Below are 57,889 nucleotides of genomic sequence, written 5' to 3' on the forward strand. Positions count from 1 at the left end.
CTTCCCAGCCCCTTTGGCTCCACACCTGACGTCCCTCCCCCCCACTGAATCCTCCACGTTTGAACCTGGGCCCAGCTTCTGGCTCGGTCTGCCACAGCCCCGGGCCCTCGCCCGGCCTCTTACTCCCCCGCGAAATACAAGCATCCCAGGTCAGGACTGCGGGCCCCCTCCGAGCCCCCGCCGAGCCCCCGCCGCCATGTTTCTGTGAGTCATTGCGGAGAGCCGCCCGCTAAATTCGGAGTAGTCTTAGAGCTGAAGGACTTCCCGTTTTGCCGCTGGGCCGAGCGGCTCCCCAGCCTGCAATCCCGCCGCAATCCCACGTGATTCTCTTCCTTTATTAGCCATTAGTGGCTTAGAGAAAGCCCCATTTTTAAGGTTGCCCGGCCCAAGGTGGCGGGAGATCTCTCGCCTTCGATTTCTCCTGGAAAGAGTTTTCTCGTGGACTCATCCGCCGCATCGTGCGTCCCGCGGGCGCTTCATGACCCGCATCTTTGTGCTGGAGCTCCCGGTGGCTGCCTTCCGTTTGCAGGCCGGGCTTTTGCACACGACGAGGGCCAACGGCATGGTCTGGGCCTCCATTGTCTGCTTAAGCTACGATGTGGGACACAGAGGAGGTGAGAAGGATTCATCTTTACTGGAACTGCTAGGATTTCAGCTGTGAAAAGATCTTGGAATCAGTGTATTAGCCAAGACAGACTCTGTTCTCATGGAGGGAGGAGGAAGGAGGAAGGAATTATTGCCCAGTATTTTTGGTGTTTTTCTGTTGAAAGACTTGGAATCTAGGAAAGGGCCGAAGGCAGCTGGGGATGAATCAGATGCTTTGGTGGGGCGGGGTTACCTCGATCTGTTCTAGAACAAGCCTTCTATACTGTGTCCAGTGTTCTAAGGTCCCTTCCAACTTTGTTAAAATCCATATCAATGACCATTTCTTGTGCCCACTATGCGCCAGGCACTATGCTAAGCATTGAGTTACAAGGAAAAAGCAAAAATAGTGGCTGCCCTTAAAAAGCTCACCTCCTATGAGAGATAAATAGGTCATAATATTTATGATATATCTAATATCACATATTAAAATGTTTTTTAAAATATAAACATATTTATCAAATAATAATTATATAATAAAACATGTATTTTAAATATATATTGTATTTGATATATAAATATATTACATTTTATGTGTACACACACATAAACCTGTCTGTAGGACAGTGTATTTATTCACTGGGTCTGAGAGTCAGGAAGTCCCATCTTCCTGGGTTCAAATCTGACTTCAGGCACTCTCTAGCTATGTGACCCTGGGCGAGTCCTTTACCTTGCTGGCCTCAGTTTCCTCATCTATAAAATGAGCTGGCAAAGCCCTCTCTTTTCTCTGCCAAGAAGACCCCAAAAGGAATCAGGAAGGGCTAGAAATGATGGAACAAAAATAGATGAATAAACAAATCAATATGTTAAATAGATATAAGGATTGTTTCTGAGGAGAAGGGCACTAGCAGATAGAAAACAAGGCCTGGCAGGCCCTCCCCCTGCAAGGACCGCTGCCGAGCCCAGAGAGAGGGGGTGGCCGGGGGGCGGCCTGGCCTGCCTGCCTGCCGGGAGCTGGGGAGGCCCTTCAGCTCTCTTGGGCCCCAGTTGGCTTTTCCCTAAAACAAAGGCTCTGAGGCAGACCCCGGGGTCAGAGGTTGGGGGCTCAGATTCTAGGCTGGTGACTTGACTCCCTGTGAGACCCTGGCCGGTCACTCCCCCCACGGCATTTCCAAAAGGAGGCGGGCAGCCCGTGGGCTTCGGGGTCCCCCCGGCTCGGGACCGAGGCCGGCCCCCCTCGCCCAGTCCCCGCACATTTCTGGAGCACATTAGTCGGGATCACACTGCCATCTGGCGGCCACAATCGAGCTCCACCAAAAGCCTGGAGCCTAACGGATGCCGACCTGAGCCCACTTCACAGATGAGAAACCTGAACCCGGAGGGTGAAATGACCTTTCCAAAGGCGCACAGCGAGCTCTGAGCCTGGGGTCAAAAGCTGCCGCACGAGCACGCGGCTGGATTCTGTGGCCGCTCCTGGAGGGGGTCGCGGGCTGAGGCCCCTCTCCTAATTCTCCCAACCTTCACGAGGCCTTTCCTGCTGGGGAACGAGCCCCGCCGGGCCGGCTGCCGGGGTCCGGCCGCTCTCACCGCCGCCTCACGCCTCCGGGCGGACGGCACCGGGGGCTCCCAGAGGCTCAGACCCGACCGAATCCCCCCAGCATCCATGAGGCGCTTCTGGTCCAGGGCCCCTTTCAGGTGCCGGGGATACTCCCGTGCCCAGTGGGCAGTGACTGCCCCCCTGGACAAAGTCCCCCCTGCTCCTCCAAGCCTCGGGTGACCTTGACCTGACGGCCGCTGGTTAATCACCTGGCTCCCGCCCTTCCCCCGGGGTCTTTGGGCAGACTCAGCGCGGGGCAGAGAAAGGCCCCTCTCATGGCTGGCAGGAGGGGGGTCTCCGATGGCCTTAATGGCAACCTTCGTCATCGCGGAAGACACAGGCAAGGCCGAGTGCGGAGCGCGGGGAAGAGGAGCCTTTAACCCCGGGCAGGCGAGGTCTCTCTCCAACAGCCCGGCTGGTCCCATCCCCGAGCTTATTTTTAACATTTCTGAGCCTGCCCTAAAAGCAAAGGCTGTTCTTGGCGCACAGACAAGGGAAATGAATCCACAGGAGAAAATCAAAGTTTTGGAAGTTCGATTTGCTGTCAGGCTTCGCCCTCCTCCTAAACATAATGTCTGAGCATATAGTCCCTACTCCGTGGACCCTTGCAAGCAGCAGCTTTGGGCCTTCTCCTTCCCTTGGTTCCACCCTTGGCTATTGCAAGTCCAGCTAAGGACTAAATCATAGCTTCTCACTGAAACCAGTGCAACAACAGTGTCTGTTTTTCTTTTCTGTTTCACTAATATATGCAATGGGTGACATGGTTCATTATTAAGTATATCAATATTTAAGATTTTGCTTGCTGGTTATTTGCATTTTTAAAAACAAGGATTTACCAGACAAAGAATTTTTCCTAGCAGTTGGCTTGGTGTTTTGGTCATAGAGTGATGAGCGGAGGGGTAAGGGGGACTTGGACATAAGTGATTACATCAAATTGGGCTGCCCTGGGGACCCCTTCTCAGCTTGGCAACCAAGAGCGATTGTTTCACCAAGCTTTTTAGCTTCCCAGAGAAAGGAAGTCACACGGAACAGGGACCTCTGCTCCAGACGAGGAAAGCTCAACCATTTTCCCATGTCCCAGATCCACGCGTTCTGGAGCCTATGGCCTAGTTCTTCAAATAATGTTTTGAAATTCATAAAATATAAGAGGATTATCAAGGAAACCAATTATGGTGAAAGAGCCACAAAATATACACATTTTAAATAAGTTAATGGGCTCCAGGTTACAAATCTTTGCCCTAAATGACCCTCATAAACAAAGCTCATTATCTCCAAATGGGTCACTTTGCCTTTTGACTTTTCTCCACATCCCCCGTTAGTTTTGGATTTCTTTTCCCCAGGCCTCCAATCTATTCCTTCTCAATCTGACTATACACCGGACGTGTCAAAACTCGGGGCCCCAACGCTTCTGAAAGCGGCCTAAACCAGATTAAAATGTCATTGGGAAATAGTATTTAACAAAAATAACAAAAACTACCAAACACAGACTGCATTCCATGTAAAACAAAGTCGGCATGCGGCCCACAGGAAGCTTACCTACGTGTCAGTGGCCCGCGTTTCTCTCGTGTCCGAGCAATCTTGCTGTTCTACTCAAAACTCTTCAGGTGCTCCCTGATGTCCAAGGAATACAGTGCAAACTCCTGATTTATGACACTGAAAAGGCTTCTAAAATCTGGCTCCAGGCTTTACCGGTCTGGCCTTTCCCTTTCAGACACTGACAGTCCAGACCAACTGAGCTCATCTTTACTTCTAGTTCCCATCCTTCCTCCTGCCAATGTGACTCTGCTTGAGCCACCCTCCCTACCTGAAATGGACACCCCCTCCCCAAATACTCCGGTTGTGGGAGCCCCTCTCTCGAGACCCTGCTTAGAGTCCATCGTTTTCCCCACTCCACCAAAACTGAAAATGCTTTCCTCAAGTTTCTCCTACAACATCTCTCTCATCTTTCCTTTTTTCAGTTATTTGTGTACATGTCCTAACCCCACCATATGAGAATATAAAGTTCCTGGGCGCAGAGCCTCAGCTGGGTGTCACAATACACAAACAGCTAGAGCGATTCAGACACAGAAACACTAAATAATGAACTAAATAAATGTACATAAAATATACTAATAGGTCCTATCACATAGAAAGGTAATTTCCATTTATTAACTTACAATACATGAATTACAAATGCATATAAAGTCTTTTTTGTGCAAAATATTTAGGCTTTAAAAAAATATATATCTATATTAAAATGCTGAAAATGCAAGTCTTATTTTTTAAAAGTGTAAAAATAAAATTTTGGAAACAAGTTTTACCCTGACTGGGGAAAAATGCTCAGGAGTCAAGTGTGTAGCAACATATCGCCTCAAGGTTTTCAACAGCATGTAAACCCTCTGGCCTTTGTGCCTCGAGCCGTTACGTGCCAACACGTAAGGCAGTAAAAAGAAACCGGGATCTGTAGTCCGTGTTAAAAGTCTATGAAGGCCTGGGCGAGCTGTTCTCCGCCTCAAACCCTCAGCTTCATCTTCTGTCAAACGAGAGGGTGGGAGACGAAAGTCTCTCAGATTCTGCCCCATCTGACACTTGATCATGGATGGATCACTGCAGGGGGGAGAGGGGGAGGCAGAAGTGGGAAGGGGAGACTCTCAGCTGGGTTATATATAAAATGGAGCAAGGGTCTTCAAAGGTCCCTCGCAGAGACCTCGGCCTGGGACTGCCCCAAGGATCTGGGCCGAGGGTGAAGTGCTAACCCGCCTTTCTCGACTCCCAAGCATAGAGACGTTGGCCCTTCTCTTTTATGATGGTGAGCACAGGGCTGGCGCTCAACAATCCGCTTGTGATCTCAGACTGGCAAGTTCCAGGTCGAGGGAGCATCACCAATACAAGGCATTACTGATCTAACTCACTTTCATTTTGTAACGTCTTCATCGCCAACCCCCAGAGAGTCATGCTGGAAAAAAAGGGGCCTTCGGAGCCGCGGTTCGTGGCGGGCGACGGACGGCTGCTCAGGGCCTCGCCGCAGTGGCCGTCGAGAGCCACCACAGAGGAGCGCATCATGGCCACGCCATCGGCCGGCAGAGGCTCCTCCGGGAAAGCATAAGGCTGCGGCGGCGGCTCCTGAGTCCTGGGCAGCTTGGCAGCATCGAGGCCCAATTTCTCCTGGTCCGGCCCTTCATTCTGCTGAATCAAGGATCTCAACTTGCAGTAGGAACCTGAAGAACCGCTCCCAAATTCCCCTGAAGAGTTCCCTCCTGCGCCGACGGGGAGCTTCCCAGACGCTGGCCCCAAGGCCACCGGGCCGTCCTTGGGCAGAGGGACAGGGCTCGGGGACTTGTCCAGGGCCGAGGCGGGGCTGGCCTGTGCCTGTGGACCGGCGGCCGGGGGGCTCTCGGCAGTGGCCTTGCAGTGCATCTTCTTGTGGCGCCGCAGCACGGCGGAGCGGGAGAAGCACTTGCTGCACACTTCACATGCGTACGGCTTTTCTCCAGTGTGGGTGCGGACGTGCCTGCGGAGGTCGCCCGATTCCCCAAAGCATTTCCCTGCAATGGGGACAAAACAGAGGAAGACCAAATTCTTAGACGCAGCTGAGGCACGGGGGACATGACTCTCCTCACACAGGGCTCTGCGCTCACCCAGTACTCATGCCTCTCACTGACCCTGTAAGCGAAGCCGAGTTCAAGCGCCCTCCTCCCCTTTCACATGTGAGTGCCTCGTGGCTCATGCCATCCCCAGGCTCCTGGGTATCTTTAGGAGGCACAGGGGGGACACAGGGACACACAGGAGCACATGAACCGCTCCAGCCGGCCTCCAAGGCCCAATGCCTCCTGGAGTCATGAAGGTGACCTTGAGCTCTTCTAGGCCACGCCAATAGAGCATAAGCCCTGCCAGGCTCAGTCAGGCTGGAACGGTTGTGAGGATGGGGCTGCTGAGAGATGGGAGGGCTGGGAGGATGGGACTGCTGAGATGGGACAGCAGGAAGGATGGAACGCCTAAGAGACAGAATGGCTAGTGTCTGAGGACCAGCTCAGCTCAATTTGGAAGGGCTCCTCCTATTACCAGGAGATTCACTACTAGTTATATATTTTTTGGTCACAGTAACTAATGAAATGGTAGACTAAGTTGTGGAGGAGCTAAGCTCAGTGCCAGAAGCGTCTCTCTCCTCCTCCTCTACTGATTAAATCAATGTTTTTCTAAAAAATTAAAGTACATCTGAATCCATGGAAATAATGGGACCTACTGCTTGATTTAAACAGCTATGTGACACTGTAGCAGAATTGGGGCTCTGATATGTCCTGAAGTCAGAGTCAGCATGGGGAAAAATTAGGGTAAACATATAACTCAAGGACAAAAATCAAGGCTAATGCAATAATTCAGAGCTGTTGGAATTCATGGTGAAAAGTGCTCTCCACCATGTAGCGTAAACTGCAATGGGTCAAATATTATAAAACCTCCTTTATCTGCTCATTAGTCATTAGTCAATTAATCAATCTCATTAGTCAATCTCAATTCTCCAGAGCAGTCAAAAGAAAGAAAGAAAAAGAAAGCTCTTATGATGTCCCAAAACAGATTTCACATAAATTATGTTCTAAAACTTGCAAATTCATTCATTCAGTACATAGTCTTATTTAGGCAAGCTTGGATCCCCAACTTCTCAGCACGCATATGATTAGAAATGGCAAATGAGAAAGAAGTCACATGATCTTGTTGTTAGAGACAGGTGCACTGACAATTGGAAGAAGGGGCCCCAGAATGACGACAACCCCCTGCTCCCCAAAGCCACTCACTCGGGGGATGGTTTGCCTGGCACACCTTAATAGGCTCCGGGACACAATACTCATAAAGACACTCAGCTGTCAAGGTAAGGCTGTGTTTTGTTCAGCATCTTCTGCTGGAAAGATGGAGAGAATGGTCTGAAGGCCTGTGTCCAAGTCTTGTCTGACCTGTGTTGTTTGGATAATTTATCTCCCATCCCCCACACAGCTCCTGAAAGCTCTAAGACAACAGGAGCTGCAGCCCTGCACCGGGAGGGTTCTACATCAGACAAATGCTGAGAGTGCAGCTCCCCCCACCCCCTCCAAATTCTCTGCTTAAGGAAGCTGCAAAGAATTGATTATATCTTAGAACAAAATTCAAGAAGGGGCCAAAATAATGGCATTTAATAGGGATACCAGTTGACTGTTCAATATGAAGAAAAGACACATAAGCTCAATGAAGAGGTAACGGAGATCAAAACAAAATGTTCCCTCAGAAGTCATTATTGGGAAGCTTACTAGTGGCTTGGAACTTGATGATCAGAGAGATAAAAATGGAGTCTTCAAAGGAGAAAGAATAAATGGAATCAAGATGAGGTGGTTGGGGTACACCTTGATAGGGAGATAGGGCCTTTATTTCCAGAACAAAGCCAGCTGTGCAAGCCTCATCTTAGTAAACAGTGTAAGAATACTTCCTTGAAGAAAACGAAGGGTGTGGTTTTCAGGTTTCATTAAATGAGCAAATTTAAATGTTGATCATTTTTGACACTCTTAAAAAAGGAACTGAGAAAGGAAAGCAGAAGCAAACAGAACTAGAAAAGAGCAGGGAAGGAAGGGGGAGGGGGTGCTGCAATCCATCAGGAGCTCTGTCAGGGTCCCCAGCCCCAGCCTGTCCGAGGGGGGACAACTCTTCAAGAGGCCCTGCCTGCGACCTGGACCCAGCACCGTGCCGCTGAGAGGATCCAGTTCATTGGCTACAAGAAAGAAACTACATTGAGAAAATTCAAGCACTTCTCTCATGGTTGGGGAATTGGTATGAGAGCCAAACTCTCATTGGAGTTTGGCAATCTACGGCTCTTTAGCCGCTGATACCCAGGGCACTATGCCGCCCAATGGATGCTCTCAGCAAAGACACCATTTCCTTCTCCAGTGGCGCCTTGCTGGGCGCTCGGAGAGCGAGTCAGCCATCTAGCAAATGACCGAGGCCGGTCTTGAGCTCCAGTGTTCCGACGCTAGGCCCAATCCTCTCTCAGCCCAGGGCCTCCACAGGCTTGGCAAAAACGAAACGCTAGTGCATACACCAGAAGCTAATCTGTGTTATCCGAGTGCTAAAGGAAGGCAAATGGCTTCCGCTTAGTAAAACCTGACATTTGTGGGCAGTTCTCAGCTGCAGGATCTCCCTTAATCCTCACAACATCCAAAGTCTGGGAAAGGCGGTTCTGATCCTGATTTTCTCAGGATCAGAGGGAACTGAGGGAGGGAGGAACTGAGGGGGAGAAATCAAGGGACGTGACCGGCACCACAAAGTGAGCTGGCGTCTGGATGCAGAAGACGACAGGGCCCGTCAGAACGAGGTACTCACCGCACGCGGAGCAGCTGTACGGTCGCTCGCCGGTGTGCCGGATTCTGTGCTTGACCAGTTTGCGCTGCATGTTGAAAGACTTCCCACATTCATCACAGGTGAAGACTTTATCTGAGGTATGAGTCTTCTTGTGCTCCTTTAAATTGCTGAAGTTACTAAAGCCTAAAACAGATGCGACAGAGATGAGCTTTGGATGCTAATCAGCGATCTCCACGAGAGAACAGTGAACGTTCTGCTCTTACCTCGACCACAGATGTCACACAAATGGGGTTTTTCTCCCGAGTGAATAATAATGTGACGTTGGACATCCCCGGAGGCTGCGAATCTGTAATGGAATATGAAAATTCAATTAATGAGGTTTCAACATGACTATGAATCTTCCTAAGTGCATATCACTGAGGGAGAGGTCGGCCTGAATTCTTAATCAGAGTGTGATCGAGTGTATGAAGTTCATCTTTATCTAAAATTGGCTTTTATAAGAGAAATTAGGACTTGGCGTGGAGAGGCGTGGACAAGAGAGAGCTGCTTGAGAAAGCTTTCTGACCCCGCTTGATACACTACAAACCAAAGCATTCTGTTGTTGAGCATCATTATGCCACTAGCTTTATTCTTGAAAATATTTTTACAAATTATAATAATGATTAAATAAATTATTTCTCAAAAAACTTCAAAAATTTTACAGGTTAAAATGTGGTATAAAATAAGATATTCACAAATAAAATAGAACAGAGATGATCTGAAGGATGCAAACAAAGCAGATACTGCCAGGGAACCAGACTGTAAGGCAATGAGAGATCTTTTCTATCTAATTTATAAGATACAGAGCCAGGTGCTACATATTTATCATCATTGTGAGTATCATTCCTAAGAGAAAAAGAAAATAATTTTTTTCAAATAGAAAAGAAAGCCTTCCTGGGCTGGTCCCTCCTTTCTTCGGGACTCCTCCCCACATCTCTAAAACGAGGAGTCTGGATGAGCCGGCCCACCTCCAATCTTATGGTTCTGTGAATCAATTCTTACATCTAATCGTGTTCCCAGATGTGCTCCCTCTGGATTTCTGATGACAGCATGTGTGCACCCGGAATTAAATGATAGAGCCACCCAGTCACAAAGCCAGCGTGGGGCAGGGCTGAGCCTGAATCCGGCTCTCAGGCCAGCTCTTGGCCCACTGTGACCCACTGCCCCCCAGAAGCAGGAATACTACGGCTCATGCCAGACCAGCTTCAAAGCTCCTCAGGAGTCTTCATATGGTAGCCCTCTAAAGGAAGACCACATTTTAGCACTGTTTTTACCTACTCTTCCCTACAAACAACATCAAACACTGTGTTTCAGGGAAACCACGTAAGGACAGAAAATGGAAGAAGCTCATCTAAGGCTTTCAAGGAAATACAACATATGCTTAAAGGGAATACTGTGGTACAGACATAGAAATCACCCCAGTACCAACCTTTTCCCACAGATTTCACAGATGTAAGGCTTTTCACCAGAATGCCGACGTAAATGAGTCTGCAGATTACCTGCCTGCAAAGGAAACAACGCCAGGTTTTTAGAAAGCCCCCACGAATGCAGAAAGATACTTACAACTGATGATGAAAACCCCCAAATGCCCACCTCTAGCTGCCAGTCTACGCTCCTGCCCAAAGACGCGAGGCCGAGAAGGGCCTTGGCTGCGAGAACAAAAGAGCAGTAGAGACCCTACTTCTGCCCAGAGGTGGGGGCGCAGTCACTCCCCACAGTTCCAGGTGCTTAGCCGACATTTGGCAATTGAGTCCCTGGCCTAAAGTGTGAGCACCATGTGAGGCAATGACCAGGCAGCCAAGGGCTGACAGTGGACCATGAGCGCTCCAAGAGCTGGGGGGAGGGGGGGGGGGGGGGAAGGAGACAAGCCCTTAGAGGAAGGAAGGGACAGAGAAGGGAGCTTGGTCCTATCCAGCCAATGAAGCTGAGGCAGCAGAGAAAGCTGGCCTTGGGAGAACTTGGGAGGAGCGGCCGCCATTCCTACTCTATCACATGAGCATCACCATCAAGGATGGATTGGAGCAATTAGTGGGGCAACAGAGAAGCTCCCACGAGGTGGTGGGGGGGAACACAAGAGGGACAAAGAGCCCTGGGCTAATATAGAGGATTCGCTCTGAGATGGGCGGGGGTCACATGAAAGCAAGGGAGAAGGGGCGGGGGGGGGGGGCAGAGCATGAGCTGGGTGTGTGCAGTGTGACATGTCAGCTAAAAGACTCCTGAGCTTCCCTTGGGCACAAGAACTCCTGCATCAGACCTCACCAGGCTCATCCCACATAAAGGGGGAACAGCCAGGATGGAGAAGATAAATGCTGTCACCTAGTCTTGGGAGAAAGGAACTGAAATGGAGACCAGCGACTGCCAGCCTCAGGTCCGAAGGCCTGTCGATGCCAGAGTGGACTGAGAGGCACAAGGGTTGGAGGCAAAGTGCCAGCCAGAACCCCACGAGGAGAAACCCCAAGTGGAAGGGGCTCCTCGGGGACACAGTGGGACTGCCAGGTGTGCTGTAAAGAACAGGGAGGGCCTAAAGTGCCATGGCTCTTAGATCCCTTCCATCTGAGACAACATAGTTCAAGATTCCCAAGTGGTCATTTGAATTTTTTTTTTTTTATATTAGGATAATTTTCTAAAAGAAGCTGATTTAATTCTGACATATTTTTCCTTGATAAGTGCAGTTCCATTAAATAGGTTTATTATTTTCTATTAATTTACAAAATGGCACCCAACCATCCATGCTGCCATTTACATTTGTTCCCCAAACTAGAAATTTCACAAAGGCTTCAAGTTAGTGGAGACAATGATGTTCTTGTAAAAAAAAAAAAATCAATATCAAATCATAAAGAACACAATAAAAATAATACTGCAATGGTGTCAAGAGTAAAAAACCAAAAACCAAAAAAGAAACCCTCGCCTTTTTTTTTTTTTTTGCCTCCAACCATCATTTAAATGACTTCACAACTATCATAACTTAGCAAAGAAAGTCTTCTAGATGCATCACCTCTCCAAGTTAAAATTTATTTTAAAAACTACTATTCTAATTGTGGCAATATGTATAGAACTGCATGTGTCTAATAGATTGCTTGCCGTCTAGGGAAGGAGGTAGCAGAGAGGAAGAAAAATTTAGAACACAAGGTTTTGCAAGGGTGAATGTTGAAAGCTACCTTTGCATGTATCTTGAAAATAAAAAGCTGTTATTTAAAAAGAAAACTACTCTTCTGTTGCTCAGAAATCAACCGGAAAAACAGAATCCAGAAGTTCTAAGGCATAGGTAGTATTCCCAGAGGTGATTCCCAATAAGTGGACAGCAGACAATAGCCAGGAGCAAATATGAGGGGCTTTTTAGATGTAACGCGCATTAAAGATACACATACAATCCACACAAAATCTGTGAATGGAGATGTACACATTTTCTTAAATGCTTAAATACTATGTTTTTATATAAAACTCCATAAAATACTGTGTTTTGGGGTTTATTTTGGAGAGGGTAGAGATTCTGAACCCCTGATTCCACAGGTATAGAAAATTTCCTCCATCAGTAGAGACTGACGAACTTTTGAGACTTTAGACTTAAAGGACTGCCTGGAAGGAGGCAGTGATTGATTTAAGTTGTTGGCTCATCATCACACAAAGAAAGTAGATAATTTTTATAAATGTTTTCTGAAAAAATATACTTGGCCCACATAGAATGAATAGCACCACAAGGAATCTTTACAAAAATACATCACTTTTGTCTGAAAACAGACCACTTAATGAGTTTCTCTGACTAAGACGATGTGATATTCCTTTTGAAAGATCAATCTCTTTTATACTAAATTAAAGAAAAATTGAGCAATTACAAAAATCTATAAAACGCCATCTAGTCAACTATTATTTTATATTACCCTGCATTTTGAAAGCCAAAAATTATAATAGAAAATTATGAAATCTGCTATGGGTTTGGGGGATCTTTTGATTTTTTTAAATCTTCTTTTTCTTTCAAATAGATCATACAACAATTGATCAGATGGAGAAGGTAAATGCTGTCACCTAGTCTTGGGAGACTTTCCATTTAAAATTGCAACATGATAATATCAGAAAAGCTTTTTCCCCCTTAGCTGTTTAATATGGAAATGCATTATGAAATTTGCTTCATTTTTGAATTGTCCCTATAGCTACATCACATGCTAATTGTATTACTGTGTTCTTTCCTTAGTGCACAGATTTTACACTTTTGAGGGCTCCACGATTCTGAAATTTCTCAGTGTGGTCACAAGCCCTCTCGGACTTTGGAGTCCTCACAAGTGACTATGGCTAAAACCATTAGGAACCTGTGGCCCCCGAGCTGTTCCCAAAGAGCGCCAATGACATCCCTGCACTTCTCATTGAGACATTTCCAGCTTGGAGCATCTTGAGTTCTGTCTTTGCAGTTTTTGTGAAACCAGAGTCCCGTGAGCCACATTTGAGAGTTTAGTCAAAGTAAAAACCTTGTCGTCTTCAGAGCCGGAAGGGGCCTTTTACCGATGGTTCTTAGACTGGCTAAGTGTGCTATCGCCAGATGGGGCCCAGGCAGCGGAATAACTGGTGAACAAAAGTGCCCGACTGAGTGCCGGGTGGAGCCAGGGGTTCTGCCTGCTAAGTAAATGTGAGTCCTTAGTGGGTTTTGTGGAGGGAGCTGCACTCTAAGAAAGGGCTTCCTTCTACCTCTTACCGGGGCCTTTCTTCAGCCTGAGGCCTTTGCTATATCTTGCCCAGAAGAATACCAGACATTTAATTTTTGTGTCTGTATAGATCTCTACCACTATAGGCAATATAGGCAATTTTTTTTTTTTTGCTGAATTTCACTGGAGAGATATTGGAAGGAAGGTGGCCAGAGAGGGGGCCATCATGGTAACAGAGGATCAGAATAACAAGGGCCCAAATCGGGGTCACTAGAAGGCCTTCCACTAAGACACTGCTCGCTCCCAGCTTAGGAGGTGTCTGGGGGGGCTCGCCCACAGCACACCCTGGGGGTCAGCTGTGTCCTCTGGCTCTGGAGGCACTTCACCCACAGTGGGAAGGGTGGCACATTTTTCTTCCTTCAGGAGGCTATAAAGTCCTCAAGGGAAACGACTATGTCTTGTTTATCTTTTTATTTCCTGCCTAGCGAGACGATTTAGGAGCACTAAGGCAGAGCCTGCCTGGACAAGGAAGATTCCATGCTCCCTACTTCTCATCAAATGTGAGGAAAATAAAAGGTAGCAGGCTTGGGGCTATGAATGGGGAAAGAGGAGATGAGCAGGGCATCCTTGGGTCAGGATAGCCAGATGTCCTGCAGACAGATGGAAACGAGGGATGAAGAGGAGGCAAAGAGGGCCAGGCTTTCCCCCCATCACACCGGGCATCAGATTGTTCTGCTCCGTCCTTCCCTGTTCAATTCTCCAGCCATCATCCGCTCTTCCAGGTTCATCCTTTGTGTGCTGAGGCAGCCTTGCATCTTGGGTTCGAGCCAAGCTCCCTCAGAGTGCTTCCTTTTGCAACATCTCATTCTCCATCTTTCTCCCCCACACTCTGAAGAAATAGTTTATCAGACCAGGTTCTGTCGGAGTTTTCTCCAACTGGGTCATAAACTTCTTGAGGGTGAGAACGGGGGTCAGCGCTGTAACACCCCCAGCCCCTAACAAAACCCCTTCTACCTACAGGAGAGCAGGAAGTATTTTGCAAATGAAAACCAGATTTGGAAATGTGGTTGAAACTCTGGGGCTCCATTGGTTTCCAACAAAACACCAAGGAGAGGAAAAATGGGCAGGGGATGGAAGCAGGAGAACGTCTTGGAGGCCGGCTTAAATCAGCTGACAAGAGGGGCCTTGATCTCTTGGGACCATGGAAGGAAGAACCTAGATTAAATCTTTAATGTTCCTTCTGACTCTTAACTGATGATTCCGCAGTACGTTGAGAAGACAAGGAAGAAATCATAAAGGAGCCAAAAGCAGCACCGAGAAGTCTGAGAAGGGAGGAGGGGACAAGACTCAAATGTCAGGGAGATGTCAAAGAGGTTCAGCCTCTAGGCCCAAGAGCAGATACTTTTCAGCACCCTCCCCCCCCCCCCCCCCCCCCCCCCCAAAGTAGAGAGCGGCTGATACTTAGTAAGTGTGCATTAATCTGTCCTGAGAAAAGGTGGCTGGCTAAGTGAAGCCAAGAGAAGCTCTTAAGTGGAGGCCAGAGGGCTCTGGCAGTCATTTGGGGACCCGTGCTCATGCCGTGAGACTGAAAGAAATGGTTCTGGCTCTGGAGGGGGGAGGGGCAGGAAAGATAAGTCTGGCAAGCAGCTGGGGCCACCGCTGGGAGAGAACAGAGAGGCTGAGAAAGGAGACATCCCTGAACAGCCGGAGGCAAGAGAAAGTACAGGGGGAGTGGCAGGGGAGGGACCTGGGGACACCCAGCCCCCTCCACCAGCGAGGGTTTCCCCTTCCCCGATTCTCCAGCCTCGGCACAAACAGCTTTGAGGTGTTCCAGAACCCTCTGCCCTCCCCAGGCAGTCCCGCACTCCAGATGTGCTGGGAGCCCATGCTGGCCCAAGAAATCCCCAAAGAGAGGCTCCCAAAGTGTTCTGGGCAGCCTGCTCCCCGGGCACGCACTGGCACAAATCGCTCCCTCCAGCAGGATTCACCAGCCAAGCAGGGCTTTAACCAGCCAGCCAGCCGAGCAAGGGCCGTTCGCACCAAAAAGGGGCTGCGCATAGGGATCTCCGGAGTGCTGTGCAACCGGACCACGTCTGGTCCACAAGGAAGCCAGCCGCTGGGGAAGGCTCAGTCTATGGCCACTCCCAAATGCCATGCTCCTCTGGATGGGGGCCCCCTACGGAGCCACGGGGCAGCGCCACTGGGTAGCAGGGGCCTCCAGCCCGGGGCCAGGCTGCTTCCCAGAGACAACCCTAACTTGATTCTGGACTGGGCCTCATTGGAAGGGGTGGGGGGAAAGGAGTCAGGCAGGATTGAGCCTTAGGATTATAAAAGTTTATTCACCTGAGAAACAAATTTTCCTTCTTATCTCTCATAAGAGAAACAGAATTTTTTTTTTCCCTCTGAAATTATCTGTATCCTTGAAAACTAGAAACCCTTTGAGCAGGAACATACAAGAAAACTGCAAAGCCTTGTCTCCCAAACAGTGCACAGACAACTGTTTTATTTGTACTAAAAATAAGCAACACTCAGATTTCCAATAATTAGCTGTAAATAAAATTTTTCCCACCTGGGAGAAGTGTTTCCCACAAATGCTACATTCAAAAGGTTTCTCACCTAAAACAAAAACAGAACATGGAAAACTATTAGTAGTGACGTGTAATCAGTGACATCTTTGAAGAAGTAGCTCTTGTGTAATATTATTAAAAAGGGCTTTAAAATAAAATATTGCTCCTTAATCATTTATGTATATTCATAGTACCTCTCTCTGATTGGAAAAAATAATGACTTTTTTTTGGTAACTAGTTGTTTCCCTTTAAAAGAAATCTATCTGGTCCAAAATAGCCTTTTTATTTATTTAATTATTTTGCTAGACAATTGGGATTAAGTGACTTGCTCAGAGTCATACAGGAAGCAAGTGACAAGTGTCTGAGGCTGGATTTGAACTCAGGTCCTCTTACCTTGAAGGCCAGTGCTGTATCCACTGTGCTACTGAGCTGCCTTTTGCTAGAGCAAAATACTGACTTTAAATCATGCCATCTGGATATGTATGTAGGATAAATAACATCCTATTTCTCTTATTAAAGATTTCAAAATATATTGCTGAAGAAGAGATGGTACGTTTTCTATAATGTGCTCATCTGTAGAATTAAATTTTTTCCTTCCTGCTCTGATAAAAGTATAGTTTATTGATTTAGTAAAACCACAGTTGACCGTCCTAGGTTTATTTCAAAATAATGTTTTTATTTGTAGCTCTTACTGAGAGAATAGGTTGGCTTTGTGGATGATAGAAAATTTTTGATCCCTGGCTGGTTTCTATTCATTTTTAATTCTGAATTTAATTCAATGGACTTGCCTGGGATAATGTGATAATAGGTTCAAGGACAAATTAAAATTCTATTACCAGAAAAACAGTAAGAAAACTAGGGTCACATATGACCCAGTCTTATAAATGATTGAGGTCAATGACCGTTCTTAACAGAGTACCATATAGCTCAAGAGATTTATTTCCTTTTTGACAAGACTCTTTGCATTAATTTTGATCACACTGTTATTGCCATTCAAAAGATGTGCCTCCAAAGTAAAAATATAATTTTTAGCTGCCTCTGGAACTACAAAGAGAAGATTTTCAATGTCAAATGTACATGTGCAAATGCACAAGATGGGGAGAGGAGAGAGAGGGGGAGAAAGAGACAGAGAGAAAACAACACAACTCTGAAATTTTTTCTATAATTTAGAGGTACAAAAGTTTAAAAGTTCTTAGGACAGAATCGAGGGTCAGACATCTTTCCTTTTCTTAATGTTTAGGACAGAATAATTTCAACCTAGTAAACAGCAAAAGAACTAAATCAAGACTTGAGAAATCTAGGGGATAAGAGGAAGAAAAATATATCAAGTGTTAGTTATTTCCTGTATTGACCATAAATCACGGTTATTTCCATAATCATTGCCATAAAAACATCCTAAAAAACATAACACCTCAGAAGCCCATAATATGCTTCTTATATCTTTGTGAAATACTTCTTCTAAAGTAATCAATTTTTGTTATAGGAAGGCAAGATACAACTATTCCATAACACTTTATTTTTTAGAAGATCAGATCATTCTGAAAAACAGAGAGGGAAATGATATCAGTTGACCAATTCCAATCTGTATACATTAGTTCGTAATAATACTCATTTTAAAATTTAACAATTGGCCATTCGAGTCACCAAGTCATCACAAATGGTTTATCAGACTTGGCTTATCAGAAATCAAAAGGTCTCATTTTTTTCTGAATTGTAAATTATACAATTCAAAATCAGTGCAAGTTGCAGCTGAGAAATATTCAACTGAATAGGATTAAACTGAAAAAGTCCATCAGAAAATATGAAAACTTAATGACATAGAAGTGAATATTTCTTTAAAAAATCAAAGGTTTAAAAGCTAAAATGAAAGAAAAATCAAACATGATAAAAAGATGCCACCTCTTCCGTTCAGGATTTGGAGAATGATTTGTAGATCGTATGAGTTAAGAACTGTACCTGCAAGCTAAAAGTGAAATTGCTCCCTTGCGAGATGCAAAGAATCTCTGCAACCATAAGCCTCAGCGACTAAAAGAAAAATCTCTCACAAAACCATGAGCGAGGAAGACTACGTCAAAAGCGTTCATTCTTTCGCACTAAAGACACTGTACCTGTATGTGACCGTTTGTGAAGCTCCAAAGTGCTCGGATGTTTAAAAGGCTTTCCACACAGTTCACAAGTGTATTGTCGTTGCAACTGAAGACTTTGGGTCTGGTCCCTCAAGCTGATGGTGCCCTCAGTCCTTTCAATCTCGGCAATACAATCGAAATTCTGCGAACTAATGATTTCTTCCACGTCCTTTCCTTCAGCGTCCGGACCGCTGGCTTTCCCGACGGCGCTCCCACTCACGAGGGGCGAGTCTGCTGTTCCCTTTGCGAGGCTACGCACTGCTTTGGCTTCCGGTGACTCTTGGGCCACCTGCTGGGACTTCAGGAAGCTCAGTTTCTTGAGGTGGATCGCTTTTTTCAGTCTCCTCTGCTCAGCAGGCTGCAAGGACGTGCTGTCCGGCTCCGGGTCGGGGGCGGCTTCACTCAAAGTCTGGGCCAGGAAGTTGGAAGGCAGGTGCTCCGAAGACTCCAGGACACATTCGGAGGGACTCACGGCACAGTCGGGGTTTTCTACAGAGTTGAGGTCGGTGCCTGCACCGAACGTAAAGGGCTGTTCCATGACTCGCTCATGATTGGAACAAGAAGTTTGTTTATAGAACTGTTTGCTATAAAAGTTTCTAAGCTTGTAATAGTAACTGGACTGCTTCAACGGAAGCTCCGTACAGTTGCTTTCCACAACACCAGACGCTGTCTGCTTCGGTCCTTCCCCTGAGGAATGGTGGAGATGAACGGGCGCTGGTCCGTGGGAAGGCTGGCCGTCCCCGGCCCTCGGAGGCTGGCCACCGGAGCCACACTCGTGCAGCAGATGGGCAGGGTAGTCCTCACCCAGGACCCCGCCGCCCTCGACGGCCAGAGCCCCGTGCAGGGAGAACGCACTGTTACCGGGCAAGCTGGGGGGCGGCTCGGCAGCGGCGGCAGATTTTAAAAAGGCGTGGCACAGAGTCAGGACGTTCTGTACTTGTAAACACTGCGCTATGTCCAACATCGTCTGTATGTTGTCCGGGTTAAGATCTAGGTGAGAAGTGTACATGAAGTCCAGTATCTGCCCTATGCCTCCCACATTTTTAATATCCAAATGAAAAACATCATTCTTCTGGCCTGAAGAATTCTGAAATAAAGTCCTGATGAAAGAAAGTACATCTATTTACAGGGTAAAAGAACACAGCTACAACCTAACAATCTTTGCTCACAAATAATACTGAAATAAGTCCACATTAATAATTATCATTCTACAAACAGAAAAATTTAAAACTTGCTAGAATTTTTTTAAAATCCCAAATTTCTACTAACAACTTGGGCAAATTAATATAACTATCAAAAAGGATGGAGAAGCTGTATGAAGTCCACACCTGAAACTTAGCACTAGTTTTTTAAAATTCAAATTATAATGTGAATCCCTGACAAAAAGCATGGAATGATATAAAACAGTCTCGGAGCTAGGAAAACTTGGATTCAAGTTGGGCCCTCCACATCTTGGCTCAGCTTTAACCGCTAACTTCTTAGTACCCCAGGAATGCTCTAAGATTATAGTTTACAGAAGAATTGCTACTATAATCTTAGATTAGGGGACCTCCCTGGGCAGATGGTATCATAGGTTTGGACAAAAAAATATAGATGACAAATCAATAAATACAGAAAGGCTCAAAGATAATTTTTAAGGAAAGCAAAACCTGCTTAATATCTATATATCTAAAACTGTCTCATGTACTGTAAATTTCCATGACAGTACACATCAAAAAGTATACACATTTTTCCATATTTTGTTATCATACGGGCTTTCAAATTACCGTGAATTATTTTAATTATTTACAAAATATAGGGGCACTTCTGAATCTGTTTAGAACATCTACTGGAATGCCTTGAAAAGTATGCTTTCTTTAGGATATATGGGAAACAAAAGCTAAAATGTTTTTGTCAAGGACACAAGAAAATTGCTCTGACCTCTTCTTGAAATGACAGTATAACATAACAACACTAACAGATATTCAGTTATTTAATTTTTTAATTTCCAAAGAATGTGAATTGCTTCTAGATCACTGGAATTGTTAATTAGAATATAAAATGTTATCAAATATTTCACAATTATTTTTATTAATAATCAAGTGCTATTTTTATGATATCATCTTAATTGTTGAAAAACATTTTAGGCATTTATTAAAGTGAGAACTCACACCTAAGAAAAAGTATTTCAGTTTTAAAATTGCTTCTAGTATATGAATCTCAAAACACATACCTAAAATATTGACTGAATGAAGCTAAAACATTTTTATGTGCCTTAAAGCAGACTCCTTTGACCACGAGCATACAGTCACAAAGAAGGCCTTGAATCCGCTGCTCGTGGAGCTGCTGAAGGAGGTGGCAGCTGTGACTAGCAACAGGATCCATGCTAAATCATTTGAGATATCTAAAATAAAATTAGAATAAAAATAAGATTAATTCAGAGAATTAATTTTTTAAAATTCACTTAAAAGCTCAAAGAAACTTTTGAAAAGCACTAAAATAGAGACTTGTTTTAGTGAAGCCATCTCCCTTCCCAACAGGAGACCAAACATTTCTCTCATAGGAAGCTGAAAGAACAGCTTCTCATCGTATGCATTCTTGTGTCTCTCCCACTTGAGTATCTTCTTCTCTTCTTCCAAGCTGTTGCTGCTGCCTTAAGAGCGCACCTTCTTTTCCTCTACCTCTCAGAAGCCTCATCTTCCTTCAAAGCTCACTTGTGGCTCTCTCTGCATGAACTCCTCCCCAGTCCCCTTGTTGGTCATGCTCTCTCCCTCCTCAATTTTCCTCGGAACAGACTTATTTGTATGCCATGTTCCTCTTCTCACGGTACCCCCAGAACCTAAGACAACCCTTGCATAAAACAACAATTAGCATTTATTGCATTGGATTGACATCCAAGTAGAAATGAACTCAAGGTGACTGGAAATATGGGCTTAGTCTTATATAACCCAGCACCAGGGAGCGAACTTGGGAATCAGCAGATAGAAGTGAAGTCTTGGCCAAGGGTCATTGTGAAGTGTGAAGGGTATCCCTCGTTTGGCTGCTTGCTATCTAGTTACAAAGTACTGATGCTGCCCCTCCCTCCCCCGATTCCAAGAAGGCTTCTCAGTTCTCTTCTCAGCTCTCCTCAAGCCTCCCCTCCCAGGCCCCTAATAACCTGAAGCTCCCTAGTAGCTCCACAGGGCCATCCTCAGCTCTTTGCATTCTCCTTGAACTGCTCTGTACTAATAGGTCAAACCAGCTCCACTTTTTTCCATTTCCAGTCCTTCACGTTACTGCTAGATAATCTTTCTTATAGATATGGTCAATATTTGTTGAACTGAAATGACATCCAAATGATAATGACCTATGGACAGGAGAAATATAGGGCTTTCTTCTTTAGCCTATCAGTAACTGAGCTGCTTGAATCTAAATGGGGTGACTTCCCTACCATTTGTGATTTAAGTCATTATAAAAACTCTGAAAATCTATCCAATTTTACATCCACTTGTCCTCTTGCCAGCCTCATTTACACACATTCTTGGGATGATGTGGCTGAGCTGGATCTCACACCAAACTTTTAACTAGTTTTCTGAATGAATGGAAGAAGGATAAAGCTTTAATGTAGAGCTTCCTGTGTGCCAAGCTGGGGAAACAAATACAAATACAAGGAAGTAAGACAGTCCCTGTTTTGAAAGAACTCACATTCTAATTGAGGAAAGCAAGTCATAAAGGGAGCTGGACCGTGTAAAGTAGCACAGACTAGAATTACCTTCTCAGTACTATTTGTGCTCTCCTCTTCCACAAAGTTTATAAGTGTCTGTCTGTTAACGTTGTACTGTTTTGTTGCAATGTCTCTCTAAAACCAAGGGTATATAGGCTAAGATCATTTCTAAGATTCTTGACAGAATGACCACTGCTTTTTACTAAACTTTTACAGGAAATCATGACAATAAAGGTCAATGTCTTCAAAGTCCCACTCCCACTCATACTTTTTTGGCATCAAAAGTTCATTTGTATGAGTCAGATTAAAGCTATAGGAATTTTTACAATGTTTTCTCATCTTTATCCTTTCTTCCAATTCATGTTGATTTAAATCTTTGTCCTAACAAATCTGATAACACACAGGAAGCTAATTCTGAAAATTTTCCATCAAGAACCAAAAATTTCCTAACATAAAGTAAATTTCCACCTTTTGGCTGTAGCATTTATTCTCACCCTGCACAGTACCTTCTGATTCTTCACGTAGTCATGATATAGAAGTATACAGTTTCTGAATCCTATACAAGCTTCCCTCCCACTCCACCCCACTCATTTCTTAAACCTTAACCATACAGGAGATAATAAATGAGAAAATGTACCTCTCTCCCTTATTTTCAGAGCAAGAGACTCAGCTCAGTTAATGTGTCTATTGTTTTTAATCAAGCACGCTCTCTCTGTCTGTCTGTCTCTCTCATAATTCTTTGCTACAAGGAAAGGTTTTCTGCTTGTGAATTCTATAAAATGTGATGTCCCATTAGCTCATGAAATACTTTATTTTCCTTTTGGGAAGTTTTCATATCCATCAGCTGGTAGCTACTCTACTGATGATGCTCTGATGGGTAGCTTAGTTTTCACAATGAGACCAAGACAAAAAGTCTTTCCAGATCAGCAGAACTTTGGTTGGTTGGGCTGGCATACTTTTTTCAGTAATTCAGTGTAAGTTTCATACTGTGATCAGAGGAAGAATTTGTGGAGAAAGCCCAGTTAAAGTCGAATTCAAATGTCATCTCCATCAAGTGTTCCAGGATTCCGCATTGCTAATGACCAAGTAGAATATGTTCTTCGCCTCTCCAACCTACTGCAAATGTACAATCACTATTAGTAGTTATCTATGTTTAATCTCCCTACTACAACACAAGTTCCAAGAAGTTAAGAATCATGTCTTGTCAAAACTTTATAGATCCCCTAACTCCTTAGTTAGCAAATTTTAATAAGAACCAAGTAAACTACTTTTTAAGTGATGGTTGGCAAGTGTTCCAGAAAATATAGCCTAAAATCAGGAAGATAGGAATTGAAGGAATAAAATCAAATCTGCTGAGTTTCAACATTTAACTCTTTAAAATCTGGCTAAGCCTCAATTTCCTTACCTGTATAACTGGGAAAACAACATCTATAGGGTCTACTTTTCAGGGTTATAGTGAGGAGTAAATGAGATCATGAAAAACGCATTGTAAACCTTTGCCTAATCATGGCAGTGATGGTCCAGGGAAGCCCAGAGGGCTCTGAAAAACCTTCCAGACAATCTACAAATTCCAAATAAGTGTTCAAGCATAATCAATATCTACAGACATAACCCCCCCAAACAAAAACCCTTGGGGCAGATCCTCAATAATTCTGAGTAGTATCAAGAGACACCAAGAAGCAAAGTTTGAGATCCATCTCATGGAGACTGAGATTGAGACTCATCCATCTCACGTGCGCTGGAGAGGCCGGGAAGCCCGCGTCTGCACGCTGCCCGCAGGGACGGGGACAAGACCCCCTCCCCCCGGCCGCACCGGCCTCTCACTACCTCTGCAGCAGTTTCTTCCCTTGCAAGGTTAAGCGGCCTTAACGCCGAGCCCAAACGGCCCGGATCTCCGGGGATGCCGTCGGTGGTTTGTACCTTGGACTCTGGGGCCTGCGGGAGGCTCACCACACAGAGGGCCCAGCACCAGCCGCCCTGCAAGCCCCAAGCCCGGCACTGGCCGTTTCCATGACCTCCCCCCCCCCCGTGTCAATGCGAGTCCGGGGCCATCGGGGTGGGCGGCGGGCCCTTGTCCCGGAGCCGTCCGGCTATCGCACCCCTTGGCAGGGAGCTTCAGACCTTTCTTCCCTCCCTCGCCCCGGGGCAGTGAGGAGCTCTAACTAAGGAGTCAGGCTGCGAGGACTGCGGCCATGGGGCAGCCGGTGCCACAGCGGCTACAGCAGCCAAGGGGGAAGAGCCGAGTTCGAATCCAGCACCAGCTAGAAAACGGCCTGGCGATGGCCCCGCCCCCTCAGCGCTTGCCTCGGTTTCTTCAGCATCTCCCTCCCGGCGCAGAGGAGGTCAGGGGAGCGACCTCTGCAAGCCGCGCTCAGCACAAAGCCGGGCTCCCGCGGGGCTACAAGCGGCCGCTCCCTCGCAGAGGCGCACGTGCCCGCGCGCGTCTCCATCCCCTCGGGAACCGCCGCCTTGCCACCGTATCTGACCCGAACCCCCGAACATTCCCGCCTTTTCTGGCACAAGGACGGCGGGTGGGGGGTGGGACCAGCTGCTCACATCTCTTCTCAAAATCAAAACCCTTTTCTCTCTAACCCGCGGAAAGGCCCATGAAGTGTCACCGGGGAAAGGATCCGTCAGTCTGAGGGGACCCCAGCCCAGCTTCTCCCGGCGGGGCCCGAGGACGCTGGGACTGAGGCAGGGAGGCCGCGGGAAACGAGGACGGGGGTCCCGGCCAGGGTGACGTCATCCCGGCGGGGGTCTCCAAAGCGAGGCCGGCCCGCGCCGCCAAAACCTTCCTTCTACCCAGTGACGGAGGATTCCCAGAGAGGAAGTCCAGCCCCTCGACCCCTGCCTCCGTGACCCCCCACGTGCCCCTCGGCGGAACCAGGCGGGTTAGCCCCGTGCCCCCCCCCCCCCCGGCTCTGGGAGCGTGAAGCGCTTTTATTAACAGAAACAACTAGAATCTGACTGGGACACGGTGCCCCCGCCCCCACCCTCGGCACCTCCCTCTGCCCGAGCGCTCCCGCCCTCCCCTTTCAGCTGTCTCCGGGGGCACGGCACAGGCTACGCTCCTGGGAGTCCCGCGCGGAACCCCGCGGCGCCCCGACGTCTGGAGCAGTTAGTCTGTGAGCCCCAGGGGCCGGGCCTCGCCTCCCCGGGCCCGGAGGCGGCCTAGGCCCCGCCTCGCGCGTCCTCCATCGGCCCCGCCCACCAGCGTCTACGGTGGCCGCGAAGGACCCCGGCTGACCGCGGCGGCGGCTCGGGCGAGCCTGAGGACCGGGCCGGGCCGCTGAGCGACGCAGACCTCGTTTTCCACGGACCCTCGGCCGGCGCCTGAGGGGCCTCCTTACCCGTCCGAGCAGGCGCGCGCCCTCCTTTGCCTCCTCTCCGGGGCTCTTCCGGCTCCGCCGGTGGCCACTCGGCGCGGACCTTTGACAGCACCTTGTTGTCTCCGAGCACTTCCGTCAACGTCACTTCCCCGCGAAGCGGATGGGGCCGGAGAAGTGGCCGCGCGCGCATGCGCGTCCTCCCTCGCGTGCTCCCCGCCTCCCTCTCGGAGCCGAGAGTCCCGAGTATCGGCGTGGGCTGGAGGCGGAGGCGGACTCGCGGGACGCACCGCCCGGGGAAGCCCACGTGCCGGGCGCGGGCGGTTGAAACGGTTCTCCGGCGCGCGGCGTGGGTGAGCGATGGTCCGGCGGGGGTGGGCCGAGGCTGCCGAGGAGGGGGCGGCCGGGGCGAGTCGGGGCCGGGGTCCGAGTCCTCCCGGGCGGGCGCCCCTGCGGCGGGTGGGCGAGGGGGGCGCCTGTGTCCGGGAGCCGGCCGCTGGGTGGGAGCGCTTGCGGGGATGGGCGTGACCAGCCGGGGAGCTGCCCTACTGTGTACGGCGTTGGGTCAGGTGAGGAAACTGAGGCGAGCGGAGACTAGTCCGCCCAGGGACAGGCAGGGGGCGCTCCAGACCCGTTCCCAGGAGAAAGCGGGGAACAGTCCCCTCCTCCTCCTCCCGCGATGACCTGCAGGTGGCCGAGGCTGAGATTGGGAAGGGAAGCGCCCCGGGGAGGGCTCCCCCATGTAAGGGGGAGAAGCCGGGGACCGCCAGGGGGCGTCCTGGAAGCCGAGAGACCACTTGGGACTCCCCGGGTGTGCACATGCATATGCATGAGCGTGGTGGCACGTGCAGGAGCCCGCCTGGGGGCGACTCACACCTCCGGGCCCCATCGGAGCAGGCGCCCTCCCGCCGCGGCCTGCTCCCCGCAGAGCGGGCTCCGGCGCCTGGCCCTGGCTTCCTGCCGAGCTCCCCGGGACTCCGGGGAAGGGCCCCGGGGCCGGAAAAGGGCGCTGGCGGCTTTGCAGGCAGAGGCCCCGGGGGTTCTCGGGAGCAGGAAGCCGCCTGCCAGAGCCGTTTTATTCGGACCGGAACCAGCCGGCGACTTCGAACTCTCCTTCCTCTACACGGGAAGGGCCCTGGCGCTGACCCCGGGCCCCCGCCGTGGCCGCAGCGGGACACTCTAGAATAGCGGCCCCTGGTATAGGAGTCAGAACTGGGCCCCAAAGTGAGGACGATGCCTGTTAGGCAGAGGGTCCGGGAGGACCCGGGGCCGCGTCCGGCCCCTGTCGGCATGGGATGGTGGCGCCGCCACCGGGGATGGTGGCGCCGCCACCGGGGACGGAGCTTCCACAGAAGGAGGCATTGGGGCTCTGCCTCGGGGGCCCGCGGTGTCCGCCTCCAGGCCCCCTTCCCTCTTCTGTGGCCCCGCCGCTGCCCAACCTCCGCGTCCCCCCGGACGGGCAAGCTGCCGGGGCGCTGCCGGGGGACAGACCTTTGTTTGCTGCGCTCAGTCTCTCGTTTGTCTTCTCTCCCAGAGCCCCCTGGCCCCTTAATTGCGGGCAGCGGCCCGGCTCGCGTCCTCCTCGCCAGGAGCCTCCCCTCAGAATCGCAGGACTTGAGGCAAGGAGCGGGTAGTTGCTCCCACTAAAAGGTTGTACGCTTTCTAATTGTGCCGTAGAAACGTTAATCGTAGGGATGTGGAACAGACGGGTGGCAGGAAGACTATCAAACGTTACAGCAGCTTTTGGTCATAGGCTGTAACATGTTCTTGGCTCGTGCTTGTAACGCGACTTTAATCCGTTGATTGGGAGTTGACTGTTATACTTAAGCCTTATGTTTGTCATGATTTGAAATGAGAGTTAAAGTCCTGTCAGAATAGATCAAGAATCTGATGGGGCTCCTGCGGCCTAAGCATCCTTAACTGACACTGGTGAGGCACCTACAGAGGCCGGATAGCTACCCCCTCGCCGGCCACAGGCCCGTTCATGTTGTTGGCAGCTTCCCTTGCCACCGAGACCAGCGCCCAAGGCCCGTGTTTTGTGCCATATTCGGTCAAGCGCTGCAGAGAGAACGCTACGTTTTAATAAGAGATGCCCGTGGTAAAGGATCTCGAGGTGTATCCAGAACACCTTTATTTTGGGGGACCCGGGCCTGTTCGTTCAGTCACAGCAATTGGAAAGTATCTGAAACTTCTTAGACACTGAAGTCCCACTCAGCTGAGACCTGGAGTAAGGGCCTGCAAGTAGAGAAGGTGTACTGATTGTAGGATGTGTTCCCACATTGAGCGAAGACCAAATTTTGACTCAGTTCTAGGGACCTTGGAGAAAGTGATTGATTGAAGACAATCCCATCAGATGAGTTGCTCATTTCTCTGTTTGTCCAAATGGTTGCTGGTATAAAGAACTTTTTTCTGTGATTTTTTTTCTGGCTGACTTGGTATTCGTGACAGAAGCACAAAAAGGTTCCTGCGTTATTAGCTTTTAAAAGAGGCAAAGTAAGCAAATTAACAAAGAGCTGTCATCAGCAGTACATTTATATTTTTTACCTCATGATTTTTTTTTTGGGGGGGGGGAGGAGGAGGAAGGAATTTCTGAACTTCCTTCTCCTGCATGCTGTGTCACCATATATCTATAGATACCTTGTTATTTACATTGTAGTTGTACTTGGTGAGCTATAGTCATTTGTAATGCAAATTTAGAATCATCTTTCTATGATTTTCATACACAGGAATACAAATTACTAGGCAGGTGGTATAAATTGTTATTTTTGCTTATGTTTTAGTCATTTGAGGGGGAAAAGCTTATCAAAAAAGACTGGGCTTGACTGAGCACTATAGTAATTTTATTTAGATTGTTTTGATTTTTGCTTGTACTGGGTATCTGTCTCTGGAAAATATATTTAGAAGGTAGCCATGTGATTCATTCAATCATGAATGAACTATTAAATTTAAAATTACTGTTTCTTAATATATGATTTTCATGATATGTTTTCAATTTATGTGTTCTTTGAGATATCTAAAATTAATCTCATGTTTTCATTTAGGTCAAACATTTTCCATCTATTTTGGTAGAGCAAAAAAACTTTTACTAAAATGGTGTTCTTTACGTGCAATGCATGTGGAGAATCAGTGAAGAAAGGCCAAGTGGAGAAACATGTGAACATATGCAAAAACTGTCAATATCTTTCCTGTATTGACTGTGGCAAAGACTTCTGGTAAGATTTTAATTATGACTTGTATAAAATATTCTGAATGACCATGCTCTTGTCTAGCTTCACCCCCACTCAGCTTGAAATGCTCAATAATTGGGAGTCTGATAGGGTATCTTAGATCAAAGGGAAAGGTTCAGAGATCCCAGCAGGGACACACCTGTTTGGGCAATGTTAAGGGAGCATGGACCTGCGGGTGTCAGAAAGACCTGAACTCTATTCCAGCCTCAGACCCTTACTAGCTGTGAGATCCTGGGCAGTCACTCACCCTTTGTGTGCCTGTAAAAACCTTTCACGGCTGTTATGGTCAAGGAACTTTGTAACTATAAAGTAACTGAGCACAATGCCTGGCACATAGTAGTGCTGTGATGTTAGAATCCTAGTGTTAACTCAATGGAATTGTACAGTGCTTATTGGTTCACACCTTAGAGCGAATACTTACAAAGTGATGTCAGATGGTACTTAGCAAATCCTCTACTCACTAATGTATTTAAGTACTCATTGGAGTTCACACTTTTGGGAGATTTACAAGTCAGTATTCAGTATGAGATTCTCAAGTCAGAAACCCATAATCCCACTCTCAGATCCCATAATCCCCACAACTCTGTGAATCCTGGATTAGTATCATTATTATTACTGAGAAGTATGATAGTGGCATTTTAGAATGAATGATTGATGTGTTCGATAGTATTTTGTATATTTAATATATTAAGATAGGAATTGACATTTTAAATTTAAATCTGTTAAAATGTATTTTTATATTTAAGGGGTGATGAATACAAAAAACACGTGAAGTGCATCACTGAAGATCAGAAATATGGTGGCAAAGGTTATGAGGTCAAAACTAGCAAAGGAGATGTGAAACAGCAGGAGTGGATTCAGGTAGAATTCATCTTATTTTGTACTGTGCCGTGTGGAGATGAGAGTGGTGATGGTGGTGGTTGTGCTTGGGATGCCAGGACTGCTGATGTGTCTGTGATTCTGAGGCAAAGGATGCTTGTTGACAGAGAGGCTTTGGTGAGGAGAAAGAGGAAGGAGACAGAAAATTAGTAATTACATCACTTTCCCACTCAATACTTACTGCTCCAAACACCCTTTCCCCTTAAAGATGGTCAGTACTGTAACGGGTAGTGAAATCTCACACTCTGGGACACTAGCCCTTTGAATAACTACTATTGGCTCTTTGGAAAGATAAGTTTGTTGACAGATTTTTATCACCAGATGGATTTCCTAAATCACTTCTCCAGGAAATGTCATTCATTTGGCATTTGTGGAACCAAGTGGTAGGAGTCAGAAATAGACAAGCTGATGGGGGAGAAGACAGATTTACACTCAAGAAAAGATGAAAAGCAGTGAGAATATAGTTGTAGGAATGGAAACAAGCTCCCCCTGACAGTCCACTACAGTGAAACCAGTGCTGGCAATGCAATCCGAGGACCCTGGGTTCCAATCCCCAGGAACTTGTTTAATGCCATTTCCTCCAGTGGGAAATGAAAGAATTGCCCCCAGTCGCTTCTGAGCACCTTTTTACTCTAGAAATAGGATCATAAGAACCCTCTGACTTAATAAACAACATTATCTCTGATTCTTCAGACCTTACTGATTCTAACTCAAGGAAATCAGTTTAAATCAGGGGTTCTTGGTGGGAGTGGAAGTGGGAATGTGTGTGTGTGTGTGTGTGTGTGTGTGTGTGTGAGAGAGAGAGATAACCCTTTCTCAGAATGGTGTTTTAATATACCTAAAATTACAAAGGAAAACAATTATGTTAAAGTTGTAAGAATAATTTTTTTTAAGTTTGTGAATCCCAGGTCAAGAGCTGTTGATTTCAAGGATGCTCTGTGATGTTAACCATTTGCCCAGATGTTTTATTATTCATGAGAAGGCCACATATTCATTAACAGGTCTTTGTGACCTTGGCAAGCAAGATTAAGGCCGGCACTGATTTCAATCATCTTGAGTTTCTACTTGGGTTAGGTTTGGATTTGCTGCTTTTGTGTCACTACTCACGTTTGCTGTCTCTCTTAACTTCTTTTGCAGAAGATTCATGAGGTGATGAAGAAACCTAGTGTTAGTCCCAAATTGCGGGAGATTTTAGAAAAAGTTAGTGGTTTTGACAATATTCCAAGAAAAAAGGCCAAATTTCAGGTAAGTTGTTGAAATCACTTCCTCATAAAAGTGAAAAAGAACATTCTGTAGTCTCAAAGTCCATGGGCACGTCGGGGTTATTTTTTTTGTTTGTTTTGTTTAAGATTGAAGCACATTTTCTCATTAAGTTCCCAGCTAGCCCAGAAAATGTCTTTAAGCCACAAGGTCACACATGGAATTTATTTTACAGTACAGAGTTTTAGTGGAGAAGCCACTTTCAGACTTTTACCTTAAAAATATTGAAGAAGTCTTGGAGGTTAGGTAAGAGAGACACATGGGAGCAGAGGCATTCTCATTGATTAGATACATCGAGGGAATCCAGCTTCTCAGGGCTGCTCTTGTGAACCTATGGATTCCTCCTAAGTGCTTTCCCTTGTCACCAACCTTACTGAGTTTGTTTTAGGTGTTGATGGCAATTTTCAGTGACAGCTGAGGTGGATGTAAAATAAATTCATTTGGATTGGGATTAGTATGAAATCATAGTGGGCCAAGTTCTGAGGTGAAAAGCAGGAGAGAGACTTTAGGTTGGGGGAGAGACAGTTTTTGGGAACTGGAGTTGCCGATCCCCTCAGTATAGACCTCCGGAGAGCCTTATGTTCAGCTGCCCTGTACCCTGCCCCGGGCATGAGGTGTTAAAGACGGGGATTTCACAGCCATCAGCAGTCCGGGAGAGGAGACGCCAAAATGGTGAGCAGCGGCAGGGGAAGAGCAGGAGTGCCACGACTACTGGCCTGGGCAGAGAAAGTGTATGGCCCATGGTCGTTTTTCTGGAGGAGGTGATCACGCAATAACTCTGAATGTCTTTTCTTGGCAGAATTGGATGAAGAACAGTTTAAAAATTTACAATGACTCTCTTCAGGAGCAGGTGTGGGATATCTTTTCTGAAGCTACCAGAAATGTAAGTCATACCTGAATTAGGTAAAGTTTAAAAGGATCAGTGGTTGGGAAGTGTTGGTTTCTGCTTTGGGGGTGATGGTCTTCTGTAGAGATCGTTTGTGTCTGACAATCTGTGCGTAACCACAACCTGTGTGTAACCACAACCTGGGCGACTGTGCTGGAGGGAGGGTTTTTCTGAGGGCCTGGGTGAGCAAGACCTTGAACATCAAACGTGTCCCTGGGACAGGCCACAAAGTGCAGAGCTGATCAGGTCCGGTGTACAGGTGTAACGTGCCCTCGCATTAACCAGCTTATCCTTTGAATCAAGGTGGTTTGGATTTTGTTCATTCTGATTGTAAGCTGTGTTATTAGTAGGAAGACTTTTCTTACCAATTATTCGTTACCGTTTTGTTGGTAAACACCCATGACATCGGCAGTCTATACGTCTTCATTTTCCTTGGTCAGAGTGGTGTTGGGTACTCAACTTGTTTTATGCTGTTGAAGACAAACTCATGTGCCTTAATACACAAATACTTTACAAGCGGAATACATTTTCAGCTGACATTGCTAAGTCATTTTGGTCCTGGCAAAGTCTTTCAGAAAATAAACTTAATGTTTAATTCAGAAAAAAAAATTGGGGAAGTTTTTTGTATCTGTCCAATTCGACATCTGGAATGAGCCATCACACATCTCGTTTTCAGTCGGCTAAAGGGGTAGTTGAGGGAAAGAAACGCTTTAGGCTCTTTGCAGCTGCCAAGAGGAAGCCTTTAGGCTACAAGAAACAAGAAGAGGCTTGAACTAGTCCCCTGGTCTGGGTAGTGGGGAGCTCATTCCTTCCAGGGAGGAAGGGGCCAAGAGCTGGTGTGGTTGGGACGGCCGTTGGCCACTTGTCACCTTCCTTGCGGAACCTCTGTCTCTGACCGCTGGGGATGGTGAGGAAGGTAGGCATTTCTAGGTTTTTCCACATGTTTTAGATAAGGAAGCGGCTGGAGAAACATTAAGCGACTTGCCTGATATCATGGCTAGCAAGCGACAGAAGCGGGCCTCGGAACCAGGGCTTTGGCTCTCTCTGCCCTAAACAAACTCTTCCTCTGAGTTCTAAGAAATGTTGGGGTGGGAGGAGAGCAATATTGAATTGTGTTTTTCCCCCCAATAACAAGGGACCAAATACAAAAGAACAAGAGAAACACCCTCTCAACCAGGTGGAGAATCAGCACTCGGAAAACAAAGTCAAGGCAGCTCCCCCAGAAGGCGGTGAGAAACCAGCCGGCCAGCCGGAGGTCAAGAAGAACAAAAGGGAACGCAAGGAGGAGCGGCAGAAGAGCCGGAAAAAGGAGAAGAAAGAGCTGAAGCTGGAAAACCACCAAGAAAACTCCAGCGACCCGAAATCCAAGAAGCGCAAGAGGGCCCAGGCAGAAGGGGATGCCGGGAGGGAAGAGAAGCCAGAAATCAGCAATGCAGAAAAGCGGAAAAACAAGAAGAAAAAAGCCAAGAAGGAGTGTGCGCCGGACGCTGAGGTGAATGGTGATGGAAGTCAGGACGGCGAGAGGATGGCGGAAGAGGCGCCCAGAGCGCCCGAGAAGCGGAAACGAAAGCACTCAGAAGGTAAGTGGCAGGAGGAGTCGGGGGTAGGGAGTTTGATGGCCCCCTGGGGGACGGTAGGAGTGACCCTGCTGTGCTTTCATTTTTTACACTTAGAAGAGGCCGATTCCAAGAAGAAAAAAATGAGACCCACAGAAGAGGCGAGTGTAGGGGACGAAGAGGCCGAAGCACCCGTGAAAGGTATGGGCCCGCGGCGTGCAACCAAAGGCGGCCGTTGTTTGGGAAACTTGGGAGCAGGGGCCTGGAAGGGCCAGAGGCTCGGGACAGGATGGGTGACATCACAGGAAGTGCAGGGAACGGGGCGATTGGTGGGAAGTTTTTGGTGACGGGGCGCACCCCTCCAGAAGCAGGGGGTGCTCGTGTTGGGTGTGACTACAAGGCTCGGAGGTGACGTCCTTGGTGACCCGACTCCCTTGTGTTGAGGCGCATTCCCCAGGGTCAGCTTAAGTTCTTCCAGCGATAATAGGCATCTGCAGAGACTAGCAGGAGAACCCTGGCAGGCTTATAATAGGGTCTATCAGCCAGTGGGGCAGGACGGACAGGGTCCTTCTGTCTTTAGCATGCCTCGCCTCCCCCTTCTGGGAGGGGCCCGAGGACCACTTAGGACCAGTCAGGAGGCAAGGTGATGAACAAGGTGATGTGGCTAAATGGGGGGCAGGCAGGGCCTTGTGAAGGACTTGGGGGGGATTTCTGATCACCCACAGACTGCAGGGAGGTGCAGAGAATGCCCTTGTCTGTCTGTTGTGAGGCTTCTGTGAGGGTTTGTGGTGTGCCCGCCGGGCGGGCTCCCAGAGCGCCTGCTTGCAAGCTTTCCGCAGGAAGGGGCCCAGGCACCCACAGCCTCTGCCAGTGTTTGCTGCTGCTCTGGCACCTTGGCCGCCAGGAGGTGGGGCGAGGGACCGTGTGTCGGCCTTGGGGGAGCCCAAGACGGACAGGCCGCACCCTCATCCAGCTGCAAGAGAGCGCGTTGCAGCCTTTTCCCAGAGGAGTTGGCTCGTGGTCACTGTCACAGCCGCCCAACCAGCCTTGTTTGTGCAGCAGGTGTTTTACTTACACACACATTACAATATTCTGTACAATTCATCACATTTTAGGGAAATTCAACTGGAAAGGAACTATCAAAGCTGTTCTGAAACAAGCTCCGGACAATGAAATATCGGTTAAAAAACTAAGGAAAAAGGTACGGGATGTGAAATTAGCATCGCTGACGAACTGGTTACCTTACCTCCAAATCCCCCGGTCTTTTGTGCTGTGTAATCTGTGCGATCTGTTAACTTTCCTGGTAACAACGGGTCGGGGAAAGAAAGAAGCACTGTGTGAGCGCCTACTCTGTGCCAGGGACCACGCTTAAGATCTGGTTTCACGCTAACCCCATGAGCGGTCTTGTTAATATGTCTGTCCCCCTTCCACAGTGCAGAAAAATGGGGCAAAAAGATTAAGTGACTTGGCCGGAGTCACTGGGCCGGAAGGGGGCCGGTGTTTCTGTCACCTCACACCCTTTGGTTCCGAGCTCCCACACTGGGCATTCACTCCCGGATTCATAATGTGTTAGTGTTCCATTTCACAGATGAGCAGACTCAGTCTTAGAACAAGTACATGCTTTGCCAGCGTCGCCCTGCCAGGACTCCTCCAGCCCTAGCTGTGTGACCCTGGAAAAGTCCCTGAACTGGTGTCTGCATCAGTTTCCTCATCTGTAAAATGGAGGCGATGGCCCCTCCTCCCAGGAACGTGCGGGTCAGGTGCACCATTTGTGGAGTGCTTAGTCCACACCCCGGGCCCAGAGCACCAGGGAGCCCGGTCAGTGCCCGTTCTGCCTCGGGGTGGTTTTCTCTCAATGTTTGTTGCCGTTTGCCCCGCGGCCCTAGTCCCAAGCTGACTTGTTAGAGAATCGGGAAGCTTTTGGGATGGGGGTCCATTTGACGTTCTTTTGTTTACATGAAGGTTTTAGCGCAATACTACGCCATGACCAGCGACCACCACAAATCGGAAGAGGAACTGCTTGTCATCTTTAACAAGAAGATCAGCAAGAACCCCACCTTTAGGCTCTTAAAGGAAAAAGTCAAACTTTTGAAATGAACACCTTCCTCCTTCCTTCAGGAATGCCCTGCGCTCCTGCCTCCTGCCTCCGCCATCCATCACGATTTGTAAAACAGTTGGAGAACTTGACAGCTACTCCCATTTCGTGTTGTTGTTATTTTTTAAATGTTAAGGAAAATGTATATTTTTGGTAGAGCTTTTAACTGAAAATAAAGATAATTGCTGGCCATTCTTCTAACTTTCTGATCCAGAAAATGACTGGAGCTGAAAAAGTACGAATTTATTTATTAGAATCTACTGTTAACTTGGCAGCAATTAAACCCAGTAACAGTGACATGACATGCCTTATACAGCGAGATGGGAATTGTAATTCCATTTAATTGAAGTACTTTTTAATTCTTTTCAAGCATTTTGAATCTAGCAGGAATTCTCTGTGAACTTGGTGGCAGTTCCCCCCCACGTATGTGTGAGGGCGTTGTGGGATTCTGTCTAGGAATGAATGACAACCATATTTTGTCTTTTGTATATTTGAAGAGATGCCCCTCACCATCAGTGGGATGCTTTGGCTAATTATTTCCATCGATACTGGTGGATTTGCGTCCTCCCATCCACAGACTCTTGTGCCTTTGTGACGAAGGGCACAGATTGGAGAGATGGTTGGATGGGGTTCGATGGGAAGGTGATTGGCCCACTTGGGATCGATCTTCGGACATTTCTCTGAGCTCCTGAGGTAGAGGTGGGAGGGGACGGTAGCTCTGATGGAGATTGTGGTTGTGGGTGGCCACTCACACCCATCTTTTACTTCAGAGAGAGAATCCACTATAAGCTGTTCAAGCAGATTTTTAGTAAATGGCTGATGAAGAGCCACTCAAAACAAAAATGGGGTGCCGGACACTGGGGAAAACAAGTTCGGAAAGTTAGCGGAGTGCTTCTTGGGCTCGGGAGGACTGTATAGTAGTTGAGAAGTGAGGCATTGTCTGGATCATCTCTGACTTTGTCTACCCAGATCCCGTAGGGAGGGGGTACAATGGTTGGGTGGGTCTGAGAGAGCCAGGAGGTAGGGATTGAAAGTCCAGAACCTGGGAGGATTTGGGCAGGGCAGATCAGGAATTTTCTCTACCCAAATTAAGTAACATGAGCTGCTAAAGAACCTGGATATAAAAGGCATAGGAGACTCCGATAAAGTACTTTTCACCACGCAGACTTAGGAAGAGGATGCTTTAAAGATAAACTAGGCAGTTTTGACCATATAAGAATTTTAGTGTTTGCATAAATAAAATCAAGTCAAAATCTGAAATCCCAAAGTTAAAATATCAAAAAGAGAAGAAATTTTCTAAAGAATTTTAAAGTAAAAAATAAATACATGAAACATGACCGTAGTAGAAATGCAAGTTAAAAGAGCTTGGTTTTTACTTTGCTGTAAAATGACAATGACGATGAAAATAGGTGCAGTTAGTGGGAAGGTAGACACTGGTGCATTGTTGGCTGACCTGCGAAGTGGTCCAGCTGCTCTAGATTTCAAAAAATAGCTCCGTACTCTGACCTCACAATAAGAAACTTACATAATAGCCATATGCTGAGCACTGTGCTAAGTTCTGAGGCTCAAAATGGGAAAGCAAGAGAAGTCTGCTTTCTGGGAGCTTATATGTAGGAGATAGGTAGGTCAGCTACAAGTTGGATGGAAAGATCCCGTAGTCCTTAGCTACAGGTCCTCTCTGGTGTCAAGGCATTTGACTGTACTAGGATTTTGGTGGTGAGAAGTTCCTTTTCCGGACCTGCTGAAGAGCTGGGGCTGCTTTTACTGAGGCAGTTGCCCGGAGAATAGCCACAGGGGTTGGGTTATGGCCTGGTGCGTTCTGTGAGTGGATTAATCTAACACTAGCTACATCCTGTGTCTCACAGTGCCTTTCTGTTTCCAGCCGGCTTGCCTGCCCCTTGAGTACTAGTTGGCAATTGGTAGGGATGGCTAGACCATTCTCCACGAGTTCTTTCCCTGTGTTATGACTTTGGAGCCTGGGCAAGAAGCAAGGTTTGTGGTTTGGGATATATTGGGACTATTGGCCATAGAGTGTATCCCATAGAAAGCAAATACAGAAATTTTAAAATCTAATACTTGCCCATATATTTACAGGATCACTCTTAAAAACTGGAGCCAAAATGGGAGTCCATAGATTGGACCGTGGCTAAAAACAAAGATGGCAAGAGACATGGAGAAATGAATTGAGGTATTTAGAGAAAGATGGGAAGATGCGTGTGAAATGATGCAGAGAGAAAAACAAAACCAAGAGAATGATAATACACAAATAACTACAGCAATGACAGAATCACTGAAAGGAATTGTTAGTAATGGAAAAACAAGCCAAGGTTCCAGAAAAGGAATCGTGAAAGGCCTCTCCTTTTAGCACAGAGATGGGAGAGAAATAGGACCAAAAAAATGTACATTTTGCCAAGTACAACCACTGTATTGGATGTTTACTAATTGTTTGTCTAAATCAGGCGTGGGGTTGGAATTGAAATGATTGATGTAAAGACAAAAAAATAAATGTGTATTTTTAAAATTTTACAAAGTTATATTGTTTCAATGGAAAAAAGACCCACAGTGGCAAAATCAGGGATTCTTAACAATAATGAAGTACAATGTGTAACATACTAATCAATGCTACTTCAAAATCTTGATTCCTAATCTTAGGATCATCATCTCATCAGCTCATAATTACCTAGTGATTTAAAAAATAATTAGTGTGTTTTAGTCAAGGTGTATTCTCAATTCCCGGTTCAGTTTTCATTGTCCAAAATTGATTTGTCCATATTGCCTTATATTCTTCAATCATTTCTCTTTGAAAATCTTAAACATTTGTTTTTGTCAACTTTTTTTCCTTTGAAACCTAACAAATATTTGAACTGAGTCCACTTAAAACAGTTTGGTTTGAAATTCTAATCTTAGGCTGCTTCAAAGCTGGTTTTGAGGAACTTTTTCAAAAAGTTCATAGCTTTTGGTTTGTGTAGCACCAACAGACCCAGTGGATTATGCCCGTTATTTACCCTGGATAGAGTTGGTGAAGTGCTTTGCAAGCTGCAACCCTTTCCTTCTGAGGGAGTTTAGGGACTGCATATTAAACCAGAGTAAAGGATAAGACGAGGGGCTGGGGAGAGCTACTGTACATGTGCAGTGTTTGAGCCCCTTCTCCTAATTGCGCTTTTTAGAAATCACCAGAACACGTCCTCAGTGTGACTTTTTTCCTTGCCATTAGGGATGGGGAGGTTACTACATTTCTCTAGGCTACTTGGAGGAAGTGTTACTTTTTATTGAATTTCAAATTTCACTGGAGGGAAGCTTTCTGATTGTAGTTTCTCCTTGAAATGGGCTTTGGGAGTGAGAGGAGCTAGTCCACAAATTCCATTGTCTTTTTACTATGGCAGAAGGGTTCTTGGTGAGTCACATGGGGACTGGAAAAGTGAATGAATCCTTCAATCCTGAGACGTGCCAGGAGCATAGCACATCTCTGAGATACTAGGTGAGGACACGGACAAGAGGAAAGCACTTCTGTTCCTCATTCCAGTCGGGTTTCTTGGGGGTTTCGTGGCAGAGACACAAGTGGCTTGCCATTTCCTTCTCCAGCTTCTTTTACAGGTGAGGAAAGTCAGGCAAACAGGGTAAAGTGACTTGTTCCGGGTCCAGCTAGTTTGTGTCTGAGACAGGTTCGAATTCAAGATGAGTCTCCTTAATGAGCTCCAGGCTGCCTCCCTGGAAGCTTCTCCAACCGTTTGTCAGTCTGGAGTAGACCAGACATGTCACACGCTGCCTATGTACAGCCCACTGCTGCCTTTGTGATTGGGAGCAGTTGAATGAGAACAGACTTGTAACATGTGATGTCTCAGTCTACATGTTTCCCGAAGGGCTGCTCATAACTGGTGTCCCCTTTTCTGGTTGAATGGGACACCCCTCATTTGGACAGTGGGCATCCTGCATGGGGGATGAGGCTGAACCCTCCAGACCTTGGTGCAATGACACTGTTACCTGTGAACAGGAGCAGACTTTGCCGTGGGTAGAGAATCTCTTCTGTACTCACATCCTTTCTGACGGCAACACGGTGTTTTAGGTCTCCTGTAATGTTACTGATCCCAGAGGATCGACGGAGTCATCAACGATGCTCACTTAACTTTTTCCCCACAAAACCTTTATTCACATCGGGAGGATTCTATAGAACGCGATTTGGGAAATACTGATCTCGGTGGTGGGATATGCTTTGAGAGGGCGGGCAGGGTTCTGATCTCCATGAATAGACTTCTTTTGCCTTTGCAGTAAGTTTAACAATGGCCCCTCAGTTTCTCAGAAAGCCCTGGGTACTTGCAATTTTACACCTAGGTTTACTGTTACTAAAATCTATCTATCTATCTCTGGGTCACATAGAATCAGTTACAATACATGTTTTGGGAATAATAAATAACTGTCACTGAGTGGGAGGTAGTACTAGAACCATAAGAGCAATTCAGGAGCAGCCTTTGGACCTCTCAGTAAATAAATTCTTTCTTTGTAGGAAGGGACTCCTTGAGAAGCAGAGCTTTCCAAAGATGGAATATGTAGCCTCCCTAGGGAGTGCCTGATGGGGCCCTGAAGCTGCCTAAGCAGAGGCTGGAGGACACACTTGGGTGAAGGCCCTTCTACTTGCAAGGTAGCTCAGCAAGTCACCTAAACTTGACAGTTTTCCCTTAACGTCTACAAAACTCTGGGTGGAGGGAGATCCTTGGAGAAAATTAACATCCTTCAGGTAGGGGTTAGCTTAGACCTTTTCAAAGCAAGGAATCAGAGTCCTTTTTTTCCCCCCAGACTGTGTCTTCATCAGGTAAAGAGACACTCCCCTAATGCAGACCAGCAGCTGTACCTTACCATATCGGAGTGTCTCGAGACATAAAATACAAAAATGAGATGATCCCCACCCAAGGAGATCTGTTGTTTGAAATTTGGGATTCTATTTTCGGGGCTTGGAGTCAGCTCCGGCTGTGTCCCCCACTGGTGGTTATCAACACCTGGAGAGCGTGAGCTCTTCCTCTTCATCTCTGCTGCCTGCCTTTCCTGGGCTCCCTTCTCACCCTCCAGAAGAAGTCTTTCCCAATCTCCCTCAATGCTGAGCAAGCACTAAGAGCCTCTCCTGCTTTGTCCAGAGATGTGTGTGTGTATTGCCTTCCCCCGCAGCTTGTCCCTTTGGTATCTCATTTGTACAGGGTTTCGAGTAAGTACCGAGAGCCCCCTAGCTTTGTCGTGGGAGGGCAGGGCCTTCCTTAGCCCACCAGCACCTGTTACTTCCGTTTTCTGACTTGGGTTGTGATTATTTCAGCTAGCCTAGGTGCCGTGGGGGCCAGCTCCGACTCCCACCTCCACAAATCTCCAATGTGGTCGAGAAGTGTTGTAACTTTGGGAACCTGTGGGAGATTGCGCTCCATTTCCTAAATTCATGGGAAGTATTGGCCACTTGTCAGTAAGAATTTTAAGGTGGATAAGCCCGTGTTCACATCAGTTTGACAGTTGAGCAGTTAGACAGTGCCCAAGTGTCTAGTGGGCAGTGGATTTCTTGATTGAAAATATTGGGTGGATGGATCAGCCTCATGTCAAATATCCCATTCCTGTCCTTTTGATGTCCCCAGAAAACCAGCAAGTCTATCCCCACTCACTAGAAAGGATGATTGGCTTTGTGATGATAGTCATTTTGGTCAGGCTCCATTCAAGGCTATTTTATTATTTTTAAAGTAGCTGCTAGAGAGGTTCTAAGAACAACGTTTGTGCTTCAGGGAAATAGAGGTTTCTTTGTTTTTCTTTCTCAGGGTAAAAACAGTAGTTCAGCTTCTTTTTTCACTTGGTTAACTAAGAAATTCAAGGGAACCCTAATTTATTCCTGGGTAACAGCCATTAAAAGGTCTTTTTTTGTCATTTTAATTGTAATTACCTAGAAAGTACGACTGTTCATTAAAATTAAAGGTCTAACACTGATGTAAAGGTCAGTTCTCTTATTTGCCCACAGAGCAGGTATTGTATAAGCTGCTGAAAGTGGAGCTCTTCTGCACTACTGTCCTGGTGACCCAAGCCTGCTTCAGGAACCATCAGCTTCTGGAAAGACCTCCTGGTATTCAGGGTGCCGAGTTTCTCCACTGTGGATTGAAAATTTGGTAAGGAAGAAATCCCCCAGAAATAAATTGACATTTCCAACAGCATTCCTTCCAGGTGCTAACGATAATAAAGTAAAACAATAGCCCAGTTAGCTAAATTAAATAAGGAAGTTATATTTGTGTCATTTATTTGTGCATGTGCCATAGTGGCTCTGCTTGAATGTGAACTTTGGGCAGGTAGGGAGTGGGTGCACGCCTAGTACACCACAGCTTAGCAATTATCATTCATCTCTTAAATTGAAAGGGATTATTTGGAAGTTAGATTTCTGACACATACTGCCACAGACTTTGAAGTAAGCAAATAAGCAATGGAAACGGCTGTCCAAAGGCCGCTGCACTTTATAGTGCAGGACGGACTCTTTTCCAGCCTTTGCTGATGTAGAATCGTATGGGAAATGTAGAAATTGATTTCATGCTTGGTTGTCTTGTTTCTCACTCACAGCAAAGAGGGCAGAGAAGGGAAACTGGGAGAGATGAAGAGGAAAAGCAGCTAGAAGTGTTCCGTTACCTTGGTACCCTGTGACCACCGAGTTGTTTGCCATGTGTGCAGAGGCATCTCAGTGGGATGAGGAGGAAATTCCCATTCAAAAGGTCAGATAAGCTCAGGGGCTACTTTGTGAGCTTGAAAGGGAAAAATAGCAAAATAAAATGTATCACGATATACTCTTCTGTAGAAAAATGATACTCTTCTTTGTGGCTTCAGAAACGTTGAGACTCCGATGTAAGAAAAACGAATGCCCCACAAGGTTCTATTGGCAGATTGCATCCCCAAAATAGCAACTACTCCTCTTCTTCTGGGAGGGTTGCTCATGAGCCCTTATCCAGTATGCGCCGCCCCCCCCCCCCCCCATTATCAAGCATTACCTGATATGCTGGTGAGTCTCAGTTCTGTACCAATATTTCTGCTGATCTCTAATCTTTTAAAAACATGTTTGAAAATGTTTCCAATTACATGTAAAAGCAGTTTTTAGCATTTTTAAAAATTTTGAATTCCTAATTCTCTGTCCTTTCCTTCCCTTCTCCCTCCTTGAGAAGGCAAGCAATTTGATATAGGTTATAGATGTATAAACGTGCAAAGCTTATTTCCATGTTGGTCTTTTTGTGAAAAAAACTATAGACCCCCCCCCCCAAAAAAAAAACTCACTAAAACAAGAAAAAGAAAGAAAGTAAATATGCAGATGGATAGCATTTTTCATCACAAGTCTTTTGGAATTGTCTTGGGTCATTTTTTTGATCAGAAAAGCTAAGTCATTGCTAGTTGGTCATTGTGCAGTATTGCTTTTAATGTGTACAGTGATCTTCTGGTTCTGCTCACTTCACTTTGGGTCAGGTTATCTGAACTCATCCTGATCGTCACTGCATGTAGCCAAATAGTACTGCATCCCAGATCCCATACCACACCTTATTGAACCATTGCACAGTTGATGGGTGTCCCAGTAATTTCCAATTCTTTGCCACCACAAGAAGAGTTGCTTTACATAATTTTTGCCCTACTCCTTTTTTTGGATGTTTTGGGGATACAGTCCTAATAGTATGTATGTATAAGATGTAATAATAGATGTATAAGATACAACTAGTTCAAAAATCTTGTTGGGATTAGGAGACTAATAAGGTGATTGTTTAGAAAAGAACACAAAACAATGGAAGCTATTATGCTAAATGGACATGCCAAATTTTATAGGATTGTTTACAAAGGTAAATCAGCACAGAAAATTACAGAGAATATTACCAGTGCTCCAGGGCTACACTTTAGTAGAATTTCATGTTGGTCGCTTGATTCTCCTGCTTGGTAGTTTGCCAAAAGACCCTGGATATACAGAAATGGAGGAGACACAATTTAATAGTGTTTGTCTCCAGCCTTTCTTCAGTATCATCAATGTGAGCTACATTGAAAACACTGGGAGGAGTAGATGAAAGGTCTTTGGGACAAAATGCAAATCCCCTGAAACCACGAAAGGGTAAAATCTGATCCGATGTGCACCTTACACATATACCAACTCTCGAAGTCAAGGTTGAATTCTCAGGAGCATATTGAGTTACTGGCTAACCCTGACTTGACCCTTTAGGAAGGAGACAATACATATAATAGTGCATTTGATAGCAGGAATGTGCTCCCTATAAGCCATAGACTCTTGTCTGTAATTGAATTGCATGAGGGGCGGGATGGGAAGAGAGAGAGAGTAGGTTTTGGAAAGGTGAACAGGGTATCTTTGGGAAACTAAGAAAAATGAAGAGAGGTATTGTTGGAAAACGTGATATGATCTGCCCAACTGTTAAATCCTTTGTTTAAAAGGTTATCGGGGGAAAGGCTAGGAAAAATAACTTTAATAAATGTCTTGCTTTAAAGTTACTATTTGTTACATAGGATGGCTCTCGAGGAGGGGGAGATGGAGGGATACACGGGATATTCTGGTGATGTAAGAAAGAGAAAACATTTAAAAAGCAAAAAAAAATTTAAAATGTGCCTTGCACCGAGTTGGAATTTCTACTTTGAAATCTCTTATTTATTATGGAAATGCCAAAAACATCTGTAGATACGTTTTTCATGAAAGAAAATAAAGCAGAAAGCTGAAATGTTTTGTCTCTGACTAAAAGACTCAGGCTTTCTCACTGCTTGTATTAGCTACCCATGACTATTTCCTTTTCTGGAGAAGGGGATAATAACAATGGCTCCATCTTCACAAGATTCCCATGCAGAATTGCTCTGGCTATTTTAAAGCGGTGTGTACGCGATGCTATATTACATATTGAATACAGATTTACAGCTGGAAGGGACAGTAGGCCAACAGCCCCCTCACATTATACAAGTCAACATTCTGATGGGTCCCCAACCATATTCCCCCTGAAGGTGATGACCAAATCTCCCCTCAGTGTTCTAGAGGGTTTGACTTTTATAGCTCACAAGTTATCATTTGATATCAACCAGTCAGATTTCCTTTGCTTTTATAAATGAGTATATATGTATATAATAAAATATAAAACTTATAAATGCTTTTATAAATTACTCATGAGTAATAAATAATTACTTTTTATAATAATTAGCATAAAAACAACCCCCCAAAAGTCTATGTCATACTCATCCTACAAATAGATACAGAGCCCAGGGCAACAGATTTGGAAATGAAAGGGTAACTTTCTGGAGAGAAGAGTTCAAGGGAAGTAATGAGATTTGAAGTGAGATTACAAAGGGTGGAGAAGAAAAAGAAGCTAACCACCAAGAGGAGACAGCTTTGTTTGGCAAAGAAAGAGAGGAGATCTGTAGGTAGAGAAATGCAGGAAGAGAATTAACTTGAAAGGATGGCAGAGTCTGGTAAGGGTTTTAAGGATGATGAGTAATCTGTGCAGTCATTCTCCTGATACCCAGTTTTTCAGCTACTTGCTGACACACGGTGCTGCTCTATTTCCACATACAGGAGATCTTTCCTTCTGTCTTTGACCTCTTTGGAAATAGGACCGTTAATGAGATCAATCTATGCTTTTTTTGTTTGTTTGTTTAAAATTGAGATGTTAATCTGCTTTCATTTTGTAGCTGTTTTGAATAGAATTTATTTTTCTACCTCCTGATTTTTAATTAGCAATATGTAAAAAAGCTAATGGTTTTTGTTTTAGTACTTGCTACTTTGAATGAAGGCTCCCCACCCCCCCACCCCCATTCTTTAGGACTTTAAGCGTCACAAAATTTTGCTGTTGTGAGGGCTATTAATGTCAGTCAAGTGGCACCCGGTACCAGCAAGGAATGCTCCAAGTTAAGCCACGAGGTGCTCTGCACATAAAAATACTTGCGCTGCCTTTTTGCTTCCTTTCTGCCCACAGCAGACAACCTTCCTTTGCCCCTGATTTTATTGGAAAAGTTTCCAATATTTTTCTAGTCCACATGACGCCGGCGCACGACTTTATACGGATGCTGTCTAGCTGAGGTAGACTGCAATCACTGCTCGGGGCTTTTCTGGTGTTTGTACGGGTTTTTTGCCCGAGGGCGGGCTCTTTTTCGCGGAAGGCCTTCTCTCTGATGCCTGGGCAGGGCTGCGGAGGCCGCGGGGTGACTCGGTGCGCGTCCGGGACCGGCCCCAGCCTCCACACCGGCGTGTAACTGCCGGACACAAGCACTAGAACCCGGGGCCGCCGAACTTTCCGAAGGAAGTCCCACACTTCCGGTCACTCAGAACCCCAGCAGGCGTTGAAAGTGGGAGGGACGCGCGACCTCTCGGCAACGTCACTTCCGCAGTGGGGCCAAGATGGCGGCGGCGGCAATGGACGCGGACGAGCTCCGGCAGCTGAGGCGGCGCTTCCAGCAGGAGGCCGAGTCCTTGCTGGGGGCCTCGGCGCTCCGGGGCCACGGAGCGGAGGCCGGTAAGGGGTCCGCCAGGGCCCGCGCCTCCCGACCGGACCCGACTGCCCGAGGCCGGAGGCGGGGAGGAAGTGACCCACCCCCGGACTCTGGCAGGCTCCGCCCCTTTGGGGGATGACGCTCGCGAGCCTTCCCCCGCCCATTCCCGATGGTGCGCGCGCCTCCTTTCCCCTCCCCGCCCATCCCTGTGAGTGCCCAGGTGCGCGCCGCCTCCTCCCCGCCCATCCCCGCGGGAGTGCGCATCCTTTCAGGGCCTGAGAGGATATGGGTGATCACTTATAAGAGGGAGAGTCGGTCTCCCCTCCCCTCTAGACAGGTGGAGGGTCCGAACCCCGAAGGTGGTCCCCTGGCTGACAAACGGGGAAACGGAGGCCCGTGAGAATTTGGCGGGAGGTCCGTTCAGCACTCCGTTTTGGGGACGTGCCGGAGAGTTGTGGTAGCCGAGCCCGAGACCAGGGGGACTTCACCCCCTCCTGCCCACTTAGAAGTCACTTATGAAAGGGCTTTGGGGCGATCGGGCTCCTGTCCTGACTTCGCCACCATTTCCCCTGTTCTTAATCTCCTGTAAGGAGTCGGAACTCCTCCCGATACATTGTATCAGAATGAGTTTGCAGAGGATACATTGTATCAGCTCGGATCCTTAGTAGGGGATACATTGTATCCTCTCGTTAGTCCAGACTTCCCGGTTAAATCCCTGCACTGTGGGAGGTCTCACTTTCCTGAGCGTCCCCAAGGATGATGGAGATCAGCCTCATCCGGCTTTTATTTACGGGAAACGAGGCCGGCATTTTGAGAATAAAAGGCCTTTCCTCCCCCATATGTTTGCATGTAAGAGTCTGGACTTGAGTCAGGACGTTAATAATGACTTTCATCTACTGCAGAGACCACCCAGGTTCTTTGCCTGCAGTGATATTCCTGTGTGTTGTCCAAAATGGACTCTCTCCACTGCCTCATTGCTTAGGGTAAAAGCACAAAACCTCTTCTTATTTGCAGAAGCGTCTGCAGCTGTTGAGAAAAAAGAAAAGCCTCTTCCAAGACTTAATATCCATTCTGCCTTTTGGATTTTGGCATCCATTGTTGTGACATATTATGTCGAATTTTTTAAAACTGTGAAAGAAAACATACAGACGAGTGGGTAAGAATTCAGTTTTGTGAGTAAATATTCTAGTAAATCTGTTTGTTTGGTTTTTTTTAATGTCTTGCTTTTGGTGACAAATGAAACGGCACAAGTTCTTTTTCAAGATCCCACTGGGAGGCTTTCTATATAATCCAGATGTCTTTGTTTTAAGCAGCCTCTGAAAACCACTGCTTTTCGGTTCTATGGGGCCCACTTTGGGAACATCTACCCTTTTAATCCTTTTTACCATGAGTTTTCAAGGCCTCATTTGCAGGCTATTTCCCCAGAGAATCACAAGCTGACACTGATCTGAGCAACCACAGTGGGACACACTGTAACTTGACTCCAGAATAGTAATGTCCTGAAAGACCATAACCAAGAACCATCTCTATTAATATGGACAGAAAAGTGTGTTTTGTTAAATTCATCCTGCAGTTCATTTTTTTATAACATTGTATTCTAAAACATAAAGCTTATGTATTACATACATGCTATAATGTTATAGCTCCGGGCAATTTCATCAGTAAGAAGGAACCCTGGCAGATCAGCACCTTTTCCACTTCTGCTCTTAGAGAGTTACCTGGAACACTGGGATTAGGGATCACTTTCTCAGGGGTCTTGTGCCAGTGTGGATGGCCAGAGCTTCCTGATTTCCCGATCACCTCTTGGTCCACTTGTTGCCTCTGTGTAGCTCTATTTTTATTTCTGTGTTTATTTTTTAAAAAGCAAAATTCTGTTGTTTAGTGAAATGAAACAGGTTTCTATAATAAGGCTCTGGGTTTGCGTTCAGCAGTGCTCAAGCACCTGATAGTCTGCTTGGTGAAATAGAACATGAATATAGAAGGAAGAATAATGCGACACAGACTGATTTTTTTTCTCAGGGCTGGTTTGGGAGCTCTGGGGGCTCTAGGGCTTGGAGAACGAAAAGGCTGTGCAGAAAACCTGTGCAGAAAACCTTCAGAACCCTTCATGGCTGAGCTGGGCCATGATGAATGTGGGGAGGGGGTGAAGACTGAGCTTCTGAGAGGCTTAGTTAGGAGTCAGCACCTGAGGAAACTTATTTCATCTCCCAGAGCCTCTATTCCCTCTCTTTTAACAAAGATTTCTTAAAAATAAAAGTAATTTAGCAAAACTAACTGATCGGAGTCCTTTTACATTTTTTTTCAGGTCTTCTCTGGGTCTGGATAGTCATTAAAATTATTTAACATTAAACACAATGCTTTGCTTTGGGGGGCTCTTCAGCGTACCTTCTTTCAGCCTTTTTGTTTGGTGTTTCCTTTGCTCTGAGGCGCCCCTGCCTCATTTGTTTTGGCTTTTCAGCTCCACACACCCCCTCCCACTTTTGTGACCGGGCTGGCTGTCTGTGGCGCCCAGAGCTCCCATCCTTGGGTTGCTCTGGGGCTCTTTGAGGCACCTGTGCTTCAGCCCCGCTGCAAGATCGCAGAGTTCCCAAGGGCGGGCCTGGGGTCCGAGCACTTACATTCCTCCAGGAGCCCCGGCCTTTATTTGTGGTCTGTCTGTAATTTGTCAGCAGTGACTTTGACCACGATGGACCCGACGGCCGTTCACTCCGTACCGCTCTTCTTTTTCTCCTTCAGGTGGCTGCTGGTTGGGATCGGCCTTCTGATCCTAAGCTTATCGATTGCATTTTACTGCATTTTGTATCTGGAGTGGTTTTGTGGGATTAGAGACTATGACGTCAAGTATCCGGCGCTGATTCCTCTGACCACGGCTACCTTCATTTTAGCAGGAATTTGGTAAGTGAAACACAGGGAAGAACAGCTCCCTTCTGGAGAAACCCCCACGGACAACAGAACGTTCCCAAGCAGATCTTCACCCTTCCCCTTATTTCCGGATCTGACACTGCATTGCTTTGGGTGTAGGGTAAATCGTTAAATTTAGAAGCAGCGGAATAGCTGTAAGTGGCGGCGTCTGTAGGCGCCAACCTCCGGGAGGTCTCTGGACTGCCGAAGGTCCTGTGGGGGGAGGCACAGATCGGCACAGAGCCCGTCTTAACCGCATTAGTAGTGGAGGAAGTGGGCTTGTGGTGACACAGTGGGATCCTGCGAATCCCTATTTGGGCCATCACAGGCTTCCTCCGCCCGTGGGCCCAGGCCTTGTGCTAATCATGGCAAGGTAGCTGTTTTCCGCCCTGCTAATCCACCATCTGAGGCTAGGGCAAGCCTCTCTGGAGATCAATAACTAAGCTTGATCGTTGTGCCTCTTTTATGCCTTGTTTTCTATTAATACTCCCACTGGACACAATTCTCTCCAGTTACGAACATCAGAAACATTATGTACCTGAAGGCTAAGTTCTTGAAGAATTATTTTTGTAATCAAACAGGGCAGATTGGGAGGTTTGGGGCTTTATTCCTTGCACTCCGTTGTGTGACTGTGCAGATGGCACCTCCTATAGAGAAATCTCTCTGTCCCCTTCCCATGTCTTTATCAGATCACCTTGATATATTTGTGGCCTGTCCTCCCGAAGACTTGGTCCAGTTGAATGACCTTTGCTAATGATCCCCTTTCTATGCGTAATAACAGTGTCTGACTTTCTCCCAAGGTTTTGCGTGCTCTGCGCTTTCAGTAGCTTTGGAAGTTTGTCCCTTAATGTTTTCAAAACGTGCTGTTCTAGAACACGTGGTACCGTGTGTCTCTGCGCTGCTCCAGCTCTTCTCTCACATTTCCTTTTTTTTTGGTGCCATGTGAACAATCCGGGACCACATAGTGTTCAGATGAGCTCCTGTGCCTTGGATGCTGAGACGAGTTTGTGGTAGAAATTCAGCAACTTCTACTTTGCCTCAGGATTTTCTTTTTTCCAGTTTCACTGGAATGTCCTTGGGATGATTTAGTTCAGTGCTTGGTGCCAAGTTTTCTAGATGCTTGTCCTTTCCCTGCCACTTGGGACTTTTGCCGTAATGCTCTTCCATCGTGTTTTTACTGTTTGGCAAGAACGTTTATATTCTGAACTGGCGAAGTCCTTAGTTGCCATGTCGCTTTACCTGACAAGGAGATCGAGTGATTACTAATTGATTCTCCTATCTAATTTAAAACATAGAAATAAGGATTTTTTTCAGATTTATCCTCATGTAATATCTGAGTTAATATTCTCACTAGAAATTTAAAAATCCATAATTTAACTATTGATTTGATTTTTAAATCACTTAATAGAAGCTACTCCATAGAGTTATATTCCATAGCTTTATTGTGGGATGCAGGTCTATCGGTGTCTTCATTATTTTTCCAGTGGAAGATAAACTCCGATAGAATGAACTGAATACTTGTTTTCTGAGCACCTGGTGGATCTTAGCTAATAAGGAACGACTCCTCATTAGGAAGCTGGGTACGAGATGGGGTGTTTTATTGGTTACAGCAACTCACAAGAACTGTCTTAAGTTCTGAAGTTCAGTAAAGGGTGTTGTGGTCTGCACCATTTGGAGGATTTCAATTCTCCAGTGAAGTTCAAGTTTCGGGAAGGAAGACACGGGGAATTAATGAGTATTAATTTTTATTACTGTGTTACCAACAAAGTGATACTCGGTCACACTTAACAGCCATTAAATCCAAATTGCTTGGTGAAGTGATTTATTTTAATTATGCTGGGGGGAAATTCAAATGATGACCATTTCTAGAGTGTAAAGCCTTTGTGTTTTTACCTGGGGAAGTCATCTGCTTCCTCTCTACAGAAGTACCATTTTCTGGCAGTGCTTTAGGGGAACACAGAGCACTTATTTACTCCACTGTAGAACATTTAGATGAGTCCGGATTAAGGATATTCATTTGTGAGCTAGGCAGATGGATCTCTGCAAGTTTGGGAAGCATTAGGTAGAGTGAAAGGTATATTTCCACACTGAGTCTGTTGCTATGGTTTTAGGCGTGTAACTAAATACAGCCTTGAAAGTAAAGAAAGACATTTATAGAGCTCGCTTAAAGTAAATATTTTTGTCAATGAAACCCTTTCAGTGTTTAGAGATGACAGGGTATGAGATAACGTACAGTGAGTATAAAGTGATTCCTTTTTAGGGTCAAGACAATTTACTACAAAATTATACCCCTCAATCTTCAGGGCTGAATCATGTACTTTACTATTTTACACAATACATTTCTTTTCCCTTTCTTTCACTAGACCTTCACTAAGACATGGGAAAAGGAGCCGAGGGGAGCAGGGGAATTGTATCTTTTGTTTCTTACAGCTTTGCTGCCAAGGAAACTGACTGCAGGACATAGGCAAGATTGACTTGCACAACCAAAAATTTTAGATTATTTCATGTCTAATGTGATAGAATTATCAGCAGAAGAATTGGTCTGTCTCATAAAAATATTGTAGAAATAATTACAATTTAAACATTTAAAAATTCTTTGCATGAAGTTAATTTGTTTTCTAGTCAGTTAAATATTTTTATTACTTCTATTTCCCAATGTATTCTACTCAGACCCACCCAGAAAGACACTGTCAAAAGAAAGACAAGTTTTGAAAAAAGATGACAATGCTAAAAAAAAAAAAAAAAAAAAAAAAAGTATTCAATTTATTTTTTGCCTTTTAAGATTTTTTATTTTTTATTAACAGTACTTAGTACAGTTCCTGGCATATGCTAAGTGCTTACTAAATGAAACTACTGAAATGGGGAGAGATTGAGGCAGGAAGCCAATTAGGAGACAATAATCTAGGTGAGAAGGGATTAGGGGCTGGACCTAGGTGACAGCTACTTATTGGATTTTCCAGCGGGTGTACACAGTGAGTTTTTTAAACATAACTTAAACTGGAATAAAAATTCCTTTGTACAAATACTACTTTTAGAAATCGAAACTGACTCATTTTTTTTCCTTTTCTTTTCAGTTTCAACATTGCCTTATGGCCCGTGTGGACACTTTTCACTCCTTTGATATTATTTACCCAGTTTATGGGTGCAATAATGCTTGTCTCCCTCCTTGGCTGACATTCAAGGTAATGATATTCATGAAATATGAATTTTAAGCAACAGATCGATGCTGGGGTTTTTAATGATATTTTACAATTTGACAAGTTGAGCAATTTATTTTTGAAATGTCATTAAGAGTGGGTTTCTTGCTCTCACTAAATGAGAGCCTGTGTGACTGAGGATAAGGAAGCGTGCGCCTTTGCTTTTATTTGTTTTAAGTTTGGGAACAAAAGTGTATCGTTCAGCTCGGGGGTCCAGTGGAGGTGGATTAGAGGGGAAAGGGACTTCTCTTAGGAAGCAACTGAAGAAACGCAGGCTGGAAGTCGAGAGGATCGTGGGAGTGGAGAGAAGGGACTGTGGGCATGAAATCCACCGGCTTGGCACCTGCCGGGAGTCGGGGCGAGAAGGGCTAACTTGGAGGCCGCACGCTGGACTGGGTGGAAGGAAGGTGGAACTGAGGAGGTAGAGTGGCTATGGGGGGAAGAGACCTGTTGACTTGGAGAGGTGGGTTCCAGCGTCCAGCTGGAGCTAGAGGTGGTGACTGGTGTTCAGTGCCGACTTTACACAGAGATGTGAATGAAGCTCCCAGAAATTGATGTTCAGTGGGAAAGTACAGAGCGAGGAAACCTGAGAAAGAGACCTCACGGATCCTCACGCCTTGTGTGTGAGACATGGACGACAGTCCAGCAGAGGAGACCCGGGAGATGTAATCATACAGGAGAAAACAGAGCCTAAATGCCAAGGAATAAGAGGCCATCGACAGGGTCAAAAGCTGTTTAGAGAGGTCAGAATTAAGAGGACTGAGAAAAGCCCATTGGATCTAGTAAGGAGATCATCGAGACCTTGGAGAAAGCCGGGCTACTAGGATGATATGGGGCTGGGAGTGAAAGGGAGGGACATGGAGGCAACCGGGATGGAGGACTTTTCCTGGGAGGTTAGCTGGCAGAGGCTCGTGGGACGTAGCTTGAGGGAATGGCAAGGAAATCTTCGGGAGAAGGCTTTTTAAGCTTGGAGAATGGGCATGTCGGTAAGGAGGAGGGAAGGAATCCGTTTATTTGTTTTAAAAAGGGGTTAGTGAGATGGGGTGTTTAAAGGGCAGGGTGATGGGGAGGAAACAGGGATGGAGCCACATTGGTGGGTGGGGTGGAGCTAGAGCCTTGGCAAGGAGACTGGCCACCTCCTTGTCAGTGACGGAGGAGAAGGTAGGGGCGGGGGCTGGCCAGTTTGGGAGCTAGGACAGACCCCCCCCCCCCATTTTCTTTGTATGTGATGGGAGGTCCTTGGGGGATGGCAGAGAGCGAGGCTTGGAATCGCCTCTGCAGGGAGGAGAAACGAGGCGCTGTCAGCCGGACGTAGTCTCCTTTTTGTCCCGGGCTGAGCAGGCGCTATGGCTTCTGTGTCGTTCAGCACCAGAGTAGGAACCTGGGGGTCGATCCTCGTTGGGGGTTATTGAGGCCTGACTGGTGCGCTTTTAGGGGAGAAGGTAGCTGCCTGTCGAGAACAGTAAGAAAGGGGAGGAGGGAGGTCCCAGAAGGGGTGGACTCAGCAGGGAGGGCTGGAGCAACCGGAGCCATGAGGAGCATGGCTTCCTCTCAACTGGACCTCAACTAGGGTCCTTGGAGTAGGGGATGGGTCTGGTGCCATCGGGGGCTTGGCGTGGTGATGAGTCATTCTATTCTGAATATTTTGGTGTTTGGGTTTTTTTAAAGATCAAAATTAATTTAAAATTCTTCCTTTTTGGTACAAGTTTAAACGATATTTTTCTTTTAGGTTTTAGATTGGAAGCAAATGTGTAAACACCAGACCAACAAAACAGAATGTGGATGAAGAATGGAGCAAGCCACAGAGAACTTCTGGCCTCTCAAACGGGACTTTTACGTGGAAAAGCGTGGCGCTGGCCTTTGCTCGAAATCGAGGTGGATTGGCTTCTTATAGCACTGCTCTGAGCTCAAGTTGTGGAGCTGCACTGATCAACTATCACATCTCAATGATTTTTTTAAAAATTGCAGTCTGAATTTTAATGATTTGGGGAAAGTATAGAATTTAAAGATTCTAACAGATCTGTGGGCAAAAGGGAAATTTATATTCTAGCTCTACAATCACTTTCGACATTTTTTTTTTTTTGTGGATTAATTTATTTCTACCCCTTTTTCAGGTAGATATGTAATTTTGTATGTTGGCTTCATGTGTCTTTAAAAGAATTACATTGTTTGTGCCTTTAAAACTCATTTGAGTAATTATGATATACTTTATTTTTTAAAAAGAATTGTTATTAAATGGGAGTTCTTGTTAAAAGTAGTACTTTCCTTATATGTCTTAATATTTAATTATTTCATATGTAAATAATTATGCCAAGTTTTCTGTATTTGTTTGGAGTTTTTCTAGTCACTTAAAATGAGTTTAATACTTTTTTTTAATATTAAATTACATTTTGCAGAAGATGCCTGTTATCTTTTTAGATGTGTTTACTAGAATTTTGTCCTCTTTTTGGGGAGAAACCTTTCTAAATTGATTGGAGAAATGTCTAAGGATGCATTAAAAAAATCATTCTTAATTTAAATATAGAACTGCCTAAATTTAAAATGTGCCTTTAGTGTTATAACATGGAAAGAAATCGTTGATGCTTATTTTTTTTTTTTTTTAACTGTGATAAATTAAATTCCACAAGCATTTATGTATTTGGTATTGCTCCTCTCCCTTCCCGGGTCAAAAAGAAAATTGTGCCTCCCAAGGAGTTTACATTTGATCCTTGAGGTGATTGGGGTGGGAGTGGGAAGTAATATGAACATAAAGAAGTAAATACAAGTGAATTTTCAGAGGAGAAAAGCATTAAGGCTGAAGGAGATTGAGAAGCCTTCCTGGAGGAGAAAAACAATATTATCTGGGCAGTGAAGCTCTTGGGCTCTTGGATCCGAGTCGAAAGAGGCCTCCAGATGCTTCATTCTGGAGATGAGGGCGCAGGAGTCTGGGCGGCTTGGTTCCGGGGCAGCATCCATGGAGTCAGGTTGCAGGCTTTCAGGTCGGGGATTTTGCATTTCATCCTACGGAACCACTGGAGATTTTTGAGTAGCAAATTGATGTGGTCGGACCTGTTGCCTTGGGAGGTTATTTGACATCCTGTGGGAGAATCGGAGCAGGAAGTCTCAGAGAGGGAAGCCCATGTGGTCCTGAGACAGGGTAGGGGCTACGGATATCCAGGAGAGGAGGGCTGGGGAGGGAGAAGTGGTGGCATTCAGTAAGGGGTTTGCTTTGCAAGTCACCAATCAAACTTGTCCTGCATTTCCGGGATTACTTTTGAACATCCTTCTTTTCTATACACACCTCTCTGAATGGGAGGATGATGGTGACCTTCAAAGAAGTGGGGGGGGGGGGGGCGTGCAAATTTAAGAGCAGGAACAGATGTGGACATTTGGAACCTGTTGGGTGTGAGATGCCTCAGGGACTTCCTTGGACGGGCAGGCAATTTGACATGTGAAGGAGGAAAAGAGAGGTTAGGTCCAAATGTAAAGGTCTGGGGGTCTGCATGAAGGGAATAATTGGCCACCTGAGGGATCCCCCATGCTGAAGTTGCCGGAGATCAGGGCTCCAGCCCAGGAGGCAGCAGTGCTGTGAGAAGCCAGTGTTGGGGGGCAGGATTAGGCCCCTGAAAATCTGCAGGGAGGCGATGGAGAAGTGAGAAAAGCTCGCTGGGGAGGTCACTGGAGAGTACGGTTTCTGTGGAGGAGGGAAACTTTAAGCAAGGTGGGAAGGCAGCAAGAAGTGGGAACGGAGGAAGTAGAGGTGGAGACGGGGACAGGTTTAGAGCAAGTATTTGTGCACTTTCTAACTTTGCTAAGTGCTGGAATACGAATAGCAGCACAAAGTTGGACGATCCTGTTGGGAAAACACTAAGTAGAAAACTGGAGGGAAAGCTGGTTGGTTGGGGAGAGAGGCGCCGGAGCTGGGGCGAGGGTCCCAAAGTCTGAGGGCCGTGGACTTCCCTAAGTTTGGAGTAAGCTTGACCCATATGGATGCTTCCTCAGGGAGATACTTGGGAACACGGTGGTCAGAGGAGACCAGAAGGGCAGTGGAAGCTCCATCTCACAAAGCACTGAGGCCAGAAGGAAGGTTTGGAACGCTGAGGGAGGAGGTGGGCCCCGGCGGCTGGCAGCCGCCTCTAGCTGCGTCCAGTCACGTGGAAGAAGGTAGATCCCACTGAGCTCTGGTGAGTCCAGAAGGCCACAGTTTAGGGCATAGGGGGTGTGTGTGGGGAACTGGTCAAGTGTAGATTAAGGACCAACGGCTGGGGAGTGAGAGCGGAGCCGGAGCAGCGTTGGAATAGAGCAAGAAGGAAAGGACCAAGTGCACGTCAAGTGAGATTCAGAGATCGGCACAAGGAGGTGGAGGCAGAAGCACAAAAGAGAGGCTCTAATTGTGGGAAAATTCAGAGCCGGAGCCTGTGGAGGTAACACAGTTACAGGGAAGCCTTCCCCAAAGTGGGAAGATCCTTGTGGGTGGCTCATAGACGGCAGAACATCCAGACTTAGGAACTGACTTTCTATTTCTGAAGGGAGTTTCTCAGTAGATGACACACAAATTATTTTTGTAACAGCTTTTTATTTTTTTAAATACACGCAACGTTTCATTCTCTTCGGTATTTCCCAGTGACATTTTCATCTGCTTCTTGCTGGGGGAGTTGCCGGCGGCTGTGGCTTTGCCGCTCCCATTCTGTGCCATAGGAATGGAGGGGATGGGACCAGAGGAAATAGAGACAGAAAGGTTGAAGTCCCAGAGGAGAGGGCAGAGATTAGGAGGGTGGCGGGAGTCAGCGGCTGCCGCCCTGGCCTCGGGCCTGGTGATAACCCAAGGGTCTGGTCGGGCAGACACACCCTGCAGGAGGCAGCGGGGAGCAAGGAGCGCGCCCACGGCGGACACCTGGGCCCCCAGAGGAGGGGGGGCAGGATACAGTGTCTCCTGGAGGGCAGACATGTTCCCAAGAGCACGGGAGTAGAGAAAGGGCGAGTGGAAGAGGATGAGAGGGAACCGGATGGGTTAATGACGGAGGGAGACAGAGGGCGGAGAGGTAAGGACCAAGGAGGCCCGGGGCCCGGCGAGGATTGGCAGAGGGGCTGGGACTTTGGCAGCCAGGAAATAGGGGGAAGTACCAGTTAACCGGATAAAGCACAGGCTGAATGACGCTGACTGATCTGAATGAGGGAGGGCAGTGTCTGTGAGGGGACGGCCCTTCCGGGATGAAGGGGAACAGGTAACCCCAGAAGAAGGGTCGCTGGGGCATGAGGGAGGCTGCTCAGCCCATCGGATCGGGAAGTTCTGCGGGGAAGGAGGGCATGGGGAGAGTCTGCCCGTGGGAGGAACCATTGGCATTGTTGTGGAGCTTGACTGGCATTTGGCTCAAGCATCCCCATTTCAGAGATGGAAAAACTGAGCCTTGGAAAGCTGAGTGAGATGCCCAGTGTCACAGAACAAGTAAAAACCAGCACTTACATAGCCCTTTAAAGTTTGCAAAGCACTTTACAGATAGTACCGTGTTATCTCAGGCCTAACACTTTCTTTGCCTTGAGCATTTCCTCGGAAAAGAGGCTCCTGAAGGATGAGCGACTCTCCAACACACACACACACACACACACACACACACACACTCACTCACTCACTCACTCGCACTTCTTTTATTAGTTTAATTTTCCTTTTTTAATTTAAAGTTTCCCATTTTCTTCTTCCCTTCAGCCCCTCCCCTACCCCTGAGAAGGCAATGTTGTGTCTGTATGTGTGAAATCCTAACGGGCCTTAAATGAAAGCTTAAGCCCTTAGAAGCCACTTCCACCCGTGACACCATGCGTGCGGCCGAGATCGGGCTGCGGCCGAGATCGGCCTCCGGCTCAGGGCCTCTCCCAAGCTTTAGAACAGACGGTTCCCCCGTGTCCTGCGCTTCCGGGGTTACTTCTGAGCAGCCTCCTTTTCGACAAATATTTAAGTGTCAATGCCTCCCTCCCCCCTTTTGGCATCTATCTTCTTGTCCCTCCTCTCCTCCCGCTCCCCGACTTTAAGAGACGAGAAGAAAACCCTTGCACTAAGCGCGGTTAAGTGGAAGGGATGCCCGCGCGTCCCTGGCTCCTCGGGCCCGACTCCACCCCTCACCTCCCTGCGCTAACCCGGGGCCCCTGAGGACCCGCTCGGCCACTGCGTCGATTCCAGCCCTTCGGTGTTTCAGAGTTGTTCTTCACACCCGCGGCCGGGGCGGTCCGTGCTCGGCAGACCTGGGGTACGGGTGCGCTCAAACAAACGGCCCGGCTGTCTCTCCCTCCTCTTTTCCCTCCTTCCCTCCCTCCTCCCCCCGTGTCTCCCTCCCTCCCCCCCCTTCCTCCCATCTCTCCCCAGTCTCCCTCTTAATTCTCACTCTGCTCTCAGACTTTTTCTCGGAGCTGAGCCCGGGGACCCTGGAGACCGCAGCCCCCCGGGGTGTGTGACCCCGCAGCCCCCCGGGGGGGGGTGTGACCCCGCAGCCCGGGGTGTGACCCCGCAGCCCCCCGGGGGGTGTGACCCCGCAGCCCCCCGGGGGGTGTGACCCCGCAGCCCCCCGGGGGGTGTGACCCCGCAGCCCCCCGGGGTGTGTCTTTCGGTCCGACCCCG

The 57,889-nt window shown here is 46.8% G+C and overlaps 3 protein-coding genes across 8 annotated transcripts; 2 read left to right on the plus strand and 1 right to left on the minus strand.

The window, feature by feature from the left end:
- Positions 1–3,823: 3,823 nt before the first annotated feature.
- ZBTB49 (zinc finger and BTB domain containing 49) lies at positions 3,824–24,958 on the minus strand. 3 transcript variants are annotated; one of them, XM_003773383.4, is made up of 8 exons: positions 24,875–24,958; positions 20,055–20,225; positions 17,825–18,942; positions 15,719–15,765; positions 9,945–10,018; positions 8,740–8,822; positions 8,498–8,659; positions 3,826–5,703 (listed from the first exon to the last, which is right to left on the minus strand). In XM_003773383.4, exons 2-8 carry the CDS (start codon positions 20,204–20,206, stop codon positions 5,054–5,056), a joined length of 2,286 nt encoding a protein of 761 aa, XP_003773431.1. In that variant the 5' UTR covers positions 20,207–20,225; positions 24,875–24,958; the 3' UTR covers positions 3,826–5,053. The 3 variants fall into 3 exon arrangements, with proteins under 3 accessions (XP_023361874.1, XP_003773431.1, XP_031799223.1); XM_023506106.2 differs by lacking the exon at positions 24,875–24,958 and having other exon boundaries at positions 3,824–5,703; positions 17,825–18,832; positions 20,055–20,144; XM_031943363.1 differs by lacking the exon at positions 24,875–24,958 and having other exon boundaries at positions 20,055–24,417.
- A 133-nt stretch (positions 24,959–25,091) lies between these two features.
- Positions 25,092–35,268, plus strand: LYAR (Ly1 antibody reactive). Of its 4 annotated transcripts, XM_023506107.2 has the most exons (10): positions 25,127–25,203; positions 26,385–26,500; positions 27,892–28,062; positions 28,824–28,938; positions 30,094–30,201; positions 31,016–31,099; positions 32,238–32,682; positions 32,776–32,859; positions 33,774–33,859; positions 34,621–35,268. In XM_023506107.2, exons 3-10 carry the CDS (start codon positions 27,941–27,943, stop codon positions 34,753–34,755), a joined length of 1,179 nt encoding a protein of 392 aa, XP_023361875.1. In that variant the 5' UTR covers positions 25,127–25,203; positions 26,385–26,500; positions 27,892–27,940; the 3' UTR covers positions 34,756–35,268. The 4 variants fall into 4 exon arrangements, with proteins under 4 accessions (XP_012407794.1, XP_012407796.1, XP_023361875.1 ...); XM_012552340.3 differs by lacking the exon at positions 26,385–26,500 and having other exon boundaries at positions 25,092–25,203; XM_012552342.3 differs by lacking the exon at positions 26,385–26,500 and having other exon boundaries at positions 25,092–25,203; positions 32,280–32,682.
- A 9,434-nt stretch (positions 35,269–44,702) lies between these two features.
- On the plus strand, positions 44,703–53,070 carry TMEM128 (transmembrane protein 128). Its single transcript, XM_003773381.4, has 5 exons — positions 44,703–45,228; positions 46,220–46,361; positions 47,942–48,100; positions 51,181–51,288; positions 53,033–53,070. The coding sequence occupies exons 1-4, from the start codon at positions 45,114–45,116 to the stop codon at positions 51,278–51,280; spliced, it is 516 nt and encodes a 171-aa protein (XP_003773429.1). The 5' UTR covers positions 44,703–45,113; the 3' UTR covers positions 51,281–51,288; positions 53,033–53,070.
- The last annotated feature ends 4,819 nt before the right edge of the window (positions 53,071–57,889 follow it).

The sequence above is a fragment of the Sarcophilus harrisii genome, chromosome 6 (assembly GCF_902635505.1).
Source record: "Sarcophilus harrisii chromosome 6, mSarHar1.11, whole genome shotgun sequence".
In the NCBI taxonomy this organism is placed as follows: domain Eukaryota; kingdom Metazoa; phylum Chordata; class Mammalia; order Dasyuromorphia; family Dasyuridae; genus Sarcophilus; species Sarcophilus harrisii.

Coding starts and splice junctions, on each gene's coding strand:
- ZBTB49 (XM_003773383.4), bottom strand. CDS start 20,206: ATGGATCCTGTTGCTAGTCACAGCTGCCACCTCCTTCAGCAGCTCCAC. Junction 8,660..8,739: donor GTGTGACATCTGTGGTCGAG/GTAAGAGCAGAA, acceptor CATCTGTTTTAG/GCTTTAGTAACTTCAGCAAT. Junction 5,704..8,497: donor GTACAGCTGCTCCGCGTGCG/GTGAGTACCTCG, acceptor TCCCCATTGCAG/GGAAATGCTTTGGGGAATCG.
- LYAR (XM_012552340.3), top strand. CDS start 27,941: ATGGTGTTCTTTACGTGCAATGCATGTGGAGAATCAGTGAAGAAAGGC. Junction 28,939..30,093: donor AACAGCAGGAGTGGATTCAG/GTAGAATTCATC, acceptor CTTCTTTTGCAG/AAGATTCATGAGGTGATGAA. Junction 31,100..32,237: donor TTTCTGAAGCTACCAGAAAT/GTAAGTCATACC, acceptor CCCAATAACAAG/GGACCAAATACAAAAGAACA.
- TMEM128 (XM_003773381.4), top strand. CDS start 45,114: ATGGCGGCGGCGGCAATGGACGCGGACGAGCTCCGGCAGCTGAGGCGG. Junction 46,362..47,941: donor GAAAACATACAGACGAGTGG/GTAAGAATTCAG, acceptor TTTCTCCTTCAG/GTGGCTGCTGGTTGGGATCG. Junction 48,101..51,180: donor TTCATTTTAGCAGGAATTTG/GTAAGTGAAACA, acceptor TTTTCTTTTCAG/TTTCAACATTGCCTTATGGC.